The 72,089-nt window shown below is 39.0% G+C and overlaps 2 non-coding genes across 2 annotated transcripts; both read right to left on the bottom strand.

Moving 5' to 3' along the window:
• Positions 1-996: 996 nt before the first annotated feature.
• Positions 997-1,104, bottom strand: LOC130971203 (small nucleolar RNA R71). Its single transcript, XR_009082436.1, has one exon. It is a non-coding gene; the product is annotated as a small nucleolar RNA R71 (small nucleolar RNA).
• Positions 1,105-20,014: 18,910 nt separating this feature from the next.
• On the bottom strand, positions 20,015-20,117 carry LOC130972458 (small nucleolar RNA R71). Its single transcript, XR_009083625.1, has one exon. It is a non-coding gene; the product is annotated as a small nucleolar RNA R71 (small nucleolar RNA).
• Between the last annotated feature and the right edge of the window lie 51,972 nt (positions 20,118-72,089).

Raw genomic sequence — 72,089 nt, forward strand, 5'->3', positions numbered from 1 at the left:
AAATCATATCTTTTCAAATTGTTTTCAAATCATATCTTTTAAAATTGTTTTCAAATCATATTTTCTCAATCACATTTTTTTAAACCAATCATATCTTCTTAACCACATCTTTTTCAAAATAGTTTTCAATCAAATCTTTTTAACTTCTAATTTCAAAATCTTTTTCAAAAATCACTTGATTTCTTTCCCACTCTTATTTTCGAAAATCAATTAGTGTTTTTCAAAAATTTTTCAAAATCTTTTACTTAATTTTCGAAAATTACTTCCCTTCTTCTCACATCCTTCTGTTTATGGACTAACACTATTCTTTAATGCAAAATTTGAACTCCATCTTCTTTGATAAGTTCGAATTTTCTACCTCTGTCTTCCATTTTTCTTTTCCTCTGACACCTCAAGGAATCTCTATACTGTGACATAGAGGATTCCATATTTTCTTGTTCTCTTCTCTTTCATATGAGCAGGAACAAAGACAAAGGCATTCTTGTTGAAGCTGACCCTGAACCTGAAAGGACCTTGAAGAGAAAGCTAAGAGAAGCCAAAATACAACTCTCTTTAGAGGACCTGACCGAATTCTTCAAAGAAGAAGAACACATGGCAGTCGAAAACAACAACAATGCCAACAATGCAAGGAAGGTGCTGGGCGACTTTACTGCACCTACTCCCAACTTCTATGGGAGAAGCATCTCTATCCCTGCCATTGGAGCAAACAACTTTGAGCTTAAGCCTCAATTAGTTTCTCTAATGCAACAGAATTGCAAGTTCCATGGACTTCCAATGGAAGATCCTCATCAGTTCTTAGCTGAATTCTTGCAAATCTGTGACACAGTCAAGACTAATGGGGTAGACCCTGAGGTCTATAGACTGATGCTATTCCCTTTTGCTATAAGAGACAGAGCTAGAATATGGTTGGACTCTCAACCTAAAGAAAGCCTGGACTCTTGGGAGAAGCTAGTCAATGCCTTCTTGGCAAAGTTCTTTCCACCACAAAGATGGAGTAAGCTTAGAGTGGAAGTCCAAACCTTCAGACAGAAGGATGGAGAATCCCTCTATGAAGCTTGGGAAAGATACAAACAATTAATCAGAAAGTGTCCTTCTGACATGCTTTCTGAATGGAGCATCATAGGTATTTTCTATGATGGTCTCTCTGAACTATCCAAGATGTCTTTGGATAGCTCTGCTGGAGGATCTCTTCATCTGAAGAAGACGCCTACAGAAGCTCAAGAGCTCATTGAAATGGTTGCAAATAACCAATTCATGTACACCTCTGAAAGGAATCCTGTGAACAATGGGACTAATCAGAAGAAAGGAGTTCTTGAGATTGATGCTCTGAATGCCATTCTGGCTCAGAACAAAATATTGACTCAACAAGTCAATTTGATTTCTCAAAGTCTGTCTGGAATGCAAAATGCACCAAGCAGTACTAAGGATGCTTCATCTGAGGAAGAAGCTTATGATCCTGAGAACCCTTCAATGGAAGAGGTGAATTACCTAGGAGAACCCTATGGAAACACCTATAATTCTTCATGGAGAAATCACCCAAATTTCTCATGGAAGAATCAAGAGAGACCTCAACAAGGTTTCCACAACAATAATGGTGGAAGGAACAGGTTTAGCAATGGCAAGCCTTTTCCATCATCTTCTCAGCAACAGACAGAGAGTTCTAAGCAGAATACTTCTGACTTAGCAACAATGGTCTCTGATCTAATAAAGACCACTCAAAGTTTCATGAATGAAACAAGGTCCTCCATCAGAAATTTGGAAGGACAAGTGGGTCAGCTGAGCAAGAAAATTACTGAACTCCCTCCTAGCACTCTCCCAAGTAATAAAGAAGAAAATCCAAAAGGAGAGTGCAAAGCCATAAACATGGCCGAATATGGAGAGGAAAGAGAGGAGGTGGACGCCACTGAGGAAGACCTCAATGGGCGTGCACCAATCTCCTCTGAGTTCCCCAATGAGGAACCATGGGAATCTGAGGCTCAAAATGAGACCATAGAGATTCCATTGGACTTACTTCTGCCTTTCATGAGCTCTGATGAGTATTCTTCCTCTGAAGAGGATGAGTATGTCACTGAAGAGCAAGTTGCTAAATACCTTGGAGCAATCATGAAGTTAAATGACAAGTTATTTGGAAATGAGACTTGGGAAGATGAACCTCCCTTGAACTGGATGACTTGTCTAGGCAGAAATTACCTCAAAAGAGACAAGATCCTGGGAAGTTTTCAATACCTTGTACCATAGGCACCATGACCTTCAAGAAGGCTCTGTGTGACTTAGGGTCAAGTGTGAACCTCATGCCTCTCTCTGTAATGGAGAAGCTAGGGATCTTTGAGGTACAAGCTGCAAGAATCTCATTAGAGATGGCAGACAACTCAAGAAAACAAGCTCATGGACTTGTAGAGAATATTTTGGTAAAAATTGAAGACCATTACATCCCTACTGATTTCATAGTCCTAGAGACTGGGAAGTGCATGGATGAATCCATCATCCTTGGCAGACCCTTCCTAGCCACAGCAAAGGCTATGATTGATGTTGATAGAGGTGAACTGATCATTCAAATGAATGAAGATCCTTTGTGTTTAAGGCTCAAGGATATCCCTCTGTCACCATGGAGAGGAAGCTTGAAGAGCTCCCCTCAAATCAGAGACAAATAGAGCCCCCACAGTCAAACTCTAAGTTTGGTGTTGGGAGGCCACAACCAAACTCTAAGTTTGGTGTTGAACCCCCACATTCAAACTCTAAGTTTGGTGTTGGGAGGTTCCCACATTGCTCTGAGTATCTGTGAGGCTCCATGAGAGCCATCTGTCAAGCTACTGACATTAAAGAAGCGCTTGTTGGGAGGCAACCCAATGTTTTATAGTTAACTATTTTCTTTTGTTATTTTATCTTTTTTGTAGGTTGATGATCATAAGAAGTCACAAAATCCATTGAAAAAGCAAAAATAGAATGAAAAACAGGAAGAAAAACAGCACACCCTGGAGGAAGAACTCACTGGCGTTTAAACGCCAGTGAGGCTAGCAGTTGGGCGTTTAACGCCCAGTCTGGCACCATTCTGGGCGTTTAACGCCAGAAAGGGGCACCAGACTGGCGTTAAACGCCAGAAAAGGGCAAGAACCTGGCGTTAAACGCCAGAAATGGGCACCAGCCCGGCGTTTAACGCCAGAAATGGCTCAAAACGTGATTTTGAGCAACATATGGTGCAGGGATGACTTTTCCTTGACACCTAAGGATCTGTGGACCCCACAGGATCCCCACAACCCCCTCACCTATCAAATCCCATCTCTCTCTTCACCACTCACCTCCATAAAACCCCACTTACCTCACCATCCAAATTCAAACCACTACTTCTTCCCTTTTTGGCCTAACCACAAAGCCATCTCCCTCTCCTCCATTTCTTCTTCTTCTACTCTCTTCTTTCTTCTGTTGCTCGAGGACGAGCAAACCTTTTAAGTTTGGTGTGGTAAAAGCATTGCTTTTTGTTTTTCCATAACCATTTATGGCATCCAAAGCCGGTTCAACTGAGAAGGCATGACCTCAAGCCCATCACTAAGAAGAAGATGGAGCAAACAAGAGATCCCTGAGAGACCTCAAGGGATGCACTTTCCTCCACAAGACTATTGGGAGCAACTGAACACCTCCCTAGGAGAATTAAGTTCCAACATGGGGCAACTAAGGGTGGAGCACCAAGAACATGCCATCCTCCTCCATGAAATTGGAGAAGATCAAAGGATCATGAGAGAGGAGCAACAAAGACAAGGAAGAGACATTGAGGAGCTCAAGCACTCCATAGGATCTTCAAGAAGAAGAAAGAGCCGCCATCACTAAGGTGGACCCGTTCTTTAATCTCCTTGTTCTTTATTCTTCTGTTTTTCGAATTTTAGTGCTTTATGTTTATCCATGTTTGTGTCTTATGATCATTAGTGTCTTAGTGTCTATGCCTTAAAGCTATGAATATGAATCCATCACCTTTCTTAAATGAAAACTGTTTTTATCACAAAAGAACAAGAAGTACAGGATTTCAAATTCATCTTTAAAACTAGCTTAATTAGTTTGATGTGGTGACAATACTTGTTGTTTTCTGAATGTATGCTTAAACAGTGCATATGTCTTTTGAATTTGTGGTTCATGAATGTTAAAATTGTTGGCTCTTGAAAGAATGATGAAAAAGGAGACATGTTACTGAGGATCTGAAAAATCATAAAAATGATTCTTGAAGCAAGAAAAAGCAGTGAATACAAAAAAAAAAAGAGAAGCAGAAAAACAAAAAAAAAAGGGAGAAAGAAAAAGAAAAGAAAAAGAAAGAAATAAAGTTGTGATCCAAGGCAAAAAGAGTGTGCTTAAGAACCCTGGACACCTCTAATTGGGGACTTTAGCAAAGCTGAGTCACAATCTGAAAAGGTTCACCCAATTATGTGTCTGTGGCATGTATGTATCCGGTGGTAATACTGGAAGACAGAGTGCTTTGGGCCACAGCCAAGACTCAATAAGTAGCTGTGTTCAAGAATCATCATACTTAACTAGGAGAATCAATAACACTATCTGGATCCTAAGTTCCTAAAGAAGCCAATCATTCTGAACCTCAGAGGATAAAGTGAGATGCCAAAACTGTTTGGAGGCAAAAAGCTACTAGTCCCGCTCATCTAATTTGGAGCTTAGTTTCATTGATAGTTTGGTGTCTATAGTATATTCTCTTCTTTTTATCTTATTTGATTTTCAGTTGCTTGGGGACAAGCAACAATTTAAGTTTGGTGTTGTGATGAGCGGATAATTTGTACGCTTTTTGGCATTGTTTTTAGTATGTTTTTGGTAGTATTAGTTGAGTTTTTATTATATTTTTATTAGTTTTTAGTTAAAATTCACTTTTCTGGACTTTACTATGAGTTTGTGTGTTTTTCTATGATTTCAGGTATTTTCTGGCTGAAATTGAGGGACCTGAGCAAAAATCTGATTCAGAGACTGAAAAGGACTGCAGATGCTGTTGGATTCTGACCTCCCTGCACTCGAAGTGGATTTTCTGGAGTTACAGAAGCCCAATTGGCGCGCTCTCAACGGCGTTGGAAAGTATACATCCTGGGCTTTCCAGCAATATATAATAGTCCATACTTTGCCCAAGATTTGATGGCCCAAACCGGCGCTCAAAGTCACCTACAGAAATTCCAGCGTTAAACGCCGGAACTGGCACCTAAATGGGAGTTAAACGCCCAAACTGGCATAAAAGCTGGCGTTTAACTCCAAGAAGAGTCTCTACACGAAATTCCTTCATTGCTCAGCCCAAGCACACACCAAGTGGGCCCGGAAGTGGATTTTTATGTCATTTACTCACCTTTGTACACCTTAAGCTACTAGTTTCCTATATATAGAACCTTTTACTATTGTATTTTCATCTTGGTTCTTCTGGTTCCCTCTCTGGGGCCGAAACCAATGATCACTTTTGTTCTTATGTATTTTCAACGGTGGAGTTTCTACACACCATAGATTAAGGTGTGGAGCTCTGCTGTACCTCGAGTATTAATGCAATTACTATTGTTCTTCCATTCAATTCCACTTGTTCTTTATCCAAGATATCACTTGTTCTTCAACATGATGAAGGTGATGATTGACGCCCATCACCATTCTCACCCATGAACAAGGTGACTGACAACCATTCTTGTTCTACAAGCATCTGAGGCTCAGTGAATATCTCTTGGATTCTTCGGAGTCTTCGTGGTATAGGCAGGACCTGATGGCAGCATTCAAGAGAATCCGGAAGGTCTAAACCTTGTCTGTGGTATTCTGAGTAGGATTCAATGATTGAATGACTGTGACGTGCTTCAAACCTGTAACCTACTGGGCGTTCGTGACAGACGCAAAAGAGTTATTCTATTCCGGTAGGGGAGGGAACCAAACCGGTGATTGGCAGCACTGTGACAGAGTGTGTGCATTAGCTTTCACTGCGCGGATGGGAGGTAGCTGCTGACAACAGTGAAACCCTACACGAGCTTGCCATGGAAAGGAGTAAGAAGGATTGGATGAAGACAGTAGGAAAGCAGAGAGACGGAAGGGAAGGCATCTTCATGCGCTTATCTGAAGTTCCTACCAATGAATTACATAAGTATCACTATCTTTATCTTTTATGTTATTTTCGTTCATCACCATATATATCTGAGTTTGCCTGACTAAGATTTACAAGATGACCATAGCTTGCTTCATACCACCAATCTCCGTGGGATCGACCCTTACTCACGTAAGGTATTACTTGGACGACCCAGTGCACTTGCTGGTTAGTTGTGTGAAGTTGTAGTGATCACAATTTCGCGCACCATGCTACTTACATTACATGATTTGAGTTATACTTTTTATTATTTGTATGCTTGCTTCTTGAATTAAAATTGTCATTGATATAATTATTAGTTAGATGATGCCAAGGCATCTTAGGCTAGTTTCACTAGCCTTTTTCTTTTGTTTTTAGTAAGTTTTATGCGCTTTCTTGAGCAATAAGTAATCAATTGGGTTAAAAATTGATACACACCTTGATTCATTCAAACCCAGTTAATTTGATACTTTTTCATGAGAATTATACCATAATTACTTGTGTGCTAAGAATAATGCAATCTCTCATGATATTAGCAGGGCTTTGATGCATGTTTTGCTTCATGATTGGTGAAGAAAGGCATAGAAAAAGGTTGAAGAATGGCCAGGAAAAGGATGAAGAATAAGCAACCTTGGTGGCCAAGTTGGACCACCAACGCTGCCTCAAACGTTGAGAGGAATGAAATAGGGGAGCCTCTGCATAATTTGTTGGTGCCCACGTTGGAGGGAACATTAGCAAGCCAACGTTATCCCCAACGTTTTGCTAAAATGTACTTTCTGGAAATTGGGAAAAATTGTGGCGACGCGCACGCGTGCTGTACGCGTGCGCGTGGATTGAAAATTTTGACAATCCACGCGCATGCGTTGGAAATGCGTACGCGTAGATGGAGCAACATTGGACTAACAATGTTGCCTCAAATGTTGGTGGCAAACGTGCGCAATCTGACTTCCAAAATTCTACATTTGAAAAAGTGCAATGACGCGTACGCGTATACAGCCCGCACGCGCAAGCTTAACTTTTGATGATCCACACGTACGCACAGGTCACGCGCACGCGTGGATATGCCAACGTTGGAGAGAACGTTGTTAGTCCAACGTTGAGGCCAACGTCTTTGAATAGCTTCAAAAATTGGATTTGGAAATTTTTGCATCCACGCGCACGTGTGGATGCGTATTTTGGACCCAAATGCGCAAACGCGCAAAGCACACGTATGCATGGGTAGAAGAACGTTGGCACTCCAATGTTGAGCCAAACGCCAATGATAGCAACTAGTACCTAATCTTCCAACAAGCACTCCTCTCGTCTCAATAGCAAGGGAAACCAATTGGAGCAACTTCAACCCAATTAAATTAAGGCCAAAAGCCCAATTCGGAGATTGAAGATCAATGGAAGAAAGTGTATAAATAGCTTAGAATTCAAGTTAGTAGGGGAGTTCGGATGGACTGATACTGAAACTCTATCAATTTCTTTTTCTGTAATTGTTTAAATTCTGGAATGTATCTTTTAGTTCGACTTTTACATTTTTAGAGCTATGAGCAAATAAACCCTTTTCATTGGGTTAGGGAGCTCTGTGTAATTCAATGGATCAATATTAGTTTTCATTATTCTTCTTCTTTCTTTTCTCTTAATTTTGCTAGAAAGCTTTCAGTCTTCATCCAATTAGGTAGTTATCTTGGAAAATAAGCTATTCATAATTGGATCTCCTCTGAACCTTGGAAGAGGAATGAGGAGATTGGTGGACGAAATTGTGATCACTGTTCTTTGATCTGATTCATTGTAATTGGATTTATTCAATAATTGTCCTTATTTGAAGTCACAACTCCGTTCAACTAACCAGCAAGTGTACTGGGTCGTCCAAGTAATACCTTACGTGAGTAAGGGTCGAATCCACAGAGATTGTTGGTATGAAGCAAGCTATGGTCACCTTGCAAATCTCAGTTAGGGAGATTAAAGAGTAATTGTGATTATCATTAAATAGAAAGGAATAATAAAAGGGATAGAAGTACTTATGTAGATTCATTGGTAGGAATTTCAGATAAGCGGAATGGAGGTGCTGTAGAGCTCTAGGACGCCTGCTCTCCTATTCCTTCTACCCAATCCTTCTTACTCCTCTCCATGGCAAGCTTTGTATAGGGGTTCACTATCAGCTGTGGCTACTTTCATTCCTCTCGGGGAAATAACCTGCACGGCTGTCACTCGCGCAGCTAACCAGTCTGGAGGCATCACCCATGGTTGATAGCTACATCCCATCCTCGCAGTGAAAGCTAATGCACGCACTCTGTCACAGTACGGCCAATCACCGGTTGGTTCCCGCTCCTACTGGAATAGAATCCCTCTTTTGCGTTTGTCACTAACGCCCAGCAGGTTAAAGTTTGAAGCACGTCACAGTCATTCATGAACGGAATCCTACTCGGAATACCACAGACAAGGTGAGACTTTCCGGATTCCCAGGATCCTACTCGGAACACCACAGACAAGGTTGGACTTTCCGGATCCAGATGAATGCCGCCATCTATCTAGCTTATACCACGAAGATTCTGTTGGGGAATCTAAGAGATACACATTCAAGCTTGTGTTGCATGTAGAACGTAAGTGGTTGTCAGTCACGCGCGCTCATAAGTGAGAATGATGATGAGAGTTATTAGCTCATCACATTCATCATGTTCTTGGGTACGAATGAATATCTTGGAATAAGAATAAGATAGAGAATTGAATAAAAGAAAATAGAACTTCATTAATCTTTGAGGTACAGCAGAGCTCCACACCCTTAATCTATGGTGTGCAGAAACTCCACCGTTGAAAATACATAAGTAAAGAAGGTTCAGGCATGGCCGAATGGCCAGCCCCCTAAACGTGATCAATGATCTCCTAAGATGAAGAATAAAACAAAACTGAGATCAAAAGATGATTGATACATTAGTAAATCATCCTATTTATAATAAACTAGCTCCTAGGGTTTACATGAGTAAGTAATTGATGCATAAATCTACTTCCGGGCCCACTTGGTGTGTGCTTGGGCTGAGCTTGATTTATCCACGAGCAGAGGCTCCTCTTGGAGTTGAATTTCGAGTTATGATGTGCTTTGGGCGTTCAACTCCGGATTATGACGTTTTTCTGGCGTTTAACTCCAGAAAGGAGCGTGTACTTGGCGTTCAACGCCAGTTTGCGTCGTCATTCTTCGAATAAAGTATGGACTATTATATATTGCTGGAAAGCCCTGGATGTCTACTTTCCAACGCCGTTGAGAGCGCGCCAATTGGAGTTCTGTAGCTCCAGAAAATCCATTTCGAGTGCAGGGAGGTCAGAATCCAACAGCATCAGCAGTCCTTTTGTCAGCCTTTTTCAGAGTTTGCTCAAATCCCTCAATTTCAGTCAGAATTTACCTGAAATCACAGAAAAACACACAAACTCATAGTAAAGTCCAGAAATGTGAATTTAACATAAAAACTAATGAAAACATCCCTAAAAGTAGCTCAAACTTACTAAAAACTATATAAAACAATGCCAAAAAGCGTATAAATTATCCGCTCATCACAACACCAAACTTAAATTGTTGCTTGTCCCAAGCAACTGAAAATCAAATAGGATAAAAGAAGAGAATATACTATAAAGTCCAAAATATCAATGAATATTAATTTAATTACATGAGCGGGACTTGTAGCTTTTTGCTTCTGAACAGTTTTGCATCTCACTTTTTCCTTTGAAGTTCAGAGTGATTGGCATCTTTAGGAACTTAGAATTTCAGATAGTGTTATTGACTTTCCTAGTTAAGCATGTTGATTCTTGAACACAGCTACTTTTGAGTCTTGGCCGTGGCCCTAAGCACTTTGTCTTCCAGTATTACCACCGGATACATAAATGCCACAGACACATAACTGGGTGAACCTTTTCAGATTGTGACTCAGCTTTGCTAGAGTCCCCAGTTAGTGGTGTCCAGAGCTCTTAAGCACACTCTTTTGCCTTGGATCACGACTTTAACCACTCAGTCTCAAGCTTTTCACTTGGACCTTCATGACACAAGCACATGGTTAGGGACAGCTTGGTTTAGCCGCTTAGGCCTGGATTTAATTTCCTTGGGCCCTCCTATCCATTGATGCTCAAGCCTTGGATCCTTTTTACCCTTGCCTTTTGGTTTTAAGGGCTATTGGCTTTTTCTACTGCTTTTTCTTTTTCTATATACTCTTTTTAGATCCCCTTTTTTTTTTTTTTCACTGCTTTTTCTTGCTTCAAGAATCAATTTCATGATTTTTCAGATCCTCAATTAACATTTCTCCTTGTTCATCATTCTTTCAAGAGCCAACAATTTTAACACTCATAAACAACAAGATCAAAAGACATATGCACTGTTCATTCATTCATTCAGAAAACAAAAGCATTGTCACCACATCAAAATAATTAAACTAAATTCAATAATAATTTCGAAAATTATGTACTTCTTGTTCTTTTGAATTAAAACATTTTTCTTTTAAGAGAGGTGAAGGACTAATGGATTTTATTTCATAGCTTTAAGGCATAGTTTACATACTAATGATCATGAAGTAGAGACACAAAAACATAAATAAACATAGCATTAAAAACCGAAAACAGAAAAAAAATAAAGAACAAGGAATGAATCCACCTCTAGTGGCGTCTTCTTCTTGAAGGACCAATGATGTTCTTCAACTCTTCTATGTCCCTTCCTTGCCTTTGTTGCTCCTCCCTCATTGCTCTTTGATCTTCTCTTATTTCTTGAAGAGTGAGGGCGTGCTCATGGTGTTCCACCCTTAGTTGTTCCACATTATGGCTCAAATCTTCCAAGGAGGTATTAAGTTGCTCCCAGTAGTTGTTGGGAGGAAAGTGCATTTGAGGCATTTGTTGATGATGCACTTCCTCATGTTCTTCTTGAGGGCCGTGAGGAACTTCCCTTGTTTGCTCCATCCTTTTCTTGGTGATGGGCTTGTCTTCTTCTATGGAGGCATCTCCATCTATGATAACTCCGGCTGAATAACATAGATGGCATATGAGGTGAGGGAATGCTAGCCGTGCCATGTATGAAGGCTTGTCAGCTATTTTGTAGAGTTCATTGGCTATGACTTCATGAACCTCTACTTCTTCACCAATCATGATGCTATGAACCATGATGGCCCGATCCACAGTAACTTCAGATCGGTTGCTTGTGGGGATGATGGATCTTTGAATGAACTCCAACCATCCTCTAGCTACAGGCTTGAGGTCCAGTCTTCTTAGTTGGACTGGCTTGCCTTTGGAGTCAACTCTCCATTGGGCGCCTTCCACACAAATGTCCCTAAGGACTTGGTCCAACCTTTGATCAAAGTTGACCCTTCTAGTAGGGGTGTTCATCACCTTGCATCATAGGCAAATGAAATGCCAACCTCACATTCTCCGGACTAAAATCCAAGTATTTCCCCCTAACCATGGTGATATAGTTTTTCGGACTTGGGTTCATACCTTGGTTATGGTTTCTAGTGATCCATGCATTGGCATAGAACTCTTGAACCATTAAATTCCAACTTGTTGTATGGGGTTGGCTATGACTTCCAAACCTCTTCTTTGAATTTCAAGTCGGATTTCCGGATACTCATTCTTTTTGAGTTTGAAAGGGACCTCATGGATCACTTTCTTCTTTGCCACAACATCATAGAAGTGGTCTTGGTGGCTCTTGGAGATGAATCTCTCCTTCTCCCATGACTCGGAAGTGGAAGCTTTTGCCTTCCCTTTTCCTTTTCTTGAGGAAACTCCGGCCTTGGGTGCCATTGATGGTGAATGAACAATAAAAAGCTTAGGCTTTTTACCACACCAAACTTAAAATTTGCTTGTCCCCAAGCAAAAAGAAAAGAAGAGTAGAAGAAGAAGAAGAAAATATGGAGAGAGGGAGAGAGAGGGTTCGGTTATGTGGAGAATGTGGGTTTGTGTTGTGTGAAAATGTAAAAGAAAAGAAGGGTATTTATAGGGAGGGGGGAGGTATAGGTTCGGCCATGTTGGGTGGGAAAGGGTGGGAAATTGAATTTGAAAGTAGTGGGGGTAGGTGGGGTGTATGGGGAAGAGGGGTTGATGTGAATGGTGAATGGGGTAATTGGGAAGAGGAATTGAGGTGATAGGTGAAGGTTTTTGGGAAGTGTGACATTGAGAATGAGATTTGGATTAGAAGAGTGTGATTAGGATTAAAAGGAATGTGGTAGGTGGGGATCCTGTGGGGTCCACAGATCCTGAGGTGAGGATCCTGTGGGGTCCACAGATCCTGAGGTGAAAACAAATACCATTCTTTCACCATATAGGCATGTAACATGCCTTGATGCATCATTCTGGCGTTCAAACGCCCCTTGATGCACGTTCTGGGCGTTAAACGCCCATGTTATGCATGTTTCTGGCGTTGAACGCCAGTTTCATGCTTGTTTCTGGCGTTCAGCGCCAGATTGTCCTCTGTGTGCGCATCCTGGCGTTAAACGCCAGGTTGTTGCTTGTTTTGGGCGTTCAACGCCAGAATGGTGCTCTGTTCTGGCGTTGAACGCCGGCCAGATGCACCTTCTGGGCGTTGAACGCCAGCCCGTGCGTCCCCAGGGTGAAAAATTTTTTTCTTCTGTTTTTGACTCTGTTTTTAATTTTTTTGATTTTTTCGTGACTCCTCATGATCATGTACCTAATGAAACACAGAATAACAAAGAAACAAAATAAAATAAAATTAGATGAATAAAATTGGGTTGCCTCCCAACAAGCGCTTCTTTAATGTCAATAGCTTGACAGTGGCTCTCATGGAGCCACAAGGTGATCAGGTCAATTTAAGTGTGGTATTCCCAACACCAAACTTAGAGTTTGGATATGGGGTTTGGACACCAAACTTAGAGTTTGGTTGTGGCCTCACAACACCAAACTTAGAGTTTGACTGTGTGGGCTCTTCTTGACTCTGAACTGAGAGAAGCTCTTCATGCTTACTTTCTTTTGTCATAGAGGGATGGCCATGTGCTTGAAACACAAGGTAGTCCCCATTCAATTGAAGGACTAACTCACCTCTGTTGACATCTATCACAGCTCCTGCTGTGGCTAGGAAAGGTCTTCCTAGGATGATGCATTCATCATCTTCCTTCCTAGTTTCTAGGATTATGAAATCAGTAGGGATGTAAAGGCCTTCAACCTTTACTAGCACGTCCTCTACTAATCCATAAGCTTGTCTCACTGACTTGTCTGCCAGTTGTAATGAGAACAAGGCAGGTTGTACCTCAATGATTCCCAGCTTCTCCATCACAGAGAGTGGCATAAGATTTATTCCTGACCCCAGATCACATAGAGCCTTTTCAAAGCTCATGGTGCCAATGGTACAAGGTATTAGGAACTTGCCAGGATCTTGTTTCTTTTGAGGTAGAGTCTTCTGAATCCAGTATCTAGTTCATGAATGAGCAAGGGAGGTTTACTTTCCCAAGTCTCATTATCAAACAACTTGGCATTCAGCTTCATGATAGCTCCTAAATATTGAGCAACTTGCTCTCCAGTCACATCTTCATCCTCTTCAGAGGATGAATATTCTTCAGAGCTCATGAATGGCAGAAGGAGGTTTAGTGGAATCTCTATGGTCTCTGTATGAGCCTCAGATTCATTAGGATCCTTAATAGGAAACTCCTTCTTGCTTAAGGGACGTCCCAGGAGGTCTTCCTCCTTAGGATTTTCGTCCTCCTCCTCCCTAGTGCATTCGGCCTCTTTGATTAAATCAATGGCCTTGCACTCTCCTTTTGGATTTTCTTCAGTATTGCTTGGGAGAGTACTGGGAGGGGTTTCAATAACTTTCTTACTCAGCTGGCCCACTTGTGCCTCCAAATTTCTAATGGAGGATCTTGTTTCATTCATGAAACTGAAAGTGGCTTTTGACAGATCAGAGACTATGTTGGCTAAATTAGAATTGTTTTGTTCGGAGTTCTCTGTCTGTTGCTGAGAAGATGATGGATATGGCTTACTATTATTCAGCCTTGCACGTCCACCATTGTTAAACCTTGATGGGTTTTTGTTGATCCTTCCAGGAGAATTCGGATGATTTCTCCATGATGAGTTATAGGTGTTTCCATAAGGTTCACCTAAGTAATTAACTTCTGCCATGGCAGGGTTTTCAGGATCATAAGCTTCTTCAGAAGCTACCTCTCTAGTACTGTTGGATGCATGTTGCAGTCCATTCAGATTCTGAGAGATCATGTTGACCTGTTGAGTCAACACTTTGTTCTGAGCCAATATGGCATTCAGAGCATCAATTTCAAGAACTCCTTTCTTCTGAGGTACCCCATTGTTCACGGAATTCCTCTCAGAGGTATACATGAACTGGTTGTTTGCAACCATGTCAATGAGTTCTTGAGCCTCTTCAGGCGTTTTCTTCAGGTGAATAGATCCACCTGCAAATGATCCAATGACATTTTCGAAAATTCAGAGAGACCATAATAGAATATATCTAATATGGTCCATTCTGAAAACATGTCAGATGGACATCTTTTAGTCAGCTGCTTGTATCTTTCCCAAGCTTCATAGAGGGATTCACCATCTTTTTGTTTGAAGGTTTGAACATCCACTCTCAGCTTGCTCAGCTTTTGAGGAGGAAAGAACTTATCTAAAAATGCAGTGACAAGCTTATCCCATGAGTCCAGGCTATCCTTGGGTTGAGAATCCAACCACACTCTAGCTCTGTCTCTTACAGCAAATGGGAAAAGCATGAGTCTGTAGACTTCAGGATCAACTCCATTTGTCTTTACAGTCTCACAGATCTGCAAGAATTCAGTTAAAAACTGATAAGGATCTTCAGATGGAAGTCCATAAAACTTGCAGTTTTGTTGCATTAAGGCAACTAATTGAGGCTTAAGCTCAAAGTTATTGGCTCCAATGGCAGGAATGGAGATGCTTCTTCCATTAAACTTGGACGTTGGCTTAGTGAAGTCACCAAGCATTCTTCTTGCATCATTATTATTTTTTCGGCCATCACCTCTTGTGCTAATGTTTCTGAAAGGTTGTTTCTGGATTGTTGTATTTTAGCTTCTCTTAATTTTCTCTTCAGAGTCCTTTCAGGTTCTGGATCAATTTCAACAAGAGTGCCTTTATCCTTGTTCCTGCTCATATGAAAGAGAAGAAAACAAGAAAAGAAAAAGGAATCCTCTATGTCACAGTATAGAGATTCCTTTATGTTAGTAGAAAAAGAAGGGGGGGTAGAAGAATGAAGAAGGAGGTTCGGATTTATGGATGAAGAGAGGTGAAGAGAAGTGTTAGTAATTAAATAATTAAATAGAATAAGAAAAGAGAAGAGGAATTTCGAAAATAATGTTTGAAAAGGGGTTAGAGATTTTCGAAAATTAGAGATAAAATGTAATTAAAATTAAAACATGAAACAATTAATTAATTAAAAAGAATTTTTGAAAAAGAGAGAGATATTTTCGAAAATAGAAGAGGGAAAATTAGTTAGGTGGTTTTGAAAAAGATAAGAAACAAACAAAAAGTTAGTTAGTTGATTGAAAAAGATTTGAAATCAAAATTGAAAAAGATAAGAAGATAGCAAGTTAGATAAGATATTTTGAAATCAAATTTTAAAAAAATATAAAATTTTTGAAACAAATAAGATAAGAAAATAAAAGATTTTTAAGAAAAAGATATTTTGAAAAGATTTAATTTTTAAAATTACTTAGCTAACAAGAAACTACAAGATAAGGTTCTAGAACTTAAAGATTGAACCTTTCTTAACAAGAAATTAACAAACTTCAAATTTTTGAACCAATCACATTAATTGTTAGCTAATTTTTCGAAAATTACATATTAAAGATAAGAAAAAGATTTTGAAAATAATTTGAAAAAAATATTTTTGAAATTTTCGAAAAAAAAAAAAAAAAAAAGAAAAAATTGAAAAAGATATGATTTTTGAAAAAGATTTTGAAAAGATAAGATTTTTAAAATTGAAATTTTGACTTGACTTGTAAGAAACAACTAATTTTGAAAATTTTTGACCAAGTCAACCCAAAATTTCGAAATTTTGGAGGGAAATAAGGAAAAGATATTTTTGATTTTTAAATTTTTAAAGAAAAACACAAAAATGACTCAAAACATGAAAATTTTGGATCAGACACAAGATGCATGCAAGAATGCTATGAATGTCAAGATGAACACCAAGAACACTTTGAAGATCATGATGAACATCAAGAACATATTTTTCAAAAATTTTTGGTGCAAAGAAAACATGCAAGACACCAAACTTAGAAATTTTTAATGCATGGAAAATATGAATGCAAAAATGCACATGAAAAACATCAAACAACACAAAACAAGAAATCATCAAGATCAAACAAGAGGACTTGTCAAGAACAACTTGAAGATCATGAAGAACACTATGAATGCATGGATTTTCGAAAAAATGCAAGAAAAATTTTAAAAGCATGCAATTGACACAAAACTTAAAAATTGACTCAAGACTCAAACAAGAACACAAAATATTTTTGGATTTTATGATTTTCTAATTTTTTTGGATTTTTTTTTAATATTTTCGAAAATAAGGTTTTGAAAAACGAAAAATAAAAGAAAAATTTTGAAAAAGATTTTTGAAAAGAAAATTACCTAATCTGAGCAACAAGATGAACCGTCAGTTGTCCATACTCGAACAATCCCCGGCAACGGCGCCAAAAACTTGGTGGACGAAATTGTGATCACTGTTCTTTGATCTGATTCATTGTAATTGGATTTATTCAATATTGTCCTTATTTGAAGTCACAACTCCGTTCAACTAACCAGCAAGTGTACTGGGTCGTCCAAGTAATACCTTACGTGAGTAAGGGTCGAATCCACAGAGATTGTTGGTATGAAGCAAGCTATGGTCACCTTGCAAATCTCAGTTAGGGAGATTAAAGAGTAATTGTGATTATCATTAAATAGAAAGGAATAATAAAAGGGATAGAAGTACTTATGTAGATTCATTGGTAGGAATTTCAGATAAGCGGAATGGAGGTGCTGTAGAGCTCTAGGACGCCTGCTCTCCTATTCCTTCTACCCAATCCTTCTTACTCCTCTCCATGGCAAGCTTTGTATAGGGGTTCACTATCAGCTGTGGCTACTTTCATTCCTCTCGGGGAAATAACCTGCACGGCTGTCACTCGCGCAGCTAACCAGTCTGGAGGCATCACCCATGGTTGATAGCTACATCCCATCCTCGCAGTGAAAGCTAATGCACGCACTCTGTCACAGTACGGCCAATCACCGGTTGGTTCCCGCTCCTACTGGAATAGAATCCCTCTTTTGCGTTTGTCACTAACGCCCAGCAGGTTAAAGTTTGAAGCACGTCACAGTCATTCATGAACGGAATCCTACTCGGAATACCACAGACAAGGTGAGACTTTCCGGATTCCCAGGATCCTACTCGGAACACCACAGACAAGGTTGGACTTTCCGGATCCAGATGAATGCCGGCATCTATCTAGCTTATACCACGAAGATTCTGTTGGGGAATCTAAGAGATACACATTCAAGCTTGTGTTGCATGTAGAACGTAAGTGGTTGTCAGTCACGTGCGCTCATAAGTGAGAATGATGATGAGAGTTATTAGCTCATCACATTCATCATGTTCTTGGGTACGAATGAATATCTTGGAATAAGAATAAGATAGAGAATTGAATAAAAGAAAATAGAACTTCATTAATCTTTGAGGTACAGCAGAGCTCCACACCCTTAATCTATGGTGTGCAGAAACTCCACCGTTGAAAATACATAAGTAAAAGAAGGTTCAGGCATGGCCGAATGGCCAGCCCCCTAAACGTGATCAATGATCTCCTAAGATGAAGAATAAAACAAAACTGAGATCAAAAGATGATTGATACATTAGTAAATCATCCTATTTATAATAAACTAGCTCCTAGGGTTTACATGAGTAAGTAATTGATGCATAAATCTACTTTCGGGGCCCACTTGGTGTGTGCTTGGGCTGAGCTTGATTTATCCACGAGCAGAGGCTCCTCTTGGAGTTGAATTTCGAGTTATGATGTGCTTTGGGCGTTCAACTCCGGATTATGACGTTTTTCTGGCGTTTAACTCCAGAAAGGAGCGTGTACTTGGCGTTCAACGCCAGTTTGCGTCGTCATTCTTCGAATAAAGTATGGACTATTATATATTGCTGGAAAGCCCTGGATGTCTACTTTCCAACGCCGTTGAGAGCGCGCCAATTGGAGTTCTGTAGCTCTAGAAAATCCATTTCGAGTGCAGGGAGGTCAGAATCCAACAGCATCAGCAGTCCTTTTGTCAGCCTTTTTCAGAGTTTTGCTCAAATCCCTCAATTTCAGTCAGAATTTACCTGAAATCACAGAAAAACACACAAACTCATAGTAAAGTCCAGAAATGTGAATTTAACATAAAAACTAATGAAAACATCCCTAAAAGTAGCTCAAACTTACTAAAAACTATATAAAAACAATGCCAAAAAGCGTCTAAATTATCCGCTCATCAGAGATCATGCTAGAAATGCTTTCTCACATTGGATTAGATTGGGGTTTGGATGGATATCGTGACATGTAATCCTACCAACACTTTGACCTATGAATATGTATGGTATAATCAGTGACCATACTTCATCTCTTCCCATGAGCACTTAAATCAAGAAATTGGGCAATTATTCATGCTTAGAGAAATTAGATTGCCAAGGAATTGGGATCTAATCACCTAAGATTATCAAGGAGATCAATGAATGCATTGATTGAGGAAGAGATAGAAATGAACTTGATCCGGAGGATTATCACATCTCCTGACCCCCAATGAGCTTACCCATCTCTGATCTACCCTTTCTTTTACGTTCTGCTCTTTAATTTCATTCTTAATCCCCATTCCCATTTGATTTCTTGCAATTTAAGCTTATGCACTTTAATTACTTGCAATTTAAGTTTTTACTCTTATTATTCTGCAATTTAATTTTTGTTCATTTACATTTCTTGCACTTAAGTTTCCCGCCAATTTACATTCTTCAATCTCAATTCAACTTCTGATTTCGCTCAACTAGAACAATTCTCCAATTAACATTGATCAACCAACCAATCTCTGTGGTATTCGACCTCACTCTACTGTGAGTTTTTACTTGATGATAATTCAATGCACTTGCCGGTAGAAAATTGTTGAGAGACAGTTTTCAACACATCAAGTTTATGGCACCGTTGTCGGGAATTGAGTATTTTTCTTTTCTTTGTTTAATTGAATTTTAATTTCAGCTGTTTAATTTTACTTTCTGCATTTTTAGTTGTTTCTCTTTATTTTTCTTTATTTCCTTACTTTCTAGTAAGCTAACCCACTAACCATTTGATAAATTGCTCTAACCAAGCTAACTATACTCTATTTTAGTGGACTCTGTACTTGCTATTTCTTGTACTTGTTCATTGTATGATAGGTAGAAGAGGGGAAACCTCAACCTCTTTTGATAGTGAACCGGAGAGGACCTTTCTTAGATTAAGGAGGGAAGCAAGAGGAAAGAAGGCTATTGGTGCAGAAGAATAGGAGGAAGACTTGGATATAGACATAGAGGATAATATGAAAAACCATCATGAAGGAGAGGTAAACAATCATGCCAAAGGAGGTGCAGCTAACCCTGCTGAACAAGAGAGGAGAGTGTTGGGTTCGGACATTAATCCCAATCCTGGGAATTGTGGGAGCAGCATTCAAAAGCCAACCATCCATGCTAATAATTTCGAATTGAAACCTCAGCTCATCACACTCGTCCAAAACAATTGTTCTTTCGGAGGAAGTGCCCAAGAAGACCCTAATCAGCATTTTACCACATTCCTAAAGATCTGTGATATGGTTAAATCTAATGGTGTTCATCCTGACACCTATAGATTATTACTATTCCCATTCTCTTTGAAGGACAAAGCATCTAAATGGCTAGAATCATTTCCCAAAGAAAGCTTAACAACCTAGAAAGATGTGGTCATTAGATTCTTAGCAAGGTTCTACCCTCCTCAAAGGGTGAATAGATTGATAACTGAGGTGCAGGCATTTAGACAGCAGGATGGTGAAACCTTATATGAAGCATGGAAAAGATTCAAAGATTTGACAAGGAAATGCCCCCTGATATGTTTAATAAGTGGCTGCAACTGTACATCTTTTATGAAGGGCTTTTCTATGAATCAAAGAAAGTTGTAGACTACTCATCTAGAGGGTCCCTTAACAAGAAGAAGACTATTGAAGAAGCCATTGATGTCATAGAAACAGTGGCTGACAAAGAGTATTTCTATGCCTCTGAGAGGAGCAACAAAAGAGGAGTCATGGAGCTGAATAACATGGATGCAATCCTGGCCCAAAATAAGATGATCACTAAGCAACTAGCTGAATTGACCAAGCAAATGGAGAAGAATCAGGCTGCAGCCATCCATACTCAACCATCACCTCAAGGAGAGTTGGACACAGAGGAAGGAGTTAACTGGGAGGAAGCCAATTACCTTGGGAATTCATCTAGGCAAGCTCATGATCTATACTCAAAAACCTATAACCCGGGTTGGAGGAACCACCCAAATTTTGGGTGGAAAAACTAACAAAACCAAGGCCAAGATCAGAAACCTTATAACACTAACCAGTACACTTACCAACAATCCAATCCAAGATCATATCAACACCTATACAACAATTCCTCTCAACCATCATATCAAGCCCAAGCCAATCAGCCTCAACACTCAGCTACCCATCCACCATCTGAAGATAAGCTGTCCAGGATCGAAGCTATGCTCACCAATCTTTGCAAGGAGTCTCAAGACATGAAAAATTTCAAGGAGGAAGTGAGATCCAATCTACAAAATCAAGATGCTGCCATTCAAAAACTTGAGGCACAAATTGGATACCTGTCCAAGCAAGCCCCTGGCCTTAGCTCTTGTAATGCTGGCAAGACAATTTTGAGAGAGGAATGCAAAGCTATTACCCTCAGAAGTGGAAAGGAATTAAAAGAGACCTCAAGGGAAACTCAAGAGGAGGAAGCAAAAGGAAGTTCAAGTGACAAGGAATAAGCACAAACACCTACTTCCAATCCATCAGAAGAAAAAGAAGTCCTAAGGCCATATGTCCTAAAAGCTCCTTACCCTCAATGATTGACGAAGAATGCAAAAGATAGCCAATTCTCCAGATTCCTAGAGGTGTTCAAGAGGTTGCAGATCAACATTTCCTTTGCTGAAGCATTAGAGTAAATGCCAATATATGCTAAGTTTCTGAAGGAATTAATGACTAAGAAGAGAAGTTGGAGGAATGATGAAACTGTGGTTTTAACTGAAGAATGTAGTGCTATCATCCAACACAAACTGTCTCAAAAATTGAAAGACCCAGGATGCTTCCAAATCCCCTGCATTATAGGAGAAATCACAGTAGAGAAAGCCTTATGTGATTTGGGAGCCAGTATAAATTTGATGTCCTTAACAATGATGAAAAGAATGAAGATTGAGGAAGCCAAACCAACCAGAATGGCTCTCCAATTGGTAGACAGGATACAACGGCTCCCATGGGTGTATTGGTAAATAGTCTCTTTAGTAAAACCGCGTTGTAAGTATAGCTCTACCAACAACAATCCTCGGGAGGTCAAATTTAGAAGAGGAATTTGGTTGTCACAAGTTCAACCCCAATAGAAATAACCGAAGTATTCAAACCTCGGATCGTCTCACGAGGAATGGGCAAACATGTGCTTCGACATTGGTTAGAAATTCGGGATTGTGAGTTATGAGCATGAAAATAAATGGGAATCTAACAAGCAAATAATCTTAAATTGCAATAAACTAATTCAACTATCTAAGCAAACTTGAGCAACTCCAATGAACAAGCAATATTCTACTAAATTCTACTTTAAACCAAGCAAGTAACTATAACTAAGGCAATTGAATTGGAAAATTGGTTTTCAAATATGAATAATAAAAGCAACTCTTGGCTAGGCATGGGAATTGGGATCACAATCCTTGTCCAACAACTATATCTTGACAATTATGAGGAACCAAGCTCATTAAGTCTACCCTCAATGTCTTAAGTACGTGATATCTACCCCTAGACTTGGAGTACATCAAATGGCTTTGGTCACATCAACCCATAAGTCCCAACCTACCTACTAATTAGATTAGTAGTGGGTTGGCGTCAATGAGTATTAAATTGATCACCAAGAGTTCCTAAATCATCAAATCCATGAGACCCAATGACTCAAGTTTACCCAATTCCCTTGACCTAGGCCAAGAGTGGAAAAGACTACTCCATACTCAAAATAAACAATTCATCAAACACTTGGTAAGCATTAACAAAAGACATGTTCAAATTAGCAATTAAATTGAAATCTACAAGTACCCACTAACAATTATCAACATACAATAAAGCAATTAACAAGGCTAAACATAGAATTCATCAATGTAGCATCAACAAGTCAAGATTCACAACATTTATGAAATGGGTATAAAATGACAAGTGACAAGAATCATAAAACTATCATTAGATGCAAGGAAGATTGTAACAAGAAGTTCAAATTGAACAATAAAACTGGTAATTAACAAAATCCAATTCACAAATCAACAAGGGAAGATCAAATGGAAACTAGATCTAGAGAGGAACAAGGGTTTCTCTCTCTAGAATAACCAAAGAACCAAAAAAACTAGCTAAAATTGTGTCCTAGTGCCAAATGAGTGATCTCTCTCTTTCCCCCTAGCATCCTTGGATCTTTTCCATGCAGAAACAGCTTGAAATTGGGCCTCAATGGCCTCAGAAATCACCAGGCACGACTTCCCTTAATGAGGTCACGTGCAGCTTCCCACGCGTGCGCACCAAGCGTGCGCGCGCGCAGATTGTGTGATCCACGCGTGCACGCCAGTTGCGCGTGCGCGTCGATAGGAATCTTCCAGTCTGCGCGGATGCGTCCATCCTTGCGCGCCACTCCAGGCAATCCCATCCACGTGTGCGTGTGGAGTGCGCGGATGCGCCGATGCTGCTGCTCCCAAGACTCCAATTCTTCATGTTTCTCCCCTTTTGTACATGCTTTCTCCCTCTCTTCTAAGTCATTCCTATCCTATAATTCCTGAAATTACTCAACAAATACATCACGGCATCGAATGACAATAGAAAAGGATTAAAATATGGCAATTTTAAGGCAAAATAAGCATATTTTTTATCATGGAGAATATTGGGAAGTGAACACAAAACCATGCATTTCTTGCGAATAAGTGTGAGAAATATTGATAAAATCCCCCAAAATAAGCACAAGATAAACCACGAAATCGGGGTTTATCAAATCTCCCCACACTTAAACCAAGCATGTCCTCATGCTTAAAATCAAAAGACCAAAGACTATGATGGGAAAGAGTTTATGAAATGCTAAATACCTAAATGGATGCATGCGATTAGTGTAAAATCATCTACCTACTTGGTCAAGAGTAAATCTATCCTCCAAGAATATATGTGAGCACATAGGGTAAAAACAGTATGTGATTTATGAATCCTACCAAATCGAACATTCCATGGAATGCATAGAACTTGCTAAACGAATGCTTGTGAAAGCCGGGAACAAGCATTGAGCATCGAACCCTCACCGAAAGTGTATCCGCTTTATTCGCTCACGTGTCTAGGGTCCATCACTCAATCTCCTCCTAATCATGCTTTCTAAGATTTGTCTTTCATCTAACAATCAACAAGTACTTAATGCATGCTTACAAGTATCATGAGGTCTTATTCATGGGTTGTAATGGGGCTAGGGTGAAGGTAAGGATGTATATGGTTAAGTGGGCTTAAAATTTGAGTCCTTGATCAACCTCGGATCCCACTAACCACCTAAAACAACCTATACAACTATAATGCATTACCTAGCTACCCTTGGGTTTCACTTTTTTTTTTGCATACTCATGCATTCTTTTTCAATCCACCTCCTATATGCATTGTTTTTATTACTTTATCTTGGGGCATTTTTGTCCCCTTTCCTTGCTTTTTTTTTGTAATTATTATCATCCCCTTTTCTTTGGGATTTTTCTTGTGGACAAAGGTTTCAATGCATATAGTTTCATCTTATAGAATCAGACAAAGCAAAGATCACAATCATAGAGAGAGATATTGATGACAAGTCATCATATACCCATTTTTCAAGCTAATTTCACTTGTTTCACTAGTCTTTATACACTTTCTTGCATCTTAAGTAAGTAATTTGGAATGAAAATGCATGACTTCTTTAAATCAAACAACCACCATTTAATTGATGCTAAATCATGAGGTTTGAGCTAAAATTAATTGATTTTTTTATGATTTATAAACCTTGTGAATTTGGAGATACTTTGATTGGTTGTTTTGGTTTCTTGTAGGTGAAGAAAAGAAGAAAAGAGTGAAGCGTGGCTTAAGAAAGCGTGGCCCAAGGAAGAAAAGAGTGTAGCGCATGGATGGAAGGAAGCCACATTGCCCTCCTCAAGAGCACACTGCCCTCCAAGGGAGCACAACAATGAACCAAGCTTCCAAAACATCACTGCCCTGCCCTCCATAAGGGCGGAGCACAATTCTATGCCAAGGACCAAAGGAAGCAAAAACTCTGCCCTGCCCTCCTCAAGAGCAATATCGGGCTTTCATGAAAAATAAATCAAAGGAAATTGTCTCTAAGTGCCACCCATGGGTTTCGAACCCAAGAACAAGAAGGAAAGAAGTAGCGCTCAAATACAAGGAAAACAAGCCAAAATTGGCTTGTTTTCAATCTCCAAGAATCGAACATAGCACCTTGGGGAAGCAAGGAACTAGGCGTTACTTTGGTGCCAAGAAAACCAAGGAAAAAGGGCAGCGTGTGCCTCCACCAGGTTTCGAACTTGGGACTTCACCCATTGGCAACATTGCCCTGCCCTCCACAAGGGTAGGGCAGCATTTCTTGGTGCACGGCGAGCGCACAAATTGGCACGGGCATGAGCACTTGGCGCGCAACATGGACGCACGGGCAGCAAGGCATGGCGCACCATGGCAACACTGCCCTGCCCTCCACAAGGGCAGGGCAGCATCCTGATGCTACACACGCAGCACAAACACGCACGAGGCTTCATCACACAATCTCCCTGCTCTGCCCTCCACAAGGGCAGGGCAGCCTCCTGGAAGCTAAATTCTTCATGGGCTGAAAATTGGATGAAAAATCCAATTTAATTCATTTCTTCACCAAATCAAAAGCCCATCCAAATTCCAAAATCCAAGAATAGAAAGTGTATAAATAGGAGATAGTTTGATGTAATTAGGACCTTCTTTTGATTTTTGAATTTTTACATCTTTAGACTTCATTTTCTTTGAGAGTTTGGACTTGAAATCTTAGAGAATTGGGAAGGAGAATTGATCTCTCTTCTTCCTTGTTCTTGCTTGAGCACTTTTTACTTTTCTTGTTTGAGTCTTGGATGTGAAATTGAGGAATTTCTGTCTCAATCTCCATTTAAGATCTCTTTGATTTTTCTACTGCATAATTGAGTTGAATTCAATTTCCTTTACTGCTTTAATCTTCAATTTCTCTTTAATTGCTTTGTGAGCTTGGATTTGGGAAGGCAATTGAGATATAGACTTTGCTATCTAGTCTCTGGAGTCCTGAGATCTAATTTTCCTTTTGGTTCTTTTGTTGAACTACTGCTGAAATCAAATTTCCATTTCTGTTTGAGATCTAGATAATTTCAATTCTTCTCTTGCTTTGTTAATTGCTGCAATTAAATTTCCTTTGCTTAATTTCTGAACTTCCAGTCCTCAATTCCCTTTTCCATTCAAGCAATTTATATTTCTTGCACTTTAAGTTACCACAATTTACATTTCTTGCACTTTAAGTTTCAGTCATTTAATTTCTTGTTCTTTAAGATTCAGCACCTTTACCTTCAATTCTCTTTAATTTTTGCAATTCATCCCTCTCCCTTTACATTTCCTGCTATTTACTTACTGTTGGATACAAAATCACTCAACTAATACTTGATTCGCTTGACTAAATCAACCACTAAACTAAAATTGCTCAATCCTTCAATCCCTGTGGGATCGACCTCACACCCGTGAGTTTTATTACTTGATGCGACCCGGTACACTTGCCGGTGAGTTTTGTGTTGGATCATTTTCCACACATCAAGTTTTTGGTGCCGTTGCCGGGGATTGAAATAGATTGGCAATGATTAAGTGAAGTGGAGATCTAGATTAAGCATTTTTTTCTTTTGTTCTTCATTAACATATTAATTGTTTGACTATTTGCCTAAGCTAACCAAAACTTCATTCTAGCAATAGATTGAAGTTTCACTGGTTTTCTGGTTCTGTGTGTTTCTTGTGGTGTGTTTGTATGTCAGGTACAGGGAGAACTTCTCCTATTCTCTCTGAAATTGACCAAAGAACTCTTCGAAGATTAAGAAGAGCTGAAAGAGGGAAGAACATTATTGGAGAGGAAGAATCTGAGGAGGATTTCCACGAGATGGAAGGAGATCCATCAAATCTCAATCAGCCAGAAGGAGGGGCCAACAATAACCCACAATAGAGGAGAGTACTGGCCTCCTATACATTTGCAAATGCTAGACATTATGGGAGTAGCATTCTTACCCCTAATGTCAATGCAAACAACTTCGAACTGAAGCCACAACTCATCACATTGGTCCAAAACAACTGCTCTTTTGGAGGAGGACCATTGGAGGACCCGAACCAACATCTATCCACTTTCTTGAGGATCTGTGCATAGTTAAAAGCAATGGAGTGCACCCTGACATATACAAGTTGCTGTTGTTCCCATTCTCTCTCAGGGACAAAGCCACTCAATGGCTAGAAATATTTCCAAAGGAGAGCATCAACACTTGAGATGATTTGGTGAGCAAGTTTCTTTCCAAGTTTTATCCCCCTCAAAGGATCATAAGATTGAAGACTGAGGTGCAGACATTCACTCAAATGGATGCTGAAAATTTATATGAAGCATGGGAAAGATATAAGGCTTTGCTGAGGAAATGTCCACCAGAGATGTTCACTGAGTGGGACAAGCTGCAGAACTTCTATGAAGGACTTACTCTGAAGGCTCAAGAGGCACTTGATCACTCAGCTGGAGGATCATTGCAATTGATGAAAACTGCAGAGGAAGCTCAAAACCTCATTGATATGGTGGCCAACAACTAATATTTCTTTGCTCACCAAAGGCAACGCCAACCATCACAGAGGAAGAGAGTGCTAGAATTGGAAGGAGTGGATACAATTTTGGCTCAACACAAAGTGATGCAGCAGCAGATTCAGCAAGAATTTGAGCAAATGGCCAAGAGAATTGATAGCCTTCAGGTTGCATCAGTAAGTGCCACAAGCCAACCATCAACTCCTTGGGGGCAAAATGAAGAGAACCAAGAAGAACAGCAACAAGAGCAAGTGCACTATATGCACAACCAAAATTCTGGATCAAATGAAGTGTATGGTGACACCTACAATCCATCTTGGAAGAACCACCCAAACCTTAGGTGGGGAGACAACCACAACCAAAACCAACAACCTTGGCAAAGAAACTCAGCTCAAAACACTCCAAAAAATAACCAAAATCACAACCAGCAGCCAACTAACCAAAATCCTTACAGAAAACCTCAAAACAATTACCCCAACTCCAACCATTATCCATCCAATAACCAACCAAATAACCAAAACACTTACCATCATCCATCAACACCCCAAAACCAACTAATCTCACAAGACTCTCAGAGGATTACTAATCTGGAGATGCTTATGGAGAAGATGATGAAGAACCAAGAAATGACAACAAAGAACCAAGAAGCTTCCATGAAGAGCCTAGAAAGGCAGATTGGACAAATCTCCAAGCAGATTTCTATTGAGAGACCTTCAAGCTCACTACCAAGTGATACCATTCCTAATCCAAAAGAAGAATGCAAAGCTGTGCAATTAAGGAGTGGAAAGACATTGGTGGATGGCAACCAAGGGGTAACCAAGAAACTTATGGAGAATGACAAAGAGCCAACAGAGAAAGATGGAGCTAACAACAAGGACATAACAAGCAAGAATGTCCCAGAAAAGCTCACAGAAGAGAACAACCAACCACAGAATTTAAAGAAGGGAAAGCAGATCATGGAAGAACCAAATCCAAAACAGCAGCAAGTGGAGAAGAGTCGTACATCTCCACTACCTTATCCACAGAGATTCCAAAAAGAAGCCAAGGATCAACACTTCCACAAATTCCTTGAGACTTTCAAGAAGCTAGAGATCAACATACCCTTGGCTGAGGCATTGGAGCAAATGCCTCTATATGCCAAGTTCCTAAAGGAGCTCATCAACAAGAAGAAGAGTTGGAATGAGAAGGAGACTGTAATGCTCACTGAAGAATGCAGTGCAATAATCAGAAAAGGACTTCCTCCCAAGCTTGAAGATCCTGGAGGTTTCTTCCTACCTTGCACTATTGGGAATCTATTCATTAACAAGGGGATGTGTGACTTAGGAGCAAGCGTAAATCTAATTCCATCCTCTTTAGTGAAAAAGCATGGCATAGGAGAGGTGAAACCAATACAGATGTCCTTGGAATTGGTGGACCAATCAATGGTATATCCTAAAGGGTTGATTGAAAACCTTTTAATTAAGGTTGACAAGTTCATTTTTTCTTGCAGACTTTGTGATCCTAGATTCAGCAGAGAATGAGAATGACTCCATAATACTTGGTCGACCATTTTTGGCCACTGCTAGAGCCATTGTAGATATAGAGCAGGGAGAGCTAACCCTCAGGATACATGAAGAAAGCATCACCTTGAAAGTATTTCCAGAATCACAAAGTAATGAAGAAACAAGCAAGACAAGTAGTGATTGTCTTCCAAGGCAAGTAACCAACAACACAGTAGAACAGAAAAATGAGCAGGTGCAAGGAGGAGAAGGAATTCAAAAAGAAGTTGGGATAATAAACAAGAAGGGAAATGTCACAACTAAAGCCACTGTTAAGGAAGAAAGATCAACAAGAAAGAAAAAGAAGAAAAACAAGAAGAAGGCTTACAAAGGGTGGAAGAATAAAAAAATCCCAACTGAAGGATTTTTCAAAGGTGACAAGGTGCAATTAGTATATCAATAGTTGGGAGCAGAAGACCACTACACTGTTAACCAAGTACTCTCTCTCGAGCACATTGAAATAGAGCATCAAGGCACACAAAGGAGGATGACAGTGAGAGGGGACAAGCTCCGATATTCCAACCATCAACCACCCTAAGGGTGGATCAATGTCAAGCTAGTGACAATAAAAGAGCACTTGTTGGGAGGCAACCCAACCTGAGGTAGTTTTCTTTTCTAGCTTATTTCAATAAAAAGGTTGAATAATTGGTCTGTAGTGCAATGAGCTAAGTTTGGTGTTTCACACCAAAACAAGTTAAGGGAGAATGAATGATCTTAAGTTTGGTGTTCCACCAAAATCTATCTAAAAGCATACTCTCACCTTATGCAGAATGCTAGCTCCAGGCAATTAGACAATTCATTCAACCATCTAGTTATTTTCTAGTTTTTTTTTTAATTTCATAACCTTTAGCAAAGACACAAGGTTTCACATATGGTTAACTTGTTACATCTGAGGCAATGGCAAGGAATTAAGTTTGGTGTTCCCACACCAAAATAAATCCAAGAGACACACTCAATTTATGCATACTAACCATTCATTTAAGGGCTTGAGAAGCAAGCAACTTTTGAGAATTACTGCAGGAAATTAGACAACATTTGAAGACAAATGGTATTATGACTCAAAAGGGACACAACGGAAGGAAGAACCAAAGGGCTACAACTTCAAAGGTTGTATCTAAACTTAATCTTTGCTGTTGTGAATTGTTTTGATTTGGGAACTCTTATGTGTCTTGCTAAAGTGTTTATTTAGTTGCAAGTGGAATTGTTTGTTAAGAATGCTTATTTGCATAAGTGCTTGTCATTCATCTATTAGCTTGAATTCTGTTTTGTTTCCCATATGCTTGAATAAAAGAGAAATATTTGAATTAGAAAGTAAATATCCAATGTTGCATAAGTTAGAATGGAAGTTAGTGGTGGTATATGTTTAATTCAATTGTTAGCTCATAGAATAATTGCTGCATAATGACATGTTACTTGAAGCTTAAGCTAGTTTGCTGCTATAAACCTTCAATTAATAAAAGTCCCTTGAAAATAAAATAAAATCAAAAGAAAAGGAAAAATAAAAGGCCAAAAGATGGCAAAGAAACAAAGAATAAGGCTAGGCACCAATAGCTTGGACCCTAGGACACATGCCTGTGGTGTTCTTGTACTAGGATATGCTTGGACAAGTAAATTCTAAGGGGTATTTCAAAACCTGGCCACTTAGATCAACTAATTTGGGATGGCCAATTGAAACTCCACAATAAAGAGCAACCTAGTTACAAAGCATTTAGTTATCCAAAGAGATGCTGGGCATCAATGATCCTAGGAGGAAATGGTGAGCCATGTGTCTATGGTGAAGAAATGTTGAGCCAAAAATAAAGCCAAAGGGCTGCTGCAACATTTGCCACCAAGCCTTCAATAAATAATAAGCTCTCTAATGCAAAAGAAAAAGAAAAAGCTAACAAGGGAAATAAATAAAAAGTAAGGTATTATAGCAGCAACCTTGGTGAACCCTTTAGGAGACATTGTTTGTTATGACAGCAAATAATAAATGAATTACTATTGATCTGCATGAAACTCCATGAACCAAGTTCTAGTATATGCCTAATAAGGATATGTATGCTCTTCTTTTTCATTTCATTTCCTCTTAGTTTTGATGCTTGCTTGGGGACAAGCAAGATTTAAGTTTGGTGTTGTGATGACAAGTCATCATATACCCATTTTTCAAGCTAATTTCACTTGTTTCACTAGTCTTTATGCACTTTCTTGCATCTTAAGTAAGTAATTTAGAATGAAAATGCATGACTTCTTTAAATCAAACAACCACCATTTAATTGATGCTAAATCATGAGGTTTGAGCTAAAATTAATTGATTTTTTTATGATTTATAAACCTTGTGAATTTGGAGATACTTTGATTGGTTGTTTTGGTTTCTTGTAGGTGAAGAAAAGAAGAAAAGAGTGAAGCGTGGCTTAAGAAAGCGTGGCCCAAGGAAGAAAAGAGTGTAGCGCATGGAAGGAAGGAAGCCACATTGCCCTCCTCAAGAGCACAATAATGAACCAAGCTTCCAAAACATCACTGCCCTACCCTCCATAAGGGCGGAGCACAATTCTATGCCAAGGACCAAAGGAAGCAAAAACTCTGCCCTGCCCTCCTCAAGAGCAATATTGGGCTTTCATGAAAAATAAATCAAAGGAAATTGTCTCCAAGTGCCACCCATGGGTTTCGAACCCAAGAACAAGAAGGAAAGAAGTAGCGCTCAAATACAAGGAAAACAAGCCAAAATTGGCTTGTTTTCAATCTCCAAGAATCGAACACAGCACCTTGGGGAAGCAAGGAACTAGGCGTTACTTTGGTGCCAAGAAAACCAAGGAAAAGGGGCAGCGTGTGCCTCCACCAGGTTTTGAACTTGGGACTTCACCCATTGGCAACATTGCCCTGCCCTCCACAAGGGCAGGGCAGCATTTCTTGGCGCACGGCCAGTGCACAAATTGGCACGGGCGTGAGCACTTGGCGCACAACATGGACGCATGGGCAGCAAGGCAAGGTGCACCATGGCAACACTGCCCTGCCCTCCACAAGGGCAGGGCAGCATCCTGATGCTACACACGCAGCACAAACACGCACGAGGCTTCATCACACAATCTCCCTGCTCTGCCCTCCACAAGGGCAGGGCAGCCTCCTGGAAGCTAAATTCTTCATGGGCTGAAAATTGGATGAAAAATCCAATTTAATTCATTTCTTCACCAAATCAAAAGCCCATCCAAATTCCAAAATCCAAGAATAGAAAGTGTATAAATAGGAGATAGTTTGATGTAATTAGGACCTTCTTTTGATTTTTGAATTTTTACATCTTTAGACTTCATTTTCTTTGAGAGTTTGGAATTGAAATCTTAGAGAATTGGGAAGGAGAATTGATCTCTCTTCTTCCTTGTTCTTACTTGAGCACTTTTTACTTTTCTTGTTTGAGTCTTGGGTGTGAAATTGAGGAATTTCTGTCTCAATCTCCATTTAAGATATCTTTGATTTTCCTACTGCATAATTGAGTTGAATTCAATTTCTTTTACTGCTTCAATCTTCAATTTCTCTTTAATTGCTTTGTGAGCTTGGATCTGGGAAGGCAATTGAGATCTAGACTTTGCTATCTAGTCTCTGGAGTCCTGAGATCTAATTTTCCTTTTGGTTCTTTTGTTGAACTACTACTGAAATCAAATTTCCATTTCTGTTTGAGATCTAGATAATTTGAATTCTTCTCTTGCTTTGTTAATTGCTGTAATTAAATTTCCCTTGCTTAATTTCTGAATTCCCAATCCTCAATTCCCTTTTCCATTCAAGCAATTTATATTTCTTGCACTTTAAGTTACCGCAATTTATATTTCTTGCACTTTAACTTTCAGTCATTTAATTTCTTGTTCTTTAAGATTCAGCACCTTTACCTTCAATTCTCTTTAATTTCTGCAATTCATCCCTCTCCCTTTACATTTCCTGCTATTTACTTACTGTTGGATACAAAATCACTCAACCAATACTTGTTTCGCTTGACTAAATCAACCACTAAACTAAAATTGCTCAATCCTTCAATCCCTGTGGGATCGACCTCACTCCCGTGAGTTTTATTACTTGATGCGACCCGGTACACTTGCCGGTGAGTTTTGTGTTGGATCGTTTTCTACACATCAGATATGCACACAAGAATGGAGATAATGGTTAAAAGATGTAACCATGCAATTGGCTCAAAACTTTCATGCTTGTGTTCTTAGCTCAATCACTATGTTCCAAAATACATTCTTAAAGCAAGTTTGAAAAAAAAAAATAATTTCAGGAGTTTTGGTAGGTCACCCAAAATACAGTTTCTTGGAAAGGAAGTTATTCCTTTGACCAAGTCATTCTATAAAAACTAACTATCATGCAAGGGTATTTACAAGAAAAACTAACTACACATGCACTATACTAACATCTATGCGAAAGACAAATCCATGGTTATTGAGGAGAAGAGAGTGTTACCCATGGAGATCGGTCGAACGACCTCCCCACACTTTAAAAATTAGCACGGTCTTCCGCGCTACGAATGATACTCAAGGGACGGTCGGGACCGGAATCTTCACTATCCCCTCCATCAGAGCTTCCATCGCTTGGGTTCGAGGTGGATGTGAATATCTCAGGTTCCTCCATGCTCGGGGCAACACGACTTAGAAGCTTCTTGAGGTAGGTGTATCGGCGGTGGTTGCGCCGCTCATACCTATCCAGCTTCCGGTGAAGATCTTCTATCCTTTGATCTGTGGATCGCAGTGGTGGTGATGATGAGCTCGAGGGAAAAAGAAGTGGCGGGGCCATGTCGAGGCTTGGTTTGTCCATGGGAAGGTGTAGATACTTTCTGCTTGGGACCGCGTCGCCCTTAGCCAGAACTATGATCTTTTTGTCCTTGGCTTCCCAAGAAACACCCGCAGCAGAGACTAAGTCAGATACCAAAGCTGGAAATGGCAAATTACCCCGGTCATGAACTTGACTCATCACTTGCTTGACAAGGGGCGGAATATTCACCGACTTTTCCGTTAGAACGCACCAAACAAGTAAGGCGAGGTCTGCCGTGATGGACGACCGGTGGGTGCTAGGTAGTACATAATGAGATAGAATTTGGGCCCAAGCTCGAGCTTCCACAGTGAGGAAGCGAGCGTCAATGCTCTTGGGCCTCACCCATTGACGACCTTGGGTCCAAAATGTCTCTGGCTCAGCAATGACTTGGAGGACCGAGTCCCAATTGAATCCGAACTCCTCTCGCTGACGCAAGACTTTTTGGTAGCCATCCATGTCACTTGGCACTGGTTATACATTGAGCACCTGCTGAATAGCCTTTTCTGAAACCGAAACTTGCTTCCGGCGCACATATACCGATCGAAGAGAGGAAATATGGTAGTTAGTGTAAAATTCTTCCACCCAAGAAAGGTTGATTTCCCTCAGCTTCCTCAAAAGAAACTCCCATCCTCGTTGTTCGATACGGGGTAGAATATAAGGAGTAACCTTGTCCGGCGGAGCGAGTAGGTGCTCTGGATGATAGTTCCTTGCCGCTATGGAGGGGAACATAAGTTCACAAAAGCGGTTGGGGAACCTTGCAGAATCTTTCGCCGGTTTGTCCTTTTCATTCTCATCAATAGGAGCGGCCTTCCCTTTCTTGGATAGGGGCTTGGCTCCTAAGGAAGAGTGCGCCTTAGAAGTTGACCTTTGGGGTGCCCTTTTGCGGCCGGTTTCCTCGAAGCTACCTCCTTGCTTTTTTTGGTGGCCATCCTAAACAGAAAGGGGAGGAAGGAAAACATTAAACCCAAGAAATAAATTGATGAAAACATGCAAGTGACTTGTAATGCCCACGGTGGATATGAAAGCAAGGGTTATATCACTTGGCATAAGATGCAAGAGAAAGTAAAGCATGCAAAGGCATGAGAAGAGTAGTTTCAAGCATCCTAAATAAAAAGCAAGTCATGTTCAATTAATATGGAATTGGCAAGTATGAAATTTAAGCACACAAATTAGACTCAATGCATGTAAGAGAAAACGAGTGAATGAGGGGAGAGCACCAATTTGAAAGTGTATGACTAAAATGAACCAAAATGATATAGGTGCATTTCCTCGAACACTTGCCATGCAATAACAAGCAATGAGCAATTATGAGATACTAAACCAATTCAAAGCCCAAAATGAAACATCAATCATCACATAAACATCACACAATGAGAGGGATAAGAAAAAGAATGACAAAAGATCTAGTAATGCAATGTAAGATCAATCTTCAACATCCATGGAGAAATAAGGAAAAAGGAAAATTAGGCAAACAAAAACAAGGGAAAAGGAAAGTAAGTAAAGCAATACAAAGCAACTAACTAAAGAAAATAATGCAAGAAGAAATAAAGAGGAAGAGTGGGAGAGTTGAAACCTTGAAAAGTATGAAAGAGCAAGGTTGAATCTCCTTGGTGAAGATAAGAGAGGAAATGGGAAAGGTGTAGCGCCACCGGAAAGGTTGGTTGTCGCCGGTGAGTGGCCGGAGACAATGGTGGTGGGTTGGGAAAGAAGGAGAAGAGAAGAGAAATGATGGAGAGAGTAGAAGGAGAAACTAAGAAAGAAAAAGAAGTTTGAGTGAGTGAGGGAATGAAACGGCGCAGAGTATAAAACTAACTCGCGCAACCGGCGCACGCACGCAAGGTGCGCTGACACGTCTATAAGGTTGTGGCTACAAGCGCGTGCACGTCAGTGGCGCACGCGTGCGCGAGAGTAGTTGTGCCCCAGGCACAAAAGTGGCACAAAGTTGGCTCAAGTCTCTGGTTTTTGTACCAGAGTGAACCAGGGGGCATGCGCGCAGACGCGCACCATGCGCGGACGCGTGTTTGTGGTATTCTGCAGTTGGCGCGGGCGCGCACAACGCGCGGACGCGTCAGTTTTGACACAAAGTTGGCCCAATTGTGGCACAACTCTCTGGTTTTTATACCAGAGACTCCACATAGCCCCATCGGCGTGCGCGCGCACTGTGCGCTTGCGCGTCGATGGTCAACTGGCAAGTGTGCGCGCAGGCGGCATGTACGCGAACGCGTGAGTGCCTGGCGCGAGTTGGGCACAGAGTTGGCCTGACTCTCGGGTTTTTGGCTTGAGAATGGAAATTCGCAACCGGCGCGCGCGCGCACTATGCGCCGGCACGTCGGTGCCCTTTTTTAAAGAAAATTTTTGTTTTCTTATCTCTTTTCACAACCTATCTATATGAACATTCTACCTATCTAACGGAATCAACAAAGCTAGCATTCCTAAGTACTCAATCAATCAACCAAAGATCATAAAATTCAAAGGAACTAAAGATACGAAAAGATGGTATAAACAAGGAAGATCTTACCATGGTGGGGTGCCTCCCACCAAGCACTTTTCTTTAACGCCCTTAAGTTGGACGGTCCTCTCTTTAAGCTTCCTCTCTCCTTGGTGCATCCTCCAATATGTACACCTTTAGCTCTTTTGGAGGCTTACAACCATGATACTTCTTCACTCTATGTCCATTCACCTTGAAGGTTACTTCACTCTTGGGATCAATTAATTCCACTACTCCATAAGGCTTCATCTCTTTCACCTTAAAAGGTCTTTCCCATCTAGAACGGAGCTTGCCAGGCATCAATCGGAGCCTAGAGTTGTAGAGGAGGACCTCATCACCCTCGTGAAAGTCCTTTTTCCGGATGTGATGGTCATAAAACGCCTTAGTCTTTTCCTTGTAAATTCGTGCATTCTCATATGACTCATTCCTCAAACATTCAAGCTCTTCTAGTTGTAACTTCCTAGCTTCACCTGCCTTGGCTAAATCCATGTTGCACTGCTTTACTGCCCAATAGGCTCGATGCTCAACATCCACCGGAAGGTGGCACGCCTTACCATAGACAATTCGTAAGGGACTCATCCCTATCGGGGTCTTGTAGGCCGTTCTATATGCCCATAGTGTATCTCCTAACCGGAGGCTCCAATCCTTTCTTTGTGGTTTGACCACTTTTTCCAAGATCCTCTTGATTTCCCAGTTGGAATCTTCCGCTTGTCGATTAGTTTGCGGATGATAAGTAGTGGCAACCTTATGCGACACTCCATAGCGCTTGAGCAATGCTTCTACCTTCCTGTTACAAAAGTGGGATCCTTGGTCGCTCACGATTGCTCGTGGCGACCCATAACGGCATACAATGTGATTCCTAATGAAAGAAACAATGGTATTGGCGTCGTCAAGGTGGGTAGGTACGGCCTCTACCCACTTTGACACGTAGTCTACCGCTAACAGAATATACAGATACCCACTAGAGTTAGAAAACGGTCCCATAAAGTCAATGCCCCATACATCAAATATTTCATAGAACAACATAGGTTGCTGAGGCATTTCATCCCTTTGGGATGCGTTTCCTGACCTCTGACACTGATGGCACGACACACATAGTCGGTTAGCATCCTTGAATAAGGTTGGCCACCAGAATCCACAATCCAACACCTTTTTAGCGGTCCTTTGTGGGCCAAAGTGGCCACCATATTCGGACGAATGACAAACCTCAAGAATTGGTTGGCATTCAGACTCCGGGACACATCTTCGAATTACTTGGTCCACTCCCTCTTCCACAAGTGAGGGTCATCCCAAATATAGTATTTGGAATCACTCCCCAACTTGTCCCTTTGGTTTTTCGATAAGTTGGGAGGGAAGATTCTTGCAACCAAGTAGTTCGCCATTGGAGCAAACCAAGGAAAGCTAGCCGACACAGCATGCAAACTATCCAATGGGAATGAGTCGTTGATCGGAAATGAATCAATTTTTAAATTCTCAATGCGGCTTAAATGATCCGCAACCAGGTTTTGAGATCCACTCCGGTCCCTAATCTCAATGTCAAATTCTTGCAAAAGCAAGATCCAATGTATGAGTCTAGGCTTTGACTCATTCTTTGTTAATAAATACTTCAAAGCTACATGATCCGTGTATACCACTATCTTTGAACCTAGCAAATAAGATCTAAATTTATCTAAAGCATGAACAATAGCTAGGAGTTCTTTTTCAGTAGTGGTATAGTTGGATTGTGCTGCATCTAGTGTCCTAGAAGAGTAAGCAATGACATAAGGGAGTTTACCATCGCGGTGTGCAAGCGCGGCACCTACAGCATGGTTTGACGCATCGCACATTATCTCAAACGGCAACGTCCAGTTGGGGCCTCGCACAATTGGTGTTGTGGTAATAACTCTCTTTAGCTCTTCAAAGGATTTCGCACATTCACTATCAAACTCAAAATCCACGTCTTTTTGGAGTAGGTGCGATAACGGCAAGGCAATCTTGCTGAAGTCTTTGATAAAGCGCCTATAGAATCCTGCATGTCCCAAAAATAAGCGAACCTCCCTCACGGATGAGGGGTGAGGCATAGTAGTGATAACATCGACCTTGGCCGGGTCCACAGAAATGCCTTCATGAGATACTACATGTCCTAACACTATACCTTGTTGTACCATAAAGTGATATTTTTCAAAATTTAAAACAAGGTTATTGTCAACACATCTAGCAAGGACCTTGGCCAAGTTCTCTAAACAACAATCGAATGAAGTACCATAAACGCTGAAGTCGTCCATAAAGACTTCCAGACAATTCTCCATTAGATCGGAGAAGACACTCATCATGCACCTCTAAAAAGTAGCAGGTGCGTTACACAGTCCAAATGGCATGCTTTTATAGGCAAATGTGCCGAATGGACAAGTAAACGTGGTCTTCTCTTGATCTTCAGGAGCAATATGTATCTGGAAGTAACCAGTGTATCCATCAAGAAAGCAGTAGTGAGTTTTACCTGCCAAGCGGTCTAACATCTAATCAATGAAGGGTAAGGGGTAATGGTCCTTTCGTGTGGCGGCATTCAATCTTCTATAGTCAATACATACTCGCCACGCATTTTGTACTCTTTTAGTGACCATTTCTCCGTCGTCCTTCTTGACCGTTGTGATGCCCGACTTCTTGGGGACAACTTGAACCGGGCTTACCCACTCACTGTCGGAAATAGGGTATATGATATCCGCATTCAGTAGTCGGGTAACCTCTTTCTTCACTATGTCGAGGATGGTGGGGTTGAGCCTCCTTTGCGGTTGCCTAACTGGCTTGGCTCCATCTTGGAGAAATATCCTATGCATGCACTTGCGGGGGTCAATTCCCCCAATATCCGCTAGGCTCCATCCTGTTGCTTTCTTGTGCTTCTTGAGAACATCTAGGAGCTTCCCTTCTTCTTCACTTGAGAGCTCACTATCAATAATGACCGAAAATCTTTGGTTCTCCTCTAAGAAAGCATACTTCAAATGAGATGGAAGGGGCTTCAATTCACTTTTTGTCTCAAGATGAGGTTCCTTCCCATCAAGCTCATGGATTTCACTCTTGACAACTTCTTCAGGTTCATCCTCTTGGTCATCCATCTCCTCAACAGTGGGATAGCACAATTTTTCATGATTCTCTTTTTGCACTTCCGCTACCACTTCATCAATCATATCACATCGGAGCATGGAATGTTCTTCAGGAGGATATTTCATGGCTTCCTCTAAATTGAACTTGATATTCTTGTCTCCAACCCCAAAAGAATATATACCGGTGAAGGCATCCAACTTGAATTTGGAGGTTTTGAGAAAGGGTCTACCAAGTAGGATGGAAGATGAGCTTTTACTTTCCGTTAGAGGCATCTCAAGGATGTAAAAGTCAATCGAAAAAATCAAATCCTTAATTGCCATGAGTACATCTTCAGCTATCCCCATTACTGTGATCACCCTTTTATCGGCTAAGGCAAACCTCGCTGCCGACTTCTTCAATGGAGCTAAATTCAACCGCACATAGATGGACAGCGGCATGATGCTTACACAAGCTCCCAAGTCACACATACAATCATGAAAAGTGTATCCACCAATACGACAAGACACTAAGCACGGTCCAGGGTCACCATATTTTCTTGGAATAGGTTCTATCAAGGAAGAAATCGAACTACCCAAGGATAATGTCTCCAATTCTCCTACCCTATTCTTGTGTGTACACAAGTCTTTCAAAAATTTTGCATACTTGGGAATTTGTTGGATAGCGTCAAGGAGTGGTATGGTCACCTCGACCTTTTTGAACACTTGAAGCATGTCCAAATCAAATTCCGGTGTCTTCTTCACTTTCTTCACCATAGAAGAAAATGGAATGGGAATTGACTCATCAACTACGGCTTTCCTCTTGGGATCCTTGAGGTTTACTCCTTCTTCCTCATGCCTTTTGTCTACCACCTCTCCTTCATGTGGAGCACCAACAACTACCTCTTCCTCATGCATTTCTCCCATGACCCTTGGAAGTATCTCCTCTAATATAGTCCCTGACCGTAGAGTAATGGCGTTAAGACCGCCTCTTGGGTTTGGTTAGGGTTGGGATGGAAGGTTGGAGGAGCTTTAGGGTTGAGTGGTGTTGTTATTGGGAGTTGGCAGTTGGCTTGACATGTTCATTTTTAAGAGCATGTTCGTGAGATTGGCCAATTGAGTGTTCAAAGCCTCGAATTGAGCCTTGTTGATCTCATCTCGTTTTTTCATAGCGGCTCTAAGCTTATCAACTTGATTGTTGGAAGATGGAGGAGTTTGGTTTTGTTGTCTGTGGTGTGGTGTTTGGTACTTGGTGTAGTTGTTTTGGTTTTGGTTGGGGTGGGCTTGGTAGTTGGTGTTGTTATGGTGGTATTAGGATGAAGGTTGGTTGTTGTTGTGATAAGAAGAAGGGTTGTTCCATCTTTGGTTTTGATTACTTCCTTGTGCATTATCTCTCCACCCTTGATGTTGATTACTACCTTGATGGTAGTTGTTTTGACCTTGAGGAGGGTATGGTGGACGGTTGTTGTAATTCACATTGGCTACCACAAGGGCATGTTCCTCTTGAATTTGATGGCATTGGTCGGTGTAATGTGTGGTACTAGAGCACAACCCATAAATCCTAGGAGGGCCTTCAAGTTGAACAACCGGAGGTGGGGCTTGGACAGCTTGGATGGAGTAGTACTCCCTTTGATCTCTTTGCATTTGTGTAAGGATGGTGGTCATATCCCCAAGTGCCTTAGTTAGACTTGCTTCGGAGGGGGGCAGTTCTACCACACCCTTGTGGGAGTTACTTCTCACTCTTGTATGCTGTGTAGATTCGGCAACATCTTTTATCAAATTCCAAGCTTCTCCCTCCGTCTTGTTTTTCGAAAGGGAACCGCCACTAGAGGCGATAAGCAATCTTTGACCTCCGGTAAAGTAGCTAATGAGCAAGCGAGTGGTCATTCTGTGGTGTGGACATGACTCCAATAGCCTCTTGAACCGAGACCAATACTCATACATACTCTCTTGGTCTCTTTGCATTATGCCCGAAATCTCTTTCTGGATGTACTCAGTCTTTTCCGGTGGGAACAAAGTTCTTTCGATCTCGGGATCAAAGTTGGCTAAGCTAGAATTTGGTTGGGACCGAGTCATCAATCTTGAAAGTCATAGTACAAATGAAAAAGAATTCTAAACTATAGCTAAGTATTGAAAGAGCAAAATATCTACAATATTCACATATTCACATAACCAATATCAAGGCATATGTTGCAACCATTCCCCGGCAACGGCGCCAAAAATTTGACAACGGCTCCCAAGGGTGTATTGGTAAATAGTCTCTTTAGTAAAACCGCGTTGTAAGTATAGCTCTACCAACAATAATCCTTGGGAGGTCAAATTTAGAAGAGGGATTTGGTTGTCACAAGTTCAACCCCAATAGAAATAACTGAAGTATTCAAACCTCGGGTCGTCTCACGAGGAATGGGCAAACATGTGCTTCGACATTGGTTAGAAATCCGGGATTGTGAGTTATGAGCATGAAAATAAATGGGAATCTAACAAGCAAATAATCTTAAATTGCAATAAACTAATTCAACTATCTAAGCAAACTTGAGCAACTCCAATGAACAAGCAATATTCTACTAAATTCTACTTTAAACCAAGCAAGTAACTATAACTAAGGCAATTGAATTGGAAAATTGGTTTTCAAATATGAATAATAAAAGCAACTCTTGGCTAGGCATGGGAATTGGAATCACAATCCTTGTCCAACAACTATATCTTGACAATTATGAGGAACCAAGCTCATTAAGTCTACCCTCAATGTCTTAAGTACGTGATATCTACCCCTAGACTTGGAGTACGTCAAATGGCTTTGGTCACATCAACCCATAAGTCCCAACCTACCTACTAATTAGATTAGTAGTAGGTTGGCGTCAATGAGTATCAAATTGACCACCAAGGGTTCCCAAATCATCAAATCCATGAGACCCAATGACTCAAGTTTACACAATTCTCTTGACCTAGGCCAAGAGTGGAAAAGACTTCTCCATACTCAAAGTAAACAATTCATCAAACACTTGGTAAGCATTAACAAAATACATGTTCAAATTAGCAATTAAATTGAAATCTACAAGTACCCACTAACAATTATCAACATACAATAAAGCAATTAACAAGGCTAAACATAGAATTCATCAATGTAGCATCAACAAGTCAAGATTCACAACATTCATAAAATGGGTATAAAATGACAAGTGACAAGAATCATAAAACTATCATTAGATGCAAGGAAGATTGTAACAAGAAGTTCAAATTGAATAATAAAACTGGTAATTAACAAAATCTAATTCACAAATCAACAAGGGAAGATCAAATAGAAACTAGATCTAGAGAGGAACAAGGGTTTCTCTCTCTAGAATAACCAAAGAACCAAAAAAACTAGCTAAAATTGTGTCCTAGTGCCAAATGAGTGATCTCTCTCTTTCCCCCTAGCATCCTTGGATCTTTTCCATGCAGTAACAGCTTGAAATTGGGCCTCATTGGCCTCAAAAATCGCCAGGAACGACTTCCCTTAATGAGGTCACATGCAGCTTCCCACGCGTGCGCGCCAAGCGTGCGCGCGCGCAGATTGCCTTTTTTGTGATCCACGCATGCGCGCCAGTTGTGCGTGCGCGTCGATAGGAATTTTCCAGTCTGCGCAGATGCGTCCATCCTTGTGCGCCACTCCAGCCAATCCCATCCACGCGTGCGCGTGGAGTGCGTGGATGCGCCGATGCTGCTGCTCCCAAGACTCCAATTCTTCAAGTTCCTCCCCTTTTGTACATGCTTTCTCCCTCTCTTCTAAGTCATTCCTACCCTATAATTCCTGAAATTACTCAACAAATACATCAAGGCATCGAATGACAATAGAAGAGGATTAAAATATGGCAATTTTAAGGCAAAATAAGCATGTTTTTCATCATGGAGCAATATTGTTAAGTGAACACAAAACAATGCATTTCTTGCGAATAAGTGTGAGAAATATTGATAAAATCCCCCAAAATAAGCTCAAGATAAACCACAAAATCGGGGTTTATCAACAGGTCATTCAAATTCCCTCATGGAATAGTAGAAGACTTGTTGATGAAGGTGGGAGACTTCATCTTCCTTGCTGACTTTGTGGTGTTGGATATGGAGGAAGAAGCCAAGGCTTCAATAATTTTGGGAAGGCCATTTTTAGCCACTGCTGGGGCTATCATTGATGTCTAAAAGGGTGAACTTACCCTTAGGTTATATGATGAGAAAATTGGGTTTAATGTGTTCAAGGCCATGAGCTACCCACAGGAGTCACTAGGAGAATGTATGAGGTTGGATGCAGTGGACATTGTGGTGCAAGAAACATTTGAAGAAACACTTGAAGAAGTGACAGAAGAGGATTCCACACTAGGCATTGAGGTTGCTGATATCAAAGCTGCCGAAGTGCCCATATTAAGCACACCAGAGGAAAGGGAAAAGGAAAAAGAAGCACCCAAGCTTGAACTGAAAACACTCCCTGCCACCCTCAAGTATGCATAGTTGGGAAGTGATGAAAGCTATCCGGTAATAATCAATTCTGCCCTCAATCAAGAACAAGAGGAAAAGCTAATCAAAGTACTGCAACAGCACCAAAATGCCATTGGATGAACTCTTGCTAACTTAAAAGGGTTAAGCCCTTCCATGTGTATGCATAAGATTCTGTTGGAGGAAGATGCAAAGCATTCCATCCAACCCCAAAGAAGGTTGAACCCAGCCATGAAAGAAGTGGTGCAAAAGGAGGTAATGAAACTGTAACAAGCAGGGGTCATCTACCTAATCTCAGATAGCCCCTGGGTAAGCCCTGTCCAAGTAGTTCCAAAGAAAGGAGGAATCACTGTTGTGCCAAATGAAACGAACAAATTGAAGCTCAATGAAGCCATAATGAAGGATCATTTCCCTCTGCCGTTCATGGATCAAATGTTAGAGATACTTGCTGGACATGAGTATTATTGCTTCTTGGATGGATACTTGATGCACCACTATTTTGTGGCACATCTTGTGCTTTATTGAGTAGATTTTATCCACTAATATCACACTTATTCATTGAAATTGCATGTTTTACATTTTTCTTCCTGATTTTGTGCTATGATTGAAAACATGTTTCTTTGGTCTTAATTTAACTAATTTTAATCCTCTTTCATTACCATTTCATGCCTTGATATGTGTGTTAAGTGTTTTCAGATATTACAGGGTAGAAATGGCGTAGAGGATGGAAAGGAAGCATGCAAAAGTGGAAGGAATACAAGAAGCTGAAGGAATTGCAAAGCTGTCAACTCTGACCTCTTCGCACTCAATCGATCATAACATGAGCTACAGAGGTTCAAATGAGGTGGCTTCAGTTGTGTTGGAAAGCTAACATCTGGGGCTTTGAAATGATATATAATTTGCCATAATGGCCATGCAGCTAGGCGACGCGCACGCGCACATTAGCGAAATGTCCATCGGCACGCACGCGCACCTAGCGCGTACGCGCGACTGCAGAAATCGCTGGGGCAATTTCTGGGCTGTTTTTGACCCAGTTTTTGGCCCATAAAACACAGATTAGAGGCTACAGAGTGGGGGAATTCATTCATTCAATCACACAACTTCTCATTCACACAATTTTAGGTTTTAGATGTAGTTTTTAGAGAGAGGCTCTCTCCTCTCTCTAGGTTTTAGGATTTAGGAATTCTCTTCTACTCTTATTGATTACTCATTGTTATTATTTTAATTGTGAACTTTTCATGTTAGATTTAACTTCGATGTTAATGAAATTGATTGTTTGGATTTTATTATCTCTTATTGCTTTTCTATTTTTTTTATGTTATGTCCTCCAAGTACTTGACAAAATGCTTAAAAGGTTGTTAGAGTAGGATTTTATGTTCTTGGCTTGGTTGAGTAATTGGTAACACTTGAGTTATAAAACTCTTTTGTTGATTGATAACTGAAAGTTGCTGATTGATTTGGATTCCACTAAAGCTAGTCTATCCTTAGGAGTTGACTAGGACTTGAGGAATCAAATTGATTAGTCCACTTGACTTTCCTTCATTCGTTAAGGGTTAACTAAGTGGGAGCAATGAACAATTCTCATCACAATTGATAAGGATAACTAGGATAGGACATCCAGTTCTCATACCTTGCCAAAGAGCTTTTCTAGTTATTAGTTTATTCCTTTTGCCATTTATTATTCTTGCTTCTTATCTTAAAAACCCCAAAAATATACTTTTCCATAACCAATTATAAGCACACTTCCCTGCAATTCCTTTGAAAGACGACCCGAAGTTTGAATACTTCGGTTATTATTTTTAAGGTTTCGTTACTTGTGACAACAATCTTTTATACGAAAGGATTCTTGTTGGTTTAGAAGCTATACTTTCAATGAGAACTTATTTGTGAAATTTGAAACCACACAAAAATCCGTTCGTCAATACTCAGGCTACAATCAGATTGTAGTAGATCATAAAGACCAAGGGAAGACTTCTTTTACTTGTCCTTATGGTGTTTTTGCATATAGAAAAATGCCCTTTGGATCGTGCAATGCACCTGCAACATTCCAAAGTTGCATGCTCTCTATATTCTCTGACATGATTGAAAGATTTATAGAAGTATTTATGAATGATTTTTCTGTATTTGGAGACTCATTTTCTAAGTGTCTGCACTACCTTGCTCTAGTGCTAAGGAGATGTCAAGAAACCAACTTGGTTCTAAACTAGGAAAAGTGCCATTTTATGGTCACTGAAGGGGTAGTTCTTGGGCTCAAGATCTCCAAAAAGAGCACTGAGGTAGATAGGGCCAAGGTGAAGGTAATTGAGAAATTACCCCCACCTTACAATGTCAAGGCCATTAGAAGCTTTTTAGGGCATGTTGGCTTTTACAGAAGGTTTATCAAAGATTTTTCAAAAATTGCCAAGCCCTTAAATAATCTACTTGTTTCTGATACACCTTTTGTATTTGATCAGAATTGCATGCTAGCTTTTGAGACTCTAAAGAAAAAGCTCTCCTCAGCACCTATCATTGCCCCCATCTAACTAGGATCTACCCTTTGAATTAATGTGTGATGCATCGGATGTTGCTATTAGTGCAGTGTTAGGACAGAGGAAAGATAACTTGGTGCATATCATATACTATGCCAGCAAGGTCCTTAATGACACTCAAAAGAATTACACCACTACTGAAAAGAAATTGTTGGCAATAGTGTTTGCATTTGATAAATTTAGATCATATCTCATTGGCTCCAAAGTGATTGTTTTTACTGATCACACAACACTTAAATATTGTTTGCCAAGCAAGAATCAAACCAAGATTGATAAGGTGGATCTTGTTATTGCAGGAGTTCAATATTAAGATTAGAGATAAGAAAGGGGTGGAGAACAAAGTAGCAGATCATTTTTTGAGAATTCCTTGTGAAGAAGAAGGCACACAAAGCCCAAGTGTAAATGAGAGTTTTCCTGATGAGAAGCTAATGGTGGTTCACCTTATGGGATGAACCATACCTTTTCAAGAAATGTCCAGATAGAATACTTAGAAGATGCATCTCATAAGAAGAAGGAAAGGAAGTTTTATGGAATTGTCATGGTTCTTGCTATGGGGGACATTTTGGAGTAGAAAGGACTGCAGCCAAAGTTCTACAATGTGGACTCTTTTGCCCCACAATTTTCAAGGATGCAAGGGAAATGGTACAGCACTGCAATGAATGCCAGAAAGCAGGGAACCTACCCAAAAGAAATGAAATGCCACAACAATTCATCTTAGAACTTGAGTTGTTTGATGTATGGGGGATTGACTTCATAGATTCCTTCCCAACCTCATACTCAAATAAGTATATCTTAATGGCAGTAGACTATGTATCTAAGTGGGTAGAGGCCATTGCAACCCCAACCAATGATAATAAGATGGTCCTGAACTTCCTCAAAAAGAATGTTTTTAGCAGGTTTGGAGTCCACAGAGCACTTATCAATGATGGAGGAAGCCATTTCTGCAATAGACCATTAGAGACTCTACTCTTGAGATATGGAGTAAAGGATAAGGTGGCCACACCTTATCACCCTTAAACAAGTGGGCAAACAGAGGTATCCAACAGAGAGTTGAAAAGGATCCTAGAGAAGACTGTAGGATCTTTAGGAAATGACTGGTCAAAAAAGCTGGACGATGCTCTTTGGGCATATAGGACAGCCTTCAAAACACCAATTAGGATGTCCCCATATCAATTGGTGTATGGGAAGGCCTGTCATCTGCCATTGGAACTCGAACACAAGGCTTTCTGGGCTCTCAAGTTACTGAATTTTGATAGTAAAGCTGCTGGTGAAAGGAGGCTCTTACAACTGCAAGAATTGGAGGAATTCATATCTCAGGTGTATGAAAATGCCAAAATTTACAAAGAAAAGGCCAAGGAAAACCATGACCTCAAGTTGGCACTAAGAAGCTTTGAAGAGGGACAGAGAGTACTCCTCTACAATTCCAAGCTAAGGCTATTTCCTGGGAAGCTGAAGTCAAGGTGGTCAAGACCCTTTCTTGTAACCAAAGTTTCACCTTATGGCCATGTAGAAATCATGGAAGAAAGCTCACAACGGACCATCACTGTGAATGGACAAAGGTTCAAACATTACTTGGGAGATATGGGGGAAGGTTGCAAGGTGAAGTACAAGCTCAACTAAGAGAGATCAAATGCCAAGCTAGTGACGTTAAAATAGCGCTTGTTGGGAGGCAACCCAACTAGAGGTAATACTCTCTTTTCTTTTTTTTTCTCTGTATCAATAAAAGAGTAAAGTGAATTTCTATACATTGCAAGGAATTAAGTTTAGTGTTCCACACCAAAAGTGATGATCCTACGAGTCCAAAAATTCAAGGAGGAATGTGTGATACTTAGTTTGGTGTTCCACAGTGAAATTCACATGAACGCACTGCAATCCTGGAATGAGTTTTAGATTTCACCTATTCCAAGCAATGGCAGAAATACTTTTACTCTTAAATCTAGCCTAAAATTGTGCTTGGAAAGATTTAGGGACTCATTGTATTAGGAAGTAAGCAAGATACTAAGTTTGGTGTTCACACACCAAATTAGGTTCAGAAAGCTAACTATTCAAGTGCTTGAGAAGCAAGCAACTTTAACTACTTTTGCAGAAAAGCAGTAAAACCTTAGAAGAATTATGCATCACCACCTAGGAGGGGAAAAGGAAATCACAATAATTAAAAGAGGTGATGACAAAAAAGAAACAAATAGATCTCAAAAGTTTGTATTGCTCCTTAACTGTCCTTAAGATGGCAATTGAAAGTATGCTTGTTCTGGTGTAATCAAATGTCCTTAAATTTTTCGATCATTTGAAGGCTGTTTGTTTAAAGTCTTTAATTTTCACTCTAGGCTAGGTGTGAAGGTTTCACTTTCACTTTCTTAAATGTTTGTCTTGTTCCCTGGTTGCTTTTAATTTGAATAAAAGAGATATGTTGTTGAAACAGAGAGTGACATTGATGATGTTAGTAAACAACAAAATAAGATTAAATGCAGGCATGTATGCTTGAATGTTTAGCTGGCTCACTAATAAGTATGAAAGGTGGAATGTCTCTTTGTGGTGTGATCTTGGCTGATTGTGTGTGGAACCTTAATGCATAAACATCCTTAGAAGAAAAGAAAGAAAAGCCAGGAGTTGGCAACAAAAAGTGAAAGGAACAGAAAATAACAGGCTAGGCACCAATAGTTTGAGATTTAAGGCATGTGTTTGTGGTATTTTTGTGCAAGGATATGCTTGAATGAGTAAGTTCTTAGGTGCTTCATCACTTGAAAACTTGGGTTTACTAACCTGGGATTGTTAGCTGAAAATTCACAATCAAGAACAACATTATCACAAAACATTTAGCAAACCAAAGAGGTGCTGGACACCTAGGTCTTAAGAACAAATAACAAACTATGTGTCTATAGTGGATATGTGTTGAGGAGAGACTTGGGTGAATAAGTTCGTAGGAGTGCTTCAACACTTAGCACCTTGAACCAACTGGTTCGGGAGTGTTAACTGAAAACCTACCTTAAAGAGTTGCCTCAAAGACATGACACTGAGCTGCTAGAATCCAAGAACAAGTTCTTAAGAAAAAGAAAAAAAACAAAGAAAAAGAATAGTAAAGATGAGTGAATAATAAAGATTCACAGCAACATCTGGATTTTTGCTTAGAGAGGCATTCTACACTTGAAACTAATAAAAAGAGGAGCTGTAACACTTCTTGCATGACACCCCATTGATAAAATTTCATCACCATTCAATAAGGACATGTTTTGCTCTCTATTTTCATTTAAATCTCTCATGATTCACTACTTGCTTGGGGAAAAGCAAGATTTAAGTTTGGTGTTGTTATGCCAAGGCATCTTAGGCTAGTTTCACTAGCCTTTTTCTTTATTTTTAGTAAGTTTTATGCACTTTCTTGAGCTATAAGCAATCAATTGGGTTAAAAGTTGATACACACCTTGATTCATTCAAACACAGTTAATTTGATGTTTTTTCATGAGAATTATACCATAATTACTTGTGTGCTAAGAATAATGCATTCTTTCATGATATTAGCATGGCTTTGATGCATGTTTTGCTTGATGATAGATGAAGAAAGGCATGGAAAAAGGTTGAAGAATGGCCAGGGAAAGGATGAAGAAGAAGCAACGTTGGTGGCCAAGTTGGACCACCAACGCTGCCTAAAACTTTGAGAGGAATGAAACAGGGGAGCCTCTGCATAATTTTCTGGTGCCCACATTGGAGGGAACGTTGGTAAGCCAATGTTATCCCCAACGTTTTGCTAAAATGTGCTTTCTGGAAATTGGAAAAAAATTGTGGTGATGCGCACGCGTGCGTGTGGATTGGAAATTTTGACAATCCACATGCACGTGTTGGAAATGCATACGCCTAGATGGAGCAATGTTGGACCAACAACGCTGCCTCAAACATTGGTGGCCAACGTGCACGATCTGAGTTCCAAAATTCTACATTTGAAAAATCGCAACGATGCATACGCATATACAGCGCGCACGAGTAAGCTTAACTTTTAATGATCCACGCGTACGTGCACGCATGGATGGGCCAATGTTGGAGGGAATGTTGCCAATCCAAATTTGAAGCCAACGTCTTCGAAAAGCTTCAAAAACTGGATTTGGGAATTTTTGCATCCACGCGCACGCGTGGCCTACTCGCACGCGTGGATGCGTATTTTGGACCCAAATGTGCAAACGCGCAAAGCACGCGTACGCGTGGGTAGAAGAACGTTGGCACTCCAACGTTGAGCCAAATGCCAATGACAGCAACCAGTACCTGATTTTCAAAGAAATGTTTGGCCCAACGTTTACCCTCAAACGTGGACTCAAACGTGGACACCAGAACTCTTCCAACAAGCACTCCTCTCTTCTCAACAGCAAGGGAAACCAATTGGAACAACTTCAACCCAGTTCAATTAAGGCTAAAAGCCCAATTCAGATATTGAAGATCAATGGAAGAAAGTGTATGAATAGCTTAGAATTCAAGTTAGTAGGGGAGTTCGGACGGACTGATACTGAAACTCTATAAATTTCTTTTTCTGTAATTCTTTAAATTCTGGAATGTATCTTTCAATTCGATTTTTCCATTTTTAGAGCTATGAACAACTAAACCCCTTTCATTGGGTTAGGGAGCTCTGTGTAATTCAATGGATCAATATTAGTTTTCATTCTTCTTCTTCTTTCTTTTCTCTTGATTTTGCTAGAAAGCTTTCAGTCTTCATCCAATTAGGTAGTTATCTTGGGAAAGAAGCTTTCATAATTGGATCTCCTCTAAACCTTGGAAGAGGAATGAGGAGATCATGATAGAAATGCTTTCTCACATTGGATTAGATTGGGGTTTGGATGGATATCGTGACATGTAATCCTACCAACACTTTGATCTATGAATATGTGTGGTATAATAAGTGACCATACTTTATCTCTTCCCATGAGCACTTAAATCAAGAAATTGGGCAATTATTCATGCTTAGAGAGATTATATTACCAAGGAATTGGGATCTATTCAGTTAATAGGAATAGGATGAGTAGAAAAGAGTATATTGAGGAGTATAAAATAGAATCTAATTCTATATATAATAATATATTATTAAAATAATAAAAAATAGAAAGAATGAATGTAAAACGTAGAACTAAAAAAATGGATTGATTTCGCCTTCTATTTCCGCAAGGAACATAGGTATGATAATACACTTTTAAATTGAATAAAATTGAGAAACCCCCATTTTTTTTTTTGAAAAATTTTGAACCAATGAGACAAATGCTTACTTCTTCTTCCAAGTGCAGGATAACCCCAAGGAGTTGCGGGTTTTTTTCTACCAATTGGGGCCCTCCCTTCACCACCCCCATGGGGATGATCTACAGGGTTCATAACTACTCCTCTTACTACAGGACGCTTACCTAGCCAACATTTAAAAATTATTAGAAATTAAATTATTTATTCACTTGAATATATATTTATATTCATATACCTAAGATTATCAAGGAGATCAATGAATGCATTGATTGAGGAAGAGATGGAAATGAACTTGATCCGGAGGATTATCACATCTCCTGACCCCAATGAGCTTACCCATCTCTGATCTACCCATTCTTTTACGTTTTGCTCTTTAATTTCATGCTTAATCCCCATTCCCATTTAATTTCTTGCAATTTAAGCTTATGCACTTTAATTACTAGCAATTTAAGTTTCTGCTCTTATTATTCTGCAATTTAATTTTTGTTCATTTACATTTCTTGCACTTAAGTTTCCCGCCAATTTACATTCTGCAATCTCAATTCAACTTTTGATTTTGCTCAACTAGAACAATTCTCCAATTAACATTGATCAACCAACCAATCTCTGTGGGATTTGACCTCACTCTATTGTGAGTTTTTACTTGACGATAACCCAGTGCACTTGCCGGTAGAAAATTGTTGAGAGACAGTTTTCAGCACATCATTAGATTAACTAGAAACATGTAAAATGCTGGTGTTTAGTTTTGTGAACACCTAACATTGATCATAAAATCTTACTATTTTTGTTGCTGAGGTCGAGAGTTAGCCCATAAACAATTTGCTTTTGTATGGATCATCATATATATGATGGATTAAATGACCACATCCACATTATGACTCTTTATGTTGCATATGCTTTAAATTTGACCTCCTAAAAGTAATAGAACAGTTTATGATTTAGTGTTTTCTTTGTGCTGCATTTTCACTGTCATTAGGTACATGTTCCAAGTCTTGAACTAAAAATGGCCTTTTATCATTAAACTGGTAAGTTTATGATTGTTTATTGATATCCAGTTTTATTAGACCTCTTAATATCCATTAGGTAAACTCTTTCAAAATGTTAGATCCCTTTTTTTATAATTAAAACCATTTACAATAAGAAATGAAGAACTGAATGTTATTAAAGTTGACCTGCTATTGTTCTTTATTTTGGGCTTGTACTTGATGAACATTGAACACAAGTGATGGTAATCAGTAGCTAGGAGAAGGGGGTTGAATCTTAGCCTCCCTTTTCGCAGAATATTACTTTTACTTTCTCATCAAAATTTTAGGAGATATTTTCACTTTTGTCTCGTGGTAAGTTGAGAGACATTTTTTATTTTGTCTCCTAAGTACCAGAAATAGTAATGGAGCAGAGAAGAAGAAATGACACCATATATATTCTAGTTCAGCTATTAGGTGGAATTTCACTATCTTTTTCAAGATTACAAAAACCAATTCTTCCCTAGGATTTACCTAATCCTATCAAGGACAAATTCATATTCTAAGCCCAATCTGAATTTGACTAGAACTCAAAGTCTAGCTTTCAACTGCAAAGTGCTAACCTAGCTAGCTTGCAAGAAAATCCCCACAGGATCATAACTCACAACAGAAAGATGTACAAAGAAACTCTGAGACATCTTATGGCTTTTTCTCTAATTTTGCTCACTACCTTTTACCTCTTATTGGATGTTTCTTATAAAATTTACCATGTTTGCCTTTTACCATGAGACTCAGACAGACAAAACTAAGAAAAAGAAAACTAAATGAACATTATTGAAAAAGAAGAACTCAGGAAGATTTTTGGGTAGCTATGAGAACTCTGTGCTTTTTCACTCACTCTCCTTACTTTCAACCCTTGGCCGTTCACCCTTAATATAGAAGAGTGAAGCTTCCAAAGTTGAAGCTTATTCAATCCTCACACCTTCTTTCTTCTCCAATATCAGAGTAGCAGTGGCTTCATCAGAGAGGATTTAGAGGATCAAGGTTGTTGCATGCAAGCTCACCTCTTCTCCTTCATCCCTTTTCTTTAAGATTCTTCAATCTTGACCATTGAGCTTGACTTTGGCCCCAAGTTTTGATTCTGATTGTTGATGAGCTTCTGACCTAAGATGGCTTCAGGTTTTCCGCTTTTGCTTCTTTCATGCTTAAGACTCTGAAGCTTTCTTCTTCTTTGTAGTACAAAAGAGGAAATAAACATTTTTTTTGTGCTTTTACCAAGATAGATTTTGCTTCTTAATCAAAGCCTTTTTCCTTTCTTGACAAAAATATATTTACCTTTCTTCATAGACCTTCCTTTTCTGCCTTCCATTTTTTCTTTTTTCTTCTTCTTTGAATGAGTGATGTGGCCAAAATAAGAGAGAGGTGAGAGAAAAGAGAAAAAAGCTTTTGGTGGAAGCTTTCAATGAAATTAAAAAAAAATGAATTCCACGTTCCTGTTTCCAAGAGTGGAGTAATGGAAGCACGAGGACCCTTGGTTTCTTTCTTCAATTCTTCATGGGCTTCGAAGGATTTGGGCCTCTTTGAATTTATTCCTTTTAATTTATTAAGTTTGCTTCAAGGATTTGTAAATGGGCTTGTCCTTTTTTCTTAGTTTTAAGGTTCAGCCACTTATTTTTGGATCAATTTGTTATGGTGCTGAATTTTGTTTTCCTGCACACTAACCAAATACATCAAACCAACAATTTGAAATATTTTAATAAAACATTAAAAATACTTTTAATAATATTTGTTCATCAAATTAATTTTAATATAGTTTTCCAAACTCAACAACAGGTATACTTATTTCGGTATCTTAGACTTTAAGCATGTTTTTGCGAGTTAAAGTTTTTAGGATATGTTTGGAAGGGTAGAATGGACTTCGCCTTACACTTGAAAGATGTTCCCTTCTCTCCATTTTCCTCTAAAATCAAAACTCACAAACATTTCCTTAGTCAATGTTGGAATGTTCCATTTTTTGTAAGAAATATCACTCTTTATAATGTAATTTAATTTGCCTCTAAGTAGGTATGAACAAGTCTCAGGGCTCTCTAACCAGTGGTACAAAATATTCCATTTTGATCACAACGAAGGATGGCATTCTGCCTCTTGATATGTCTCCAAGTGCATAGCCACATCCATTTTTTCTTCTTTTAGCACTTTTGCCATTGACACCTTTCAAAAACTATTCTATGCCTTATTCTAAACTGTCAGGTACAGTAAAATTTTCCTTTTCAATTTGCTAGTGTGAGATCATAGGTTGGGATTTTTCATTTGATAATATCTCATTTTAACATGTACTTATAACTATTTAACACATTATGGTTGGTGCTGAAATTGAGGGAAGTTAACTAGATAAATGGAGATTCGGTCTGTTGTGATGCAATTATATCTTAGAAATGATTTTGACTGATTCAGTCTATTTGCATTTATCATGAATGAGACTATAAATAGCATCTTACCAACAAACAATGAAATCACTTTATTTTTCCTTCACCACATTATTCCACTCTTGTCATAGTAGTGTTTTGAGGCTAATCAACCCCAATCCCATCAGCAAAGGATAATTAAAAACAAGTGAACAATTCATTATAAAAATTTATCTGAACATAATTAATTATTTTGATGTCATGTAGAATTTGGATGCCTTTTGCCGAGTCTGCCTTCGAACACAATATTTGATAAATCGTCCGGTGTTGGATTCATGTGTGATCTTAACGACATTATTATAGCTCCATGGCCTTCATCATCATCATCATCGCTTCTTCCGTCCTTATGCAATAGAAGTCCTCATGCAATAGAAGTATGTGTAAGATCCATGAATATTTTCAATCAAATACATAAATAAATATTCTGTTACTCTTTTGCACTATGTCTAATTTATTCATTTATTAGACTCATGCAATTACAGCGACGAAACTTCCATCACTTCCCACAGTGACGTCTTCACAAAATTGATATCCATTTAGATTTGACTGTAGAGTATACACTTGAGTATACATGCTTATGGTTGGATGAAGTTTTCTGAAGAGATAAAGGTGATTTTTGGCACAATAGTGAAGCTCTTTTTGGTTTTAAATTAAATGAAAAAATTAGTTTCTTTTTTGTTCAAGTTCATCATGAGGAAAACATGTATTTTGTTTACTTATGTTTATTATTTATTTGACTTGGTAACATAGCAAGTATGTTAATTGGTATTTGGAAGACCTTTCTATATGTATGCAATATATATTATTAGTTTATTTTCTTTATGTTGATTAAATTGAATTTAAATATTTAAATATTGATAGTGTGTGTTATATATCCTTCAAATATCATATAAATATAACAAAGATAAAAAATATATTGCTTAAGATATAAAAAAAGAGAACCTAAGAAAAATTCAATAAGGTGTTGCTTTAGGTCTATGAAAAAGACAAGTTAAAAAAATCTGGACAAGTGTTGCTTTAGGTATATGAAAAAGTAAGGAAAAGATTTTTGAAAAATTTTTTATTTTTCTTTTCGAAAAAGAAAATAAAAGACACAAATAAAATTAAAAACAATACCTAATCTATGCAACAAAATAATCCGTTAGTTTGCTCAAACTCGAACAATCTCCCACAACGGCACCAAAAACTTGGTGCACAAAATTTAACTTCGTACAACTGAACCAACAAGTGCACTAGGTCGTCCAAGTAATACCTGAGGTGAGTCAAGATCGATCCCATGAGGATTGTCAGCTTGGATCAAATAATGGTAATCTTATAAATCTTAGTTAGGCAGATAGAAAAGTTGTGTAGTTGTTTAAGCGCATAAAAGTAAAATAAAAATAATGTTACTCAGTGGTTGTGAATTCAATAATAAGAAGATGGTTAAGGTTTCGGAGATGCTTTATTCTTCTGGATCAATCCTTTCTTACTGTCTACTCCAACTGTGAATGATTTCTTCTATAGCAGGCTGTATGTGATCAACACCGATTGAGAGGCCGCCAATCTTCCTCTAGGCTGAACACCAGGTTTAATGCGCCTCCTGTCCAAATGAGGATGAAGCTCCTGCAGTTCATCCCCTTGGTGATCCTACTCAAAACGCCACAGACAAGTTCAAATCTTCCAGATCAGAGAATGCTACACCTTAATTCTAGCCTTTACCACAAAGAACCTAATCTCCCCATACCTCGACTGAACAGATGTCTCGAGAAGACCCTAACGAAGTCTTGGATTAGCCGTCTAAGAGATGTATCCTCAAGCTAGTGGTTCAGTAATATCCGATGAAAGACGCTCACCGAACCCATGTAGAATAGAGATAACTTGTGACGGTTCAACTCATTCATAAGGTTGAAGAATGAAGATACGTCTTAGGAGAGAATCAAACACGAATTGAAATAGAACAGTAACACTTTTATTAATCCATAAATCTCAAAAGAGCTCCTAACCTTAACCTAGGAGGTTTAGTGGCTTATAATGTACAATGAAACTCGAAAATATGAAATAATGTTCTATGGTGTTCGAAGATCCTAAAACAAGGGCAATCTTCTCCTATATATACTAATATAATAACTAAGGATTACAGAAATATGATAGGCTTAGGCTTGTAGTGTGAAAATCCACTTTCGGGGCCCACTTGGTGAGTGTTTGGGCTAAGCTAAGAGTGTCTCTACGTGCTAGTAGGCTCCTTGGGCGTTGAACACCCATTTTGGACTCTCTTTTAGGCATTGGATGCCAATTGCTCACTTTTGGGCGTCCAACGCCAGAAAATGGGTAGATGGCTGGCGTTGAACGCCAGTTTTAGGCCTTCATCTCCAAAGACAAGTATGGACTATTATATATTACTGGAAATCCCTGGATGTTAGCTTCCCATAGCCATTGAGAATTTTCCATTTGGATATTCGTAAATTCATAAATGCTTGCTTGAGTGCACGAAGGTCAGATCTTGACAGCATCTGCTACACTTTCCTTGCCTCTGAATCAGCCTTTGTCAAAACTCTCATATTTCAGCCAAAAAATACCTGAAATCACCATAAAACACAATAACTCATAGTAGAATCCAAAAATGTGAATTCTACACTAAATCCTATGAAAATATAATAAAACATTACAAAAACTATATGAAAATGATGTCAAAAAGCGTATAAAATATCCGCTTATCAATGATTTCCTTCGGCTTTCCTGGGACATTATATTTTAGTTATGTGGGCACCATTACCATGCTGAGAACCTCCGGTTCTCACTCCATACATATTTGTGTTTTTTAAATGTAGGTCGATAGGCACCTCAGTAAGCATCTGCAGTTTATTCTACAAGCAAAGTGTTATATCTTGGGACTCTGTATTTTGAGCTTATGTTTATATTCTGTAGTTAGATTATCCTCGGTATGTTTAGGTTTATTTTGTCCCTCTTAAAGGTCCAGGCTGTTATTTTATCTATTTTGGGATATTTAGGGTTATGGATATTTATATAAATATTCTCCGCCTAACCTTGGCTTCACAGGTTGAGTCTAGAGCATGAATATTTTGTATCTTTTGACTCTTCCTTTTTATTATTCATATATATATATATATATATATATATATATATATATATATATATATATATATATATATATATATATATTATATTATATATATATATATATATATATTACGTTTCTTCTTACGCAAGTTTTTCATTTACGTGAGCATTGCGCTCTTTGTTTTAAAGTTTTCTTCAGAGGCTCCTCGTCATAAAAATTCCTTTCAACTATTATTATGATATATATCATTTTACTTTTAAAGGTCGTAATACCTTGTCACCTTAGTTTTATGACTTAAGCATAAGACTCTGAGTGACAGGGTGTTACACATTCCATTTAGCTCACTTACCCAAATAGCTTACCCTTTTATCCACCTTTGTTAACCAATTTTGAGGTTATTTTAATCCCCTTTTGTTCTTTATTTTAGCACATCACTACCGCTAAGTGAAAAATAATAAATATCCTTAATTTGGATCTTTGATTAGCTTAGGCTAGTGAGAGTGTGTATCATTCAAGTGTGGGGAAGTTTAGGAATATTGGTTGAGGTAAACGTGTATTTTGGATTTTCATTGAAAATTTTAGGAATTGGGTACATACTCATGCATTAAATGTTTAAACCATATGCATTGTTACTTTTGTATATATTTTATTTTGAAAAAAAAGGAAAATTGAAAAAATTGAAAAAAAAAAGAAAAGAAAAAGAAAAATAAAAAGAGAAAGAGAAAAAAGAAAACAATAAAAAGGGGGACAAAATGTCCCAAAGTAAAGTAATAAGAATAATGCATATGGGATGTGAATTGAAAAGAATGCATGAGCATTTGAAAAAGTGAAGAATGGGTAGTTAGGTTTGCATTTGAATTGTATAGGTTGTCATAGGTTAAGTGAGAAGTTTAAGTTAATCAAAGAGTCAAATTCTAGTCCACTTGACCAAATATAATCTTACTGATGAGGGGATAATTTATACGCTTTTTGGCATTATTTTTAGGTAGTTTTTAGCATGATTTAGTTAGTTTTTAGTATATAATTATTAGTTTTTATGCAAAAATCACATTTTTGGACTTTACTATGAGATTGTGTATTTTTTTGTGATTTCAGGTATTTTCTGGCTGAAATTGAGGGACCTGAGCAAAAATCTGATTCAGAGGCTGAAAAAGGACTGCAGATGCTGTTGGATTTTGACCTCCTTGCACTCGAAATTTTCATGAGATACAGAAGCCCAATTGGCGTGCTCTCAATTGCGTTGAAAAGTAGACATCTTGGGCTTTCCATCAATATATAATAGTCCATACTTTTCCCGAGTTTTGATAATGCAAACTGGCATTTTAACGCCAACTTTCTACCCTTTTGGCGTTAAACGCCAGAACTGGCATAAAAGCTGGAGTTAAACGCCCGAACTGGCTCCAGAGCTGGTGTTTAACTCCAAGAAAAGCCTATGCACGTGAAAGCTTCAATGCTCAGCCCAAGCATACATCAAGTGGGCCCCAGAAGTGGATTTCTGCATCATCTACTTATCTCTGTAAACCCTAGGTTACTAGTCATTATAAATAGGACTTTTTACTATTGTATTTTCATATTGAGAGATCTTTAGATCATTTTTGAGACTATCTTTGTATCACTGTTGATCTTTTGATCACGTTTAGGGAGCTGGCCATTCGGCCATGCCTGGACCTTCATCACTTATGTATTTTCAACGGTGGAGTTTCTACACCTCATAGATTAAGGTATGGAGCTCTGCTGTTCCTCATGAATTAATGTAATTACTGATGTTTTCTATTCAATTCAAGCTTATTCTTGTTCTAAGATATGCACTCATACTTCAACCTGATGGATGTGATGATCCGTGACACTCATCATCATCCTCCCTTATGAACGCGTGCCTGACAACCACCTCCGTTCTATCTGCGAGAGCTTGAGTGTGTATCTCTTGGCCTCCTGGTTCACGACGCATGGTTGCCTCTCCCGACAACAGAGCCTTCCATTCTGTGAGATCAGAGTCTTCGTGGTATAAGCTAGAATCAATTGGCAGCATTCTTGAGATCCAAAAAGTCTAAACCTTGTCTGTTGTATTCCGAGTAGGGGATGACTGTTTAGGATGGGATGACTGTGACGAGCTTCAAACTCGCGAGTGCTGGGCGCAGTGACAGTGCACAAAAGGATCATTGGATCTTATTTCAACACAAGTGAGAACCGACAGATGATTAGCCCTATGTAACCCGTAGCCGGACCATTTTCACTGAGACGACAGACGGTAGCCATTGACAACGGTGATCTGATAAACCCCATTTGTAGGGTTTATCTTGTGCTTGATTTAAGGGATTTTATGACCTTTTACTCACATTTATCCATTGAAATAGCATGGTTTATAACTTCTCCTTTAATTGTGCTTAAGAGTGAAAACATGCTTTTTAGGACTTAAAATAGCTAAATCTAATTCACCTTGATTCCATTAGATGCCTTGATATGTTTGTTAAGTGATTTCAGATTTAGGAGGCAAGGATTGGATCAAGGGAATGAAGGAAAAGCATGTAAAAATGGAGAACTCATGAAGAAATGTAGGAATCGCAAAAGCTGTCAAGCCGACCTCTTCTTACTTAATCGACCATAACTTGAGCTACAGAGCTCTAAATGATGCGGTTCCAGTTGGGTTAGAAAGCTAACATCCGGGGCTTCGAAATAATATAAGATTTGCCATAGTTGCTATAGGTATGGTGACACGCACGCGCACTGTACGCGCACGTGTCGTTGTTGCCATATGATCCACTTAAAGCAATGCATGGCCAGCGAATTCTAAAGCCTTGTGGGCCCAATCCAACTCATTTCTGATGCTATTTAAGCCAAGGATTGAAGAGGGATGAGGATGTTAGTTACCATTAGTTTAGTTTAGCTTAGTTTAGTAGTTAGAGTTAGTTTCTAGAGAGAGAAGCTCTCTCTTCTCTCTAGAATTAGGATTAGGTTAGTTCTTAGATCTAGATCTATTTCTTCTTCTTCTCTCTTCCAATTTTCGTTCCTCTCCTCTATTGTAGTTGTAGAATTCTTCTTCTAATGTAATTCCTTTGTATTGATAGTTGTAGTTTGTGAATTCTCTTTTGTAGATCTACATTTCTCCTTCAATGCAATTGGTAAGTTCTTTGTTGTTTGATGATTGATTTGGTTTTCTATTGTGGACCTCTTGCCTTTATAGTTAGATCTCTCTTTAATTCTTGCAAATTCATGTGTTTACTTGTATTGCACTCTATGTGTTTGATGAAATGTCTCTTATAGCTATTAGTTAGATTTTGTCCCTCTTGGCCTAGGTACAGTAATTAGTGATACTTGAGTTATCTAATTCCTTTGTTTATTGGTAATTGGAGAGATTGCTAATTGGTTTGGAGTACACTAAAGCTAGTCTTTCCTTGGGAGTTGGCTAGGACTTGTGGCTCAAGTCAATTCATCCACTTGACTTTCCTTTATTTAGTAAGGGTTAACTAAGTGGTAGCAATGAACAATTTCCATCACAATTGAGAAGGATAACTAGGATAGGACTTCTAATTTTCATACCTTGCCAAGAGCCTTTTATAGTTGTTAGTTTATTTTCATTACCATTTACTTTCATGCTTCTTATCCAAAACCCCAAAACACATTTCTAACCAATAACAAGACACTTTATTGTAATTCCTAGGAAGAACGACCCGAGGTTCAATACTTCGGTTTATAGATTTAGGGGTTTGTTACTTGTGACAAACAATCTTTTGTATGAAAGGATTATTGCTTGGTTTAGAAGCTATACTTGCAACGAGAATTCATTTGTGAATTCTAAACCATCAAAAAATCCAATCATCAAAATGGCGCCGTTGCTGGGGAATTGCAATGGTGTTATGTTATTGGTTATTGTACATATGTGAATAGTGTGAATATCTTGCTTTTTGCTTTATTTGCTAGTTGTAGAATTTTGTTTCTTTTGTTTTCTATTAGCTTTTGTTTTTATTTTATCTTTTCACCATGAATTCTCATTTTGGCTATGAGTGTGATTACAACTATGTTGTAGGTGATGAGAGCTACAATGAAGATGTGTATCAAGGATGGGACAACCAAACGTGGGAGGAGCCATATGCATATGATCAATTCTCATGGCAACAACCTCCACCAATGCACTATGAAGAAGAGCCATTCTATGATGCATACCAATCAAATGGCTATGGTGAATCTCCTTGTGATTTTCAAGAACCACCACCATATGCCTATGAGTCATATCCTCAACATGAACCTCAACCACACTCACAAGCCTATTTTCAACAAACACCTCCATATGACCATGATCCTTACCCACCATACCAACCTCCTTTTGAACCATATGAGCCATACATGGAACCACAATTCCAAGATTACTACTCCCAAGAACCACCTCAATACACACCACCACCTTACCAAGAAGAACCACCTTCCTATAATGAACCCTTTCTCCAATATGATGAACCCTCCCACCCACCCCAACCTCTAATGGATGAAACCCTCGGTGTTCTTCTTCAAGGACAAGAGGAGATGACAAGGGATGTGCAACAATTCATGACCGCCTTGGATGAGGTGGTAAACCGGCTAGCATCCCAACTTTTGGACACTCAAGGAACTCCCATGGCTACATGTGGAGAATCTAAAGAGGAACATAGCATGAAGGAGAGATTGGAAACTCCGGTGGAAAAGGAGGAATACCACTTTGTGTTAGAACAATTGGAGAAGCCTATGATTATTGAAGAAAAGGAAGAAATGGTTGAAGACTTAGGAGATGCGGAACTTCCATGGGAACCTAGAGTTATAGAAAACTCCTCCAAGAAGATTGAAGTTGATGTTGAGGAGGAATGCGCACAACCTCCAAGGCATATCCCATATGAAGACTTGGAAGGAGTGAAGCAAGAATTGAGTTCCCTTGGTGATGAAGATCATTATCCAATCTTCTTGGTGAAGAATCCTTTGAATTTGAAGAACCTTCTCCTAATAAATTTGAAAGTGATATGGAGGTAGATTTCTCTCGTCCTCCTATTTATGATTTGAGTGATGGAGAAGAGTGGGATGAAAATAATGAACAAAGGATTGAAAGTGAAGAAGTTTGTGAAAAGGTGGAGGCAATCAAGGAAGAAAACAAGGGAGTGGAGTTTACTAGCACATTGGAAATACCTCTCCCCAAGCCACCACCATCCACTCTCTCATTCAAGTGGGTAAATTCCTTATACTCAAGCTTTATTATTCCCCTTGAATATGGTTTGCTTGAAACGGATGGTCAACTTAGATATATTTGTGGCTTTAAGAGTAAAAAGGAGATGGTTAGTGGTTGGAAATACCATTCTAGGTTCACCATGGTTACATGTTCAAAGCTTAATAGCAAGAGTTGGTGTAGAACTAGATTGCGTGGGTCTAGGATGATGTTTGGTCATTTCTTTGAGAATTGACTTTGCTCACCACCCACATGGACTAATGATAATCAACTTGGAGATGGGTGTGAAAATAAAGTGTGGGATCCCGGATTACAAGAAGAGGATCAACATTGGGAACCCATGGTTTGTGAAGAACCCCATCAAAGCTTGGAGATATTGATCTTAAATGATGGAGCTTATTGGAAGTCCAAGCATTGGTGGAAGTTCCAAGATGAGTACAAGCACAAACCACCTTGATGAGGAGCTCCCCATAAGTCCAACTTAAGGACAATAAACAAAAGTGCTAGGTTGAAGACACCCCACTATGGTAAAATCCTTTCATTTTCTCTTTTGTACAAATTGGTAGAATTGGTTTAATTTCATGTTTTATTTAGTTAGTTGAGTTTAATTGGTAGTTTAGCATGTTAAATAAGGTTTTATGGTATTTTGGTAGCTGTTTGGAGGTTTAGAATGCTTGGATTGGTGCAAAAAAAAAAAAAACATGGCAAAAATTTTTTTTTGAAAAACAGAGCACCATCCACGCGTACGCGCACTGCGTGCATACACGTGCATCAAGCGTTTTGGACCATCCACACGAGCGCGCCATGCGTGCGTACATGTGGATTAAGAAGTTCCACCCTCCATACATTTTTCCAGAGAGTTGTGCCTGCGCCGCGCCAATGTTGTGCCTTTGGCACAAACCTATTTGCGCGCTCGCGCACATGACACGTACGCGCCACTCTCGGAATAAGCCATCGACGCGAACGCACTCTGTACGCGTACGCATCGCGTCCATTACACCACATCCGCGCTCGCGCGCCATGCGTGCGTACGCGCGGATTTCCTTCCTTCACCACATTTCGTTTCTTCTCCTCTTTCTATTTCTTTCCTTCTCCTTTCTTCTTCCCTCCTCCTACCCCTCATCCAACACTTCCAAACACCATGGATAACCATTTATTTTAGTTAGTTAATTAGTTAATTAGTTTGTTTGTTAGTTAGCTTTAGTTTAGTTTTCATTTTATTTTCTCCATTTTCATTATAAGTGTTGGCTTATTGATCTTGTTTACTACACATTGCTGCCTCTTATTGCCTAAATGCTATTTTAACATGAATGTTTTTAGATAATGTTTGTTGGATTCTATGACTGAGGTTATATTTTACTACTGGGTTTTGAATTTTTCATGCTTACCTTTTGAAAATACCAAGTGATGAGAATTGCCTTCGAGTTTGTAACTCTTCTTGAATTGCATGATTTGGCCACCATGTAATTTGAATCCTTTTCCTCGATTAGGAAACCTCTTGATGGATGATGTTGTGCATTTACCTTAATGCATTGTATTTCATGATCATACGCATCCATATGTGTTTGACTTGAATGCTTTCATGCTTCTTTAATGCTTGTTTTACCTTATAAGTTTACTTAAAGCATCTCAAGCACACTAGGATAAGTGAAGTACATGCTTCTTTTGTGACATAGCTTTTATGCTAATGTGTGTTCTAAAAGGCGCCTAATTTAGAAGTCACACACCTATTTGTCATTAATGTCACACTAATTCACTCACTCAATTCTAGTGATTAGTACCTCATTCCCACAATGTATGCTTCCTTGCTTTTATATCTTCTCATCTTATGGTGTTATATTTTTGTTTTTCATGATGATGCACCACAAGCAAACATGGAAACGGAAGCAAGACTAAGAACACGCAGCAATCTGGAGATTCGCCGTACCCCCTTGCTCATCTTTGAATGCACCGAGGACGGTGCAAACTTTTAAGTGTGGGGAGGACGGCCGACCAGTCGGCGATTTTGGGTGACAAGTTTCTAAATTCAACACTTTTGCATTTCATTTTAGTTTTTTTAGGATTTTTACTTGCATTTTCTTATTTTTTCATATGTATACAAAATAAGCTTAGTCAAAATAATGAAATTTTTCAAGAATTCTATCTATAGGGCACCAATTTATTTGAGTGAAAACTTTTCATAGAACTTGCTTGAATTATATATATCTTGTGGATCATATTTTTGAGCTAAGAACACAAGCTAGTGAGATTTGAGCCTAATGGTGTGGTTACATCTTTTAACCACTTATTTTCCTTCTTGTGTGTATTATTCTCTTTCTATGATTGTGATCTTTGATTTGTTTAATTCTCTATTTCCATTATTTTGTGTATTCATGCATTTATATGATTGAGGCCATTATTTCATTTAACTCACTTACCCAAATAGCCTTACCTTTCATCTTCCATTGTTAGCCAATTTGAGCCTACGCTTAACCCACTTGTTCTTATTTTAGCACATTACAAGCCTTAAAGTGAAAAACAATAATTGTCCCTTATTTGGATCTTCGATTAGCTTAGGCTAGTGTGTGAATATCATTCAAGTGTGGGAACCTTGGGACATTGGGTGAATAAAAGCTTAGTTTTGTATTGTTATTGAAAATATTGGGAATTGGGTACATACTTATGTATTGATCAAATGTAAAACCTTATGCATTGAGGTTCTTGTATATAGAAAGAAAAAAATGAGAAAAACAAAAGAAAAAGAAAAGAAAAATAATATGGAAAAGAAAAAAAAATAGAAAAAGAAAGAAAAAGAAGAAAAATAATAAAAAGGGGACAAAATGCCCCAAAGCGAAGCTCAATAAGATCAATGCATAAGTGTTGTGAAATAAAAAGGAAAATGCATGAGTACGTGAAAAGGTGAAAAATGGGTAGTTAGGCTAGCTTTGAAATTGTATAGGATGTCATAGGTTAGGTGGGAAGTTTAAGCTTATCAAAGATTCAAATTTCAAGCTCACTTAACCATATATGCATCATACCTTGACCCTAGCCCCATTACAACCTAAAGAAAAGACCTCATGATATATGTATGTATGCATGAAATATTTGTTGATTGTTAGAAGAAAAACAAATCTTGAAAAGCATGATTAGGAGAGAATTGAGAGAATCAACCCCAAATACTTGAGCGAATAGAGTGCAAACACTACCGGTGAGGGTTTAATGCTCAATTACATGTTTTCACCTATGATCATAATTTTCATACAAGTTTGTAAAAATATTTAATAACTCAATTCAGTTGTGGATTAGACTTGCTAGTCCTTAGCCCTTGTGCATATATGCTTCTTGGGAATTGATTTATTTTGACCAAGCTATTGCATTCATTTAGATAGTTGCATATAGGTAGATCGCATTTAGTTAGTTCCCATTGAATAAATGCCATACCCTTACTTCATTCTTGGTTTTAGCATGAGGACATGCTTGGTTTAAGTGTGGGGAGGTTGATAAACCCCATTTGTAGGGTTTATCTTGTGCTTGATTTAAGGGATTTTAAGACCTTTTACCCATATTTATCCATTGAAATAGCATGGTTTTACAACTTCTCCTTTAATTGTGCTTAAGAGTGAAAACATGCTTTTTAGGACTTAAAATAGCTAAATCTAATTCACCTTGATTCCATTAGATGCCTTGATATGTTTGTTAAGTGATTTCATATTTAGGAGGCAAGGATTGGATCAAGGGAATGAAGGAAAAGCATGTAAAAATGGAGAACTCATGAAGAAATATAGGAATCATAAAAGCTGTCATGCCGACCTCTTCTTACTTAATCGACCATAACTTGAGCTACAGAGGTCTAAATGATACGGTTCCAGTTGGGTTAGAAAGCTAACATCCGGGGCTTCGAAATAATATAAGATTTGCCATTGTTGCTACACGTATGGTGACGCGCACGCGCACTGTATGCGCACGTGTCGTTGCTGCCATATGATCCACTTAAAGCAATACGTGGCCAGCAAATTCTAAAGCCTTGTGGACCCAATCCAACTCATTTCTGATGCTATTTAAGCCAAGGATGGAAGAGGGATGAGGATGTTAGTTACCATTAGTTTAGTTTAGCTTAGTTTAGTAGTTAGAGTTAGTTTCTAGAGAGAGAAGCTCTCTCTTCTCTCTAGAATTAGGATTAGGTTAGTTCTTAGATCTAGATCTATTTCTTCTTCTTCTCTCTTCCAATTTTCGTTCCTCTCCTCTATTGTAGTTTGTGAATTCTCTTTTGTAGATCTATATTTCTCCTTCAATGCAATTGGTAAGTTCTTTGTTGTTTGATGATTGATTTGGATTTCTATTGTGGACCTCTTGCCTTTGTAGTTAGATCTCTCTTTAATTCTTGCAAATTCATGTGTTTACTTGTATTACACTCTATGTGTTTGATGAAATGTCTCTTATAGCTATTAGTTAGATTTTGTCCCTCTTGGCCTAGGTAGAGTAATTAGTGATACTTGAGTTATCTAATTCCTTTGTTGATTGGTAATTGGAGAGATTGCTAATTGGTTTGGAGTGCACTAAATCTAGTCTTTCCTTGGGAGTTGACTAGGACTTGTGGCTCAAGTCAATTCATCCACTTGACTTTCCTTTATTTAGTAAGGGTTAACTAAGTGGTAGCAATGAACAAATTCCATCACAATTGAGAAGGATAACTAGGATATGACTTCTAATTTTCATACCTTGCCAAGAGCCTTTTATAGTTGTTAGTTTATTTTCATTACCATTTACTTTCATGCTTCTTATCCAAAACCCCAAAACACATTTCTAACCAATAACAAGATACTTTATTGTAATTCCTAGGGAGAACGACCCGAGGTTCAATACTTCGGTTTATAGATTTAGGGGTTTGTTACTTGTGACAAACAATCTTTTGTATGAAAGGATTATTGCTTGGTTTAGAAGCTATACTTGCAACGAGAATTCATTTGTGAATTCTAAACCATCAAAAAATCCAATCATCAAAATGGCGCCGTTGCTGGGGAATTGCAATGGTGTTATGTTATTGGTTATTGTACATATGTGAATAGTGTGAATATCTTGCTTTTTGCTTTATTTGCTAGTTGTAGAATTTTGTTTCTTTTGTTTTCTATTAGCTTTTGTTTTTATTTTATCTTTTCACCATGAATTCTCATTTTGGCTATGAGTGTGATTACAACTATGTTGTAGGTGATGAGAGCTACAATGAAGATGTGTATCAAGGATGGGACAACCAAACGTGGGAGGAGCCATATACATATGATCAATCCTCATGGCAACAACCTCCACCAATGCACTATGAAGAAGAGCCATTCTATGATGCATACCAATCAAATGGCTATGGTGAATCTCCTTGTGATTTTCAAGAACCACCACCATATGCCTATGAGTCATATCCTCAACATGAACCTCAACCACACTCACAAGCCTATTTTCAACAAACACCTCCATATGACCATGATCCTTACCCACCATACCAACCTCCTTTTGAACCATATGAGCCATACATGGAACCACAATTCCAAGATTACTACTCCCAAGAACCACCTCAATACACACCACCACCTTACCAAGAAGAACCACCTTCCTATAATGAACCCTTTCTCCAATATGATGAACCCTCCCACCTACCCCAACCTCTAATGGATGAAACCCTCGGTGTTCTTCTTCAAGGACAAGAGGAGATGACAAGGGATGTGCAACAATTCATGACCGCCTTGGATGAGGTGGTAAACCGGCTAGCATCCCAACTTTTGGACACTCAAGGAACTCCCATGGCTACATGTGGAGAATCTAAAGAGGAACATAGCATGAAGGAGAGATTGGAAACTCCGGTGGAAAAGGAGGAATACCACTTTGTGTTAGAACAATTGGAGAAGCCTATGATTATTGAAGAAAAGGAAGAAATGGTTGAAGACTTAGGAGATGCGGAACTTCCATGGGAACCTAGAGTTATAGAAAACTCCTCCAAGAAGATTGAAGTTGATGTTGAGGAGGAATGCGCACAACCTCCAAGGCATATCCCATATGAAGACTTGGAAGGAGTGAAGCAAGAATTGAGTTCCCTTGGTGATGAAGATCATTATCCAATCTTCTTGGTGAAGAATCCTTTGAATTTGAAGAACCTTCTCCTAATAAATTTGAAAGTGATATGGAGGTAGATTTCTCTCGTCCTCCTATTTATGATTTGAGTGATGGAGAAGAGTGGGATGAAAATAATGAACAAAGGATTGAAAGTGAAGAAGTTTGTGAAAAGGTGGAGGCAATCAAGGAAGAAAACAAGGGAGTGGAGTTTACTAGCACATTGGAAATACCTCTCCCCAAGCCACCACCATCCACTCTCTCATTCAAGTGGGTAAATTCCTTATACTCAAGCTTTATTATTCCCCTTGAATATGGTTTGCTTGAAACGGATGGTCAACTTAGATATATTTGTGGCTTTAAGAGTAAAAAGGAGATGGTTAGTGGTTGGAAATGCCATTCTAGGTTCACCATGGTTACATGTTCAAAGCTTAATAGCAAGAGTTGGTGTAGAACTAGATTGCGTGGGTCTAGGATGATGTTTGGTCATTTCTTTGAGAATTGACTTTGCTCACCACCCACATGGACTAATGATAATCAACTTGGAGATGGGTGTGAAAATAAAGTGTGGGATCCCGGATTACAAGAAGAGGATCAACATTGGGAACCCATGGTTTGTGAAGAACCCCATCAAAGCTTGGAGATATTGATCTTAAATGATGGAGCTTATTGGAAGTCCAAGCATTGGTGGAAGTTCCAAGATGAGTACAAGCACAAACCACCTTGATGAGGAGCTCCCCATAAGTCCAACTTAAGGACAATAAACAAAAGTGCTAGGTTGAAGACACCCCACCATGGTAAAATCCTTTCATTTTCTCTTTTGTACAAATTGGTAGAATTGGTTTAATTTCATGTTTTATTTAGTTAGTTGAGTTTAATTGGTAGTTTAGCATGTTAAATAAGGTTTTATGGTATTTTGGTAGCTGTTTGGAGGTTTAGAATGCTTGGATTGGTGCAAAAAAAAAAAAAAACATGGCAAAAAAATTTTTTTGAAAAACAGAGCACCATCCACGCGTACGCGCACTACGTGCATACACGTGCATCAAGCGTTTTGGACCATCCACACGAGCGCGCCATGCGTGCGTACATGTGGATTAAGAAGTTCCACCCTCCATACATTTTTCCAGAGAGTTGTGCCTGCGCCGTGCCAATGTTGTGCCTTTGGCACAAACCTATTTGCGCGCTCGCGCACATGACACGTACGCGCCACTCTCGGAATAAGCCATCGACGCGGACGCACTCTGTACGCGTACGCATCGCGTCCATTACACCACATCCGCGCTCGCGCGCCATGCGTGCGTACGCGCGGATTTCCTTCCTTCACCACATTTCGTTTCTTCTCCTCTTTCTATTTCTTTCCTTCTCCTTTCTTCTTCCCTCCTCCTACCCCTCATCCAACACTTCCAAACACCATGGATAACCATTTATTTTAGTTAGTTAATTAGTTAATTAGTTTGTTTGTTAGTTAGCTTTAGTTTAGTTTTCATTTTATTTTCTCCATTTTCATTATAAGTGTTGGCTTATTGATCTTGTTTACTACACATTGCTGCCTCTTATTGCCTAAATGCTATTTTAACATGAATGTTTTTAGATAATCTTTGTTGGATTCTATGATTGAGGTTATATTTTACTACTTGGTTTTGAATTTTTCATGCTTACCTTTTGAAAATACCAAGTGATGAGAATTGCCTTCGAGTTTGTAACTCTTCTTGAATTGCATGATTTGGCCACCATGTAATTTGAATCCTTTTCCTCGATTAGGCAACCTCTTGATGGATGATGTTGTGCATTTACCTTAATGCATTGTATTTCATGATCATACGCATCCATATGTGTTTGACTTGAATGCTTTCATGCTTCTTTAATGCTTGTTTTACCTTATAAGTTTACTTAAAGCATCTCAAGCACACTAGGATAAGTGAAGTACATGCTTCTTTTGTGACATAGCTTTTATGCTAATGTGTGTTCTAAAAGGCGCCTAATTTAGAAGTCACACACCTATTTGTCATTAATGTCACACTAATTCACTCACTCAATTCTAGTGATTAGTACCTCATTCCCACAATGTATGCTTCCTTGCTTTTATATCTTCTCATCTTATGGTGTTATATTTTTGTTTTTCATGATGATGCACCACAAGCAAACATGGAAACGGAAGCAAGACTAAGAACACGCAGCAATCCGGAGATTCGCCGTACCCCCTTGCTCATCTTTGAATGCACCGAGGACGGTGCAAACTTTTAAGTGTGGGGAGGACGGCTGACCAGTCGGCGATTTTGGGTGACAAGTTTCTAAATTCAACACTTTTGCATTTCATTTTAGTTTTTTTAGGATTTTTACTTGCATTTTCTTATTTTTTCATATGTATACAAAATAAGCTTAGTCAAAATAATGAAATTTTTCAAGAATTCTATCTATAGGGCACCAATTTATTTGAGTGAAAACTTTTCATAGAACTTGCTTGAATTATATATATCTTGTGGATCATATTTTTGAGCTAAGAACACAAGCTAGTGAGATTTGAGCCTAATGGTGTGGTTACATCTTATAACCACTTATTTTCCTTCTTGTGTGCATTATTCTCTTTCTATGATTGTGATCTTTGATTTGTTTAATTCTCTATTTCCATTATTTTGTGTATTCATGCATTTATATGATTGAGGCCATTATTTCATTTAACTCACTTACCCAAATAGCCTTACCTTTCATCTTCCATTGTTAGCCAATTTGAGCCTACGCTTAACCCACTTGTTCTTATTTTAGCACATTACAAGCTTTAAAGTGAAAAACAATAATTATCCCTTATTTGGATCTTCGATTAGCTTAGGCTAGTGTGTGAATATCATTCAAGTGTGGGAACCTTGGGACATTGGGTGAATAAAAGCTTAGTTTTGTATTGTTATTGAAAATATTGGGAATTGGGTACATACTTATGTATTGATCAAATGTAAAACCTTATGCATTGAGGTTCTTGTATATAGAAAGAAAAAAATGAGAAAAACAAAAGAAAAAGAAAAGAAAAATAATATGGAAAAAAAATAGAAAAAGAAAGAAAAAGAAGAAAAATAATAAAAAGGGGACAAAATGCCCCAAAGCGAAGCTCAATAAGATCAATGCATAAGTGTTGTGAAATAAAAAGGAAAATGCATGAGTACGTGAAAAGGTGAAAAATGGGTAGTTAGGCTAGC

This window comes from Arachis stenosperma, chromosome 3, assembly GCF_014773155.1.
Source record: "Arachis stenosperma cultivar V10309 chromosome 3, arast.V10309.gnm1.PFL2, whole genome shotgun sequence".
Classification (NCBI taxonomy): Eukaryota; Viridiplantae; Streptophyta; class Magnoliopsida; order Fabales; family Fabaceae; genus Arachis; species Arachis stenosperma.